The following is a 72,089-nucleotide window of genomic DNA, read 5'->3' on the forward strand; positions in this document are numbered from 1 at the left end:
ACCCTCACTAATGACCTTTTTTCTTGTAATGTCATCATGATTTTCCTCTACTACCTTTTTCGCATTAGGAAGCCTTTCTTGTAGTGACTTTGTTCGACATTCATTCAATCCTTCCATGTCTTTCTTCCAATATTCCATGTTACCATTCAATTTTTCTTTTATACCATTTATCTTATTGATCATATCTGTGATCACATTCTTCAAATCATCCCTCCAATTTTTCTTATTAGGTGTTTCTATTTTCTTGATTCAAGTCATTGTTTCTTTTTTTCTTTTAAGAGCTCCATTTTGAATCTGTTGTATCTCTGAAATTTTGGATCTCCAATTTCTGAAATTATGACCTATGGTATCCTTCTGCATCTTCGTTTCCAACAACACCAGTTTGATCGAAATTGGATTCTCCAAGAAAGATATCCTAATCTCCCAAGATGACATGATTATATACATTTTTTGGTAGATTGAACTTGTATGAATTGCCATGTGTACCTATTTCGATGTTCAGACCTAAAAACAATACACAAAAAACTAAAGTCTGTTCTATTTCTGTAAATTCTTACAAAATTTAACTCTAATGCTCAGAGAGAAAGTTATGACTATTTTCCTATGGTCACTTTCTTGGGATGTAATTTGGGAGCTTGCAAAAACCCTAACTTCCTTGGATCATATCTCCAAAAATACAGCGATACAATATCTTACATTTAGACCCGAGGTTTATCACGATTTCTTCTCAAATGGGTTTTAATTTTAGCTTCTAAAAATTCATAGAAAAACAAGTATTGGGAAAATGACACAATGACCTATTTGGAGCGGTGAAACCCCAGAATCCAAAGCTCTGATACAAAATATTATGAAACCATCTCACAAAAGATAGATAATATAGATCAACAACTTCAAAATAAACCTATTCGAGGGGGGAACCTCCTTTACTTTACACAAATGAACAATTTTTGGATGATACAAATGACAAGACCTCCCTTCTATATATAGAATTCTAAGTGGTCTCAATATAATTAGAGCCTACGTAACAATAATATTGTAGGGGCACAACAATAAAAATAGTGGAATTATATGGGGCAAAATAATAACAACATGGGAACTAAATGGGCACAACAATAAAATAAGGGGGTTTCACTAATAACAATAAGGGGCTACACTAGTAGTATACGGACCTAATAGATACAAACCATTTGGAGCCAGGTATTGCTGAATTACGTAAACATCACCATACAAGACAATGTAAGAACCGAAAAAATTTAGATTATAGATACAATTTCCCTGTACCACCAATTAAATCAACAATGATCATTAAACCGATTAGTGTAACCAATAAAAATCTCATAGAGAAATCAATATCAATTTTGGCATATCTCGAGCAAACAAACTACAATGATTCAATAACCAGTGACAACTTCTTGATAGAAGTAGGACTAACAAAAGAGGAGAAAATATAACTAATACAATGTACAGTAAAGCAATAAACAATTTTTTTTTAAATCAAAACCTTCTCACAATTGGAACAACAATATCGCAAAGGATATGCTTTCTCTATGGAATACAAATACATATGCACACTTCATGCTAAATGCACATGTTGCAGCATCATATTATAGTTCACACATGACAAAAATTGACAAGTCTATGATAAATTCTCTTAGGATGATACACAAAGAGCACGAGACAAATGAAATGGATGATATGCAAATGACACATAAACTCCGAAATACATTACTTAATCTCCAACAATTGTTACCTCAACAAGAAATGCACATAGCGCTCTCATTTCCATTGAGTTGTTGTTCAAGAGAATCTATATTCACAAACACATCTCCAGTTGATGAACACACATTAATGCTTAAACAACCTATTCTCTTCAAACAAGAGCCTAGTGATTTAGAGGATGTGATGTGTCACTTCATTATTGACTACTACATCAAATGCTCATGTTCCATTAGCAAAATATGCCTTTCATAATTTGTATCAAATTGCCTGAAAGATGGCACACACATATCAAAAAGAAAAAAACCAAATGTTATATTATTTGTTAGTTATAACAAATACAATTATGTTGAAAACTTTTGTAGAGAGAAATTAGTGTTTTATGTGCCATTTGAAAAATGTGAAATAACATTGAAACAAGAATTCCCTACATGGAAATTTGCATATACATTAAATGAAAAAATAGTTCACACCAATGAAGCTAAATTTACATATAACATCAATCCAACATGGGGTGATTTAGAAACTGCAACAAACAAACTAAATGGCTCTATGAATATCAATCAAGAAAATATGGGAAATCAAAAAAACAATTTCCATTGTGAGGAATATGATTTGCAACCAGAGTTGCAATTTCTAAAGCAATCTAAGATGACAAAAAGAATCAATCTTGGATTTGAAATAAGTTCTCATCTATTTTTAATAAAAAAAATAGTATTACTGTTGGCTACGTGGGGCTTGACCCAAGTTCAGCAATGAGTTTAGCCAAGCAAATCCCAGTACTACTGGCCCTTTCGGCAACAGTCCATAGAGCACGGACTGAGGTGTCACCCGAAGTAGTATGGCAGGGTGATGGAACCAGGTTTCCACACCCTAGGGATGTCTTGATGAGGGTTCTGGAGGGTCGCGATCCTAATCTGTGCGTTGTGCTGCTGTACACAGCTTCCTATTCTTCACAACCTGTGGGCACCTTTGTACTATTCCTATCTAATCCTTATGGTGCTATTATGCTAGTGCTTAAGTTAGTTTGTGCGGGCCCAATATTCTTATTACTGATTCAACTTCCAGATTAGCGCGAGTACTTGAAAACAATATAAATGCATAAAGATAACTATAACACGGCAATATAGATCTACAAACAGATGCACAATATTCTGATTCAATATTTTCTTTATTAATACTCAAGCTTGATTACAGACAAGACTCTGCCCTATGCACTCAACTGCAGGGGTTTGCGCACTCAACTATAGACTCTACTAGGCCTCTGTGCACTCAGCTGCAGAGCCTCTACCTACCACTACGGCCCAATACACTTCAGATTCACTTCTATCTTCTAACCATGCCTTCGCATCTATTTGTTACTTGTCGAAACCTCTAGAAACTGACTTTACACTTAGAGCCTCACTCTATTTATACAACCCCATGGTTCGCAAACCATGGGTAGGCTGACACAGTTTACATTAAGTTACATTATCTTAGGGTAGACAACCCTAGACTCTCACGCTCCACATGCACATTTTGTGGGGTCTTTACATTACACTTGACCAAAATTCGAACATGCAATGGGGGGATCCGCTGCCCAACAGGCCCCCAAAAAATCATCATGAATCATTCTGAGTCACTCTGATGGTGTGGCAATCTTTGCACGAAGTTCTTCCAATTGTGTCTGTGTTACGCGTAGGTCCATAGCGCACTACTCTGTCGTCTGCTGGATCTGCTCCATTTCTTCTTCTGAATCATCTGCGTCTGACTTGATTCTCTACTTTCATGCCAACTTCTAGTACCTGTGTTTATAGTCCCGCACCTTTTTCCAACTTCTCGGGTCGCAAATACTGTGCTTTGGTCAGTTAGTCAGATAGTCGGTCCACCCATGTAGGTCTCTAGGTGACTGCCATTTACTCTTCCTGGGAAGGGTTCTCCATTAAATTTGACTAGCTAAACCGCACCTCCATCTGTGACCTCTTTTACCACATATGGTTCCAACCAATGCATTCTAAAATTTCTAGGAAATTTTTCAAACTTGTTGTCATACAACAACACTAAATCATTTACCTTGAATGTGCATAACTTGATATGGCGATCGTGCCAGGGTTTCTCGCGCTATTTCTTTGCCTGCTGATGGAATCCTACCAGAAACCGTTCTTCCTTGTGTTCTTTCAATTACGCGAGTCTCTATTCTAAGGCTTCACAGTCTGACATGCCTATAATTGCTGCTATCCGCAAACTAGGTACAATGTATTCCATTGGCATGACTACTTTCGTGCCATAAACTAACCTGAAAAGTGTCCAACCTGTCAATATTTTGCACATGGTTCTGTATGCCCATAATATAGCAGGTATGCATACGTCCCAGTCCTTTCATTGCATATTGCATACTTTAGTCAGCACAGTTTCCAGAATTTTTTTGAATGCGTCTACTATCCCATTAGCTTGCAGATGGTATGGTGTACTTTATTGATGATACACCTGGAATTCCTCAATGACTGCACTGATGGTTTCATTTAGGAAGTGCATCCCACAGTCACTCATTAAAATTTTCGGGCAACCAAACCATGTCAACACATTGTCAAATAAAAATTTCATAGTTGTAGTGGCCATGCATTCCTTAACTGGCTATGTTTCTACCCATCGAGTCAGGCACTCTATCGTCATAATGATGTAGCGTTCACTTGTCTCTCCCTGAGGTTTGACTGGTCCCACAAAATCGATTGCCCATTTTTCGAATGGTTGTAGCGTCATCTATGGATTGAGTGGCATCTCATCGCTTCGTGATCGTTTCCCAGTCCTTTGACATGTGTCACAGGCCCAACAGCGTGCTTTCAAATCTTGATGTAGGGCTAGACACCATATCCCACTATGAAGAATCTTCTGTGTCGTTGCACATCCCGCATAGTGTCCTCCTACAGCCCCCCTATGTGCTTCCGCGAGGATTTTTCCTTGTTCAAATTCAGGTACATATCTTTGCAATATGTCATTGTTTCCCATTTTGTAAAGGTGCAAGCGATGACAGAAAAGTCCACTGCGCACACCACTAATTCCTACTTCTGCTGGACTGAATATTCCTTTGTCGCAATCCTTGTGGTTAAAAAATGGATTATATATTCAAAGTGACTGTCCACGACATGCACTGCAAAGAGTTACGCATCAAGTGGTCCTTCTTCCAAATTTGTTGGCTTCTCACCTGTCACAATTCATGATAAGTGATCTGGTCCTGGATTTAGGTGTCCTAGTTTTATGATGACGTGAAAGTCATAGTCTTGAAATAGTAACAACCATCTTCATATGTGCCCCCCCAACACAGGCTTGTTCACCAGGTATTTCAACGTAGAATGATCGATATACATCTTGAAGTGCTCGCCAAGTAAATAGTGTCAGTGTTTCTGGAGTGCGTATACCATTGTCAACCCTTCGCACTCAGTAGCAGAATAGTTCTTTTCAGCTTTGGATAGCTGTCGACTCGCAAATGTGATCAGGTGATGCACGCCTTCTGCACCTTCCTGCATAAGTACAACTCCCAGCACAATACATGATGCATCAACATGTACATCAAATTCTACGTCCCATTTTGGTAAGACCAAGATGGGAGATGATGCCATTTTTTCCTTGAGAACATCCAAACTTTTCCTACAATCATCATTCCAACAATATGTAGCATCCGTTTACAATAGTTTTTCCGTCGACACTATTATTTGTGCATAGTTCTTGATAAACTTTCTATAGTAACCAGTGTGGCCCAAAGTAGCGCGTAGTTGTTTGACACTTTGTGGAACTTCTAGATTGATAATAACAACAATCTTCGTAGAGTCCACCATCAGGCCTTGTTTGCATACCACATGGCCAAGAAGGTTTCCAAAGGGGATGACGAAGGTGCACTTTTTAAGATTCAGTGCAGTTTTGTGTCGTCGACAAGTATCCAACATCAAACATAAGTTCGCTACATGGTGTTTAACTAACCCAAATATAGTCCAATCGTCCAAATAGACCTCCAAGAACTTGTGGATGTATTCCTTGAATACGGCCACCACTACGCACAAAAATATCACTGGCGCGTTCTTTAGTCGAAAGGGCATAATGATGTATTGAAAACAGCCCCATTTAGTTGTGAAGGTTGTCTTCCTCCTATCTTCTAGCGTGATCTTGATCTAATGGTACCCTAAGAGGCCATCTGTGAATGAGTAAGCTTCTTGACCGCCAAAATTCTCCAACACTTCGTCGGTAAAAAGTGTCGGGAATGGATTGTGAACACAAGCGCATTAAGCTTCCTGAGATCCACACATATTCTAATTTCGCCCTTCTGTTTTTTCTCCTGTACTACCATAGGACTCACCCAGTCAGATTCTTCCATTGGTTTTCTTGTCACTCAGATGTCTTCCCTAAAAGTTATCAAAGAAGGAATAGTTCGAGGTAACCACAAACCTAATCTTTTAGACCCAGTTTCTAGCCAACCTATGTCCAGAGAGGGCTCTCTCTTTATAATTTAACTTTGTTTTCGATAGGATTTCAGGCTAGTTATTAGTGCTCATGATGTTTTGCTTTGATTGGGTGGTGGAATTAAGAAAATAGATGGGAAGAACAAGTATTCAGACCATTGGGCTATGGAGTCAATCAAAGAGTGGCTTAACTAGATCTGATCAGTCACTAAATTAAGAGTTCACAGGGTAGGTTAGCACAATAAAAAGGAAATCTGCAGGTTCAAATGGATGAGGTAGTGTTATAGACATTTTTGTGCCCTACAACCCCAAGCATGAAATTTCCATAAACCAAGGGCTCCTAAGTCCTTAAAAGTGTTGTTCTAACCTCTAAAGGAACAAGGTCAACAAATTACAGCTTCTCCCAGAAGTTCTCCATGAAAAACTGCTCAGAACTAGTCAAAACTGGATCATTGCACTTGCTCCATGGCCAAAGTGTGATGCATTGCACCTTGTACACACGGGAAGTGCATCGCATTTCAAAAAGCTCTTCTATGGGGTGCGATGGACAAGAAAAGACAAGTGGTGGAGACAGTTTGCGAGGTGGATGATCATGGAATCTTCCAGAAACTTCTCCTGGGACACTTGCCTCTCAGAATCGCCCAAGGATGAGTAAGAGATCAATGAGATCTCCAAGTGGCATCAAGAACTATCAGAGAGAAGACACTAATAAAAAACCCAGAGCTGACTCACACCTCTGCAAATATCTATATATAGATCTCTCATCCCAAAGATCCAGAGGTTGGAGGCTGGAATTTTGCATATTGTAAGGAATTGCTATTGGTTTTTGAGACAAACATCAGAGTATTGGGTGATCTATGCTTTGTTTGAGGTGAAGAGGGGCTTCTTTGCTGGGAGGTTGATGATGGGTCAGGAACCACCGGTTGTAACTCCTCCTGGATCTTTTCTTGTTTATCAATAAAAACAATTTGAGTTTTTCCTCCATGCTTTTTGTATCATTGATGCTTGTTACATTTGTATGGTTAACTTAAATCTGATCCTAAGTTGTTTATGAATATACATCCATGTCTTTGTATAGTGTTCTTCTTCTGTGATCTTACAGGTACTTTGTGAAGCCAGGCAAGTAAGGGAGCAGGTAGCTGGAGACTATCAAAGAAGAGAGGGATTGGATCAAAGGATTAGCGCAAGACACAGGTTGGTTCTTTCTATTCCTCTCTATCTATAGTTCATAAAGGAAATACAAAAGTAGTTTTTCACTGTTTGTTTCTAAGGCAGCTGTCACACCTTAGTGGGATAGAGCAGTTCTAAATAGACACTTTTCACTGTAACAAAATGGCGACTCCGCTGGGGAGCTAATTAGTTTGTTTGTTTATCATTCTTTGTTTGTTTGTTTCATAAACTTATAAGTGGCATTCGAACTGCATTTGCCATAACAAATGCAAAGTAGACATCTGCTGCTTTAATCCATTCAATGCATCTGTTTATGATTTGAACAACTGATTCACAAACTATCTGATTGCCCTTGTGATAGCTCTTAGATCCTCCTTAGATCTACCCCTGATTGTTCAATTACTGATTGCTTTTACTCGGCCAAAAACCAAAGACTGAACTGCAAACTGTGACCCAGAACATGGATAGATTCTCATTTCTGGCCGAGCACAGGTACTGTTAAGAGATCCTGAATTTTAGTGCACTTCCCGAAAGGGCAACCTGCGCTGCATTTCAGATTCTCTGTGTTACAGCTGCGCTGATCAGACTAGCCCTGTGTAGCTGTGGTTCTTGTGCTTCCTTCTTTCCAGTTCTATCTCTGAATTTTGCTGCCTCTGATCAGTATATGTTTGTTTGAAACCCCTTTTCCTTGTTGTTATTCCACCTCCTTTGTACAAAAGAACTATAGATGTTTTTGTGTGTTTGTTGAGTCATTTACAGTTCTCCTTAGCAGAAGTAGCGTAATCGTACTGTCGTCCTTTGATTTGAATCTATCGTAAGTGTCGATTTCAATCGTTGGAAAGAGTTTGATTGCTGTTGATGGTTGATTATCCTGTTACTATTGCTTTTGGTCTGGATTTGTGATTTTCTAGTGTCAAAAATGAGTATTCATTTCAAAATCGTAAGGTGTCGTAATCGTCTCTATCTTTTGATTTCGAAAAGAAGCTTGTTTGTGTTTGTCGCTTGAAAACAAATTCAGATTTGTGCATTGTTATAGACATTTTTGTGCCTCGCAGCATGGAGCATGAAATGTCAATAATTACAGGGATCCTTAGTCCCTAAACATGTTGTTCTTACCCCTACAGGAACAAGGTCAGCAAACCACAACACTTCCTATCAGTTCTCCACCTGAAAACACTCAAAAACAGGCTATTTTTGGATCATGTCAGCTGCTCCACTGAGCATCTGCGCTGAATGTCAACTGCTCCTCCTTGTACCTGCGCTGAAGGTCAACTCTAAGGAAGGCTACCTGCGCTGGGTGAGATTGGCCAAGTGGCACAGTCATTCTGCAAGGTGTCAATTGCCCAGGAAGCTTCCAAACTGACACTTGGTTCAAGGAATTCGCCCTATGATGAGTAAGAGGTACTTGATCTCCATGTGGAAGCAAGGATCTCCAAGTGGACTCAAGAACTGAAGATTAACTGAAGAGGGAGAGGACACAAGGCAGCTTTATGTCAGTCTCAAGCTGACTCATCCTTTCTCCTTCTACCCTATATATAGAGCTCTTCTATGAGGTCTAGGGAGGCTGGAATTTTGTGCAAAGCAAGGAAGTGCTGTTGGTTTACAGTTAGAGCTATTGGGTGATTGCTTTTATAGAGGAGAAGAGGAGATTTCTTGCTGCTGGGGAGGTGCTGCTGGATTGGAGCCATTTATGGTTGTAACCTTCTCAGAACCTTTTTCTTCTATCAATAAAGCTTTAATGTTCTCCTATATACTTGTATTGCAATGATGTATTGTTTTTATCTGTATATTTGATCCATTCTAATCCATGCATCAGTTATGAGTACATGTTTCTTGTAGTTTCCCTCTCTTGTTTTTGCAGGATCTTTGTGTAGCTGGGCCGGCAAAGGGAGCAAGGAGCTGGGAACAAGAGGCAAAGAGAGAAGACAGGATCGACAAAAGCGAAAGACATCGGTTGGTCAATCTTTTCTTCCTTCTCTGTACTTTCATAAAGGAAAAATATCAAAGCTTTACTTTCAGTTGTTGCTAAGGAACTATCACCCTTAGAGTAGGGATAGGGTCATTCCGAGTAGGATACTTTTCCCCACAACAAACTGGCGACTCCACTGGGGAAACTAGTATCTTGTTGGTGTTTGTAGTATCTTTGCTATTCATTTCCTGAACAAAAGAGTACCAAATCGAAAAGCTTTTGACTATATCAAAAGCGAAGTAGAGGGGCTGCTACTCTTGCTCATTTTCTGAGCAGGTTCATGATTTGAAGAGCTGATCTACAAAATACTCTTGTGCTCTTTGTGATAGCTTTTCATCCTCTTGATCATCCCTTAGCTTGTACTTGACCTATAGCTTTTTATTTCAGCAAAAACAGTGAATTTTTGAGCTTTTTATGACCCGAAAATCCTTGTAAACGCAACTCTCGTGTCTCAGTGCAGGCTGTCCAAAGGCAGTCTGCATTTCAGTGTAGGTACTCCCTTCGGGAACTGCGCTGAGAGTTAGTTTGACAGACCAGAGCCTGCGCTGGACCAGTTAGCCAGTGTCTTGCTGAGGTTTCCCACTGAGTCTTGGCCCTGTTTTCACTGTTATTTTGCTGCTGATTGCTTGTCATTTGTACTTGCTGTAAACCAACTTTCCTTGACATTATTCCGCCTCAGTTGTATGATGAAACTGTGATTGTTCTTTTAGTATTTCTTGTTTCAGTTACAGTTTCCCATTGTGAAAAGCAAACCAGTATAGCTGTGGCCTCTTAGATCCTGAACTGTAAAAGTGTCTTTGTGATCTTAAGAGCTAGTTTTATTACTGTTCATGGCTGTTTGAGTTTGTTTGTTTTTCATTTTATGGTTTGAATTCATACATTTTTAGTGTCGAAACAAGTACCTGTAAGGTGTCTTTTGATTTTAGACAAAACTTGTTTGTTTACGCTTCAAATTGAATTCGAAAATTATACGACAGTTTCCTTTTTTGTCTACATCAACATTAAGGGAAAAGAAAAGAAATACATGCATCTTGCAGTTGCATTTTTGATAAGTTTGCATGATTGATCTAGGGGAAAGTCAATTAAAAATCCGTCGTTCGAGGAGACTCGCGAGTCAACCGTCTTTGTCTCCGGAATCGAGAGTAGTACGGACGAAGCGAACTCGCTTGACCGGGTCAAGATCTCCCATTAAAGTTAGAACAACAGTTCCGACAACATCTGAGATTCTGGTCACTCCTAATATTTCTGGAATCCCTGCCTCTATTGAAGAAGTTCAACAACAACAGAGGGACAGTTGTACTGATCCTATTCTGAGGACAAGTACTTGCATAACTGAACCAGTTCCATCTGAAACCGGTCCACAGAGTCTTGTTGCTCAAACAACTATCGCTATCGAAGCAACCCCTTCTTCGGCACAAGAAATCTTTTACGGACCTGACGGTCTTCCTCTTCCTCCTGGTCTGATTGCAATAGAGGAAATCATAGAGGACCAGCAAGCAAATACTCCAACTCATTTTGGAGTAGGCGCCACTCTTTTTCCTTCTGCATCAGAAGTTTGTCCATCGCCACTGGAAGTTCCTGTAGAATCGTTAGGCAGTTTGTTGGATAGACTTAAAATGTCTGAGCAACCGTCGACATTTAGGACTATGCCAAATGACACAGCGACAGCAGAAAATCCTGCTGTCACTCCAACGATGTTTGCCGGCATACCAGCCGTCCCGACTAGCTCTCATCAGCTAGAAGGAGTCCACCCAGGGACTATTACGACAACTTGGTCTGTTCCAGTTTGTTCTTCCGGTATAATACCCGGTAATTCTTATGTTGAAACTAGACAAATTGATCCCTTTGGAAATCAGTTTGGGCCATCCAGTCCTCAAAGGCAATCTATACCCTTGAGTTCCGAATTGTTACCATATGGGGGGCAATATGCCCTTTCACTTCCCCTTCCGGGGGGATACCCATACGGCAGTTTTCAACAACATTTAGGTCTGACTGAAGTAACGACGAGTGGTTGGGTACCTATGTTACCCCAACAACCAAGAGTTGTATATTCCATGCAACAGTGTGTACCTATGTCTAGTATCCCGACGACGCCAGCAATTGTAACCGTGTCGCAAGTTCAATCGATGCCTGTTGTATGTCAACCCCAAGTTGTAATGCAACAGCCCATTGAACCTGCAACACAACCACAATCGCCAACTGCCGGGACGACACAGACACAAACGGGAACAATAACCCCGCATCTTGGTCCGTCAGTTAGTATCGCACAACAAAACATGGCTTCGCAACCATGGATGGTGCAATACCAACAACCTCAGTTTCAACAGGTGTACCAGGGATCTGAACAACAGATCCTTGCGAATAGTGGGCAACCCTATATTCAGAACGGGTTAAATCAACCACTTTACAGTGGCCAAGCCCACCAGCCATATCAGTCATATCAACATCAGTTGCATTATGCTGGTATGCAAAGGCCTACTGCTCAGGCGATTCCATCGTATCCTGGGTACGCCTCGCCAAACGTGAATCAGCAGTTGCCATTCGTGGAAACTCTAGAATTACCAGATTTACATCGATTGACGAACGATCCAATTGCCTATGCCCATTGGTGGCCAGCGATTCCTCACAAACTTCCTTCGGACATTCCTAAATTCAATGGAAATCCTGGCGAAGACCCGTCGAATCATGTGATGACATTCCATCTGTGGTGTTCGTCGAATACCTTGAATGATGATTCGATAAGGCTTCGCCTTTTCCAGAGGACATTGACTGGTCTAGTGGCTAAATGGTATATTGAATTACCTAGAGCCTCTTTCGACAATTTTAGTTCCCTAGCCACGAATTTCTTAACACACTTTCAGTTACCTATAAGGTACGAAACTGGAACAGAGATCTTGACCAATTTCAAGCAGACAACGGCCACACATATATCAGATCATATACATGAGTGGCGTCGTCGTCGCAGAATGGTAAAGACCTATGTTCCAGATCAGCTATTAGCTGAGTGGTTTATAAAGTCGCTTCTTCCTGCTATAACAGAAGATGTGGCCAAGGGAGGCGTCGTAACAGAGGAGCAGGTTATTGCTCGTGCTCAATATTTGGACTTAGTATACACTCAGTCGGGCACGCTCTATGATAAGATACCTGACGCCCCCAGACCGGAATTTTCAATCCCTCCTCCTCCCGGATCGAATAGTGACTCTCATGCCGGTCATGGCGTGATTGGAACTGCAAACGCTAAGTCGACAAAGGATTCAAATAAGAAAGCCCGTAAGACTTCGAATCAAAAAGCAAATCAAGAGATTCTTGCTTCGGAGGTAAATGCTGTATCTACGGATAAAGGTAAAAACTCCAATCAACCAGGAAGCAAGAAGAAACAAAACAAAGGGAAGAAGAAGAAACAGGGTGAGTCATCCCCTCAAAAAACTCCTTCAAACCCTCCTGGGCAAGGGAAACAAATTTATCCATGTCAGATATGCGATGAAAAGGATCATTCGACAAAGAATTGTCCGTTCAAAGCTGAGTTAAAGAGGTTCTTTAAAAATTCCCAAACTTCAGCCGTGTTGACTGATCCATTTCCCACCCCAGGTCAAAATATGGTTGATAGTGGAAATGCTTCCCCGTCACAAGTGCTTATGTTGTCGGTTTCTAAGCAAAATGATGCTTTGATCTTGACCAGGAATAAAGATTATGGGAATCCACCGGTGTCGAACGACAAAGGGAAAGATCAACCCAGTAATTCGACAACAACTTCGGCAGAAGCTGTACCCCCCCTCACGCATGAATTAACAATAAAGCCACCTAAGGGAGTAGTACACAAGTCGACATTTAATCCTCGCGCCAGAGCGGCGCAGCATTATAACATAGTGGAAGATTTGGCCCAATCGCCATCTGCTATGTCGACTCTTGAGGTACTGCAAAATTGTCCATCCCAAAGGCAGGCATTGTTATCAGCAATTGGTGGAGTGGATCCTAAAGATTCCAATCTTGTATCCTTTGATCACAGAGGATATGATCCTCAGTTACCAGCGCAACTAGCTTTCCTTATTCAAGTGAAAGCACTCAACAAAACTGTTCATAGAACGATTATTGATGAAGGAGCATCGACATGTATCATGTCGATGAGTTGCTGGAAAACTCTTGGATCTCCAACCTTGTCGCGATCTTCGACGACATTGAAAGCATTTGACGGTAGGACGTACACTCCGTACGGTATCCTAAATAACTTTAAGGTTGAACTAGGAGGAAAAACAGTGGAAATTGATGTTGAAGTCATTGATGGCAATCTTGACTATAACATCCTACTGGGAAGACCATGGATATATGCCATGGCAGCTGTAGTGTCGACTTATTTTAGGAAGATCGCATTCCCGTTTGAAGGAGGGATTACGATCGTCGACCAACAGAATTTCCTCCCTAATGGTTCACAAGTTACAGGAAGCATTCCCATGATCCATGGGTGCGACCATTCGATTCAAGATATCGGAGTAGGCCTATTGAAGGACCCCACAATGATGGGAACTTTCACTTTGCCACCTCCTCCCCATGTAGGGAATGTCCCGTTTGTAGCAACATGCAACATGGTTTCTTCATCGAAAATCGCAGAAGACAAAGTCGTCATGGATTATCAAGTGGTTTTGCCACCTAGCCCTATAGAAATATTGTAGCAATCAATGTTTCAGGCATGGGAGGCGAGCCCAAATCAACGCTCGTCAAGCGTTTGGGTAGATAGGTCTGGAGAATATGGTACCCCATTAGATCCATGGTCAAAAGTTCATGGGACTGACGAAGGAATCTTACAATCAATGATGATTGAGGGGGCACCATGGAATGATCACCACCATCGTTCCCTTCTTCCAGAGTGTGAAGAAGAAACTCAGCACGACCTATATCACCCTTCAGTGTTTGAATTCCTAACAAATACTATAAATACGGTGGATTCAGAGTGAAACCTATCCAATATTGAAGAGACCGTAGCCATAAACATCTCGACAAAACCTGATGTTGTAGAGAATATTCATGTCGGCAAAAGTTGTTCCCCTTCAGAACTGGAAATATATGGTGCTCTCTTTCGCGAATTTAGAGATGTCTTTGCATGGTCATATGATGAAATGCCAGGCATTGACTCGAGCATAGTTGAACATGAGATTAAAATGTATCCTGATGTCAAACCAGTAAGACAACGGCTTCGGCAGGTGCACCCCAAGAAAGCCGCTGCCATTAAGACAGAAGTTGAAAAACTTCTCCATGCTGGATTCATCTACCCGGTTCCTCTAACCGATTGGGTATCGAATATTGTCCCTGTTATGAAAAAACAAGGGACGATAAGAGTGTGCGTCGACTATAGGGATGTAAACCAAGCTTGTCCAAAGGACAACTACCCTACACCCTTCATCGACCAGGTAATTGATGAATGCGCCGGATGTGAAATCTTTTCCTTTATGGATGGATTTTCTGGGTATAATCAAATAAATATCCGCCCACTGGACCAGTCTAAGACTGCATTTATTTGTCCGTGGGGCACATTCGCTTATCGAAAATTACCCTTTGGTTTAAAGAACGTAGGGGCGACGTTTCAGAGGGCAATGAATTATGCCTTCCAGGACATCAAGAACATCGTTCAACCTTACCTCGACGATCTTCCGGCTCATTCGCAGAAGCGGACTGATCATCCACGGCATTTGAGAGCAATATTTCTACGTTGCCGACACTACAAGATAAGACTCAATCCGCACAAGTGTGTGTTTTGCGTCGGTTCTGGTCGTTTACTTGGCTTTGTAGTCTCTAAGGATGGGATTCATCTCGACCCCTGTAAGGTTCAGGCAATCATTAATTTGCCTCCACCTTCAAATTTGCTTCAGATTCAGAAACTCCAAGGGAAAGCAAACTTTCTGAGGAGGTTCATTCCAAATTACGCAGAACTTGCCAAAGGTTATACTCGTCTTTTGAAAAAAGATGTACCTTTTGTCTGGGACCAGGTTGCGCAAGCTTCCTTTGACGCTCTGAAAGATTCCCTAGTAAGAGCGTCATTAATGTACGCCCCGGACTATCAAAGAGATTTTAACCTGTATCTAGCTGCAGCAGATACGACCATTGCGATGGTCTTAGTGCAAGAAGTCGATGGAATTGAACATCCTATTTATTATTTAAGTAAAAACTTAAATGACACAGAAAGTAAATATTCCTATGTTGAAAAACTAGCGCTTGCTGCTGTTCAAGCGATTCAAAGGTTTCGACATTATGTCCTCTTTAGGAAAACTACCATTCTGTCAGATTGCAACCCCATGACGTATATACTGTCGCGACAGTTGCTTGGGGGCAAATATTCAAAATGGATAGCGATCCTTCAAGAGTTTGATTTGGATTTTGTAAAATCCAAATCGAAGAAAGCTCTAGTTTTCGCAGAATTATTATGCGATCTCCCATCGTCGTCCAACGATGAAACATCAGAAGAGTCAATCGTGGATGAAAATTTGTTTATGATATCAGTAAGCGATGATTGGTATGGAGACATCATTGTTTATCTCCAAACCCAAAAATTTAGGCCTAATACCTCACACTCGGAACAGAAGCGTATACGATACCAATCTAAAGACTACATGATCGTCGGTGATACACTTTACCGTCGTGGTGTCGATACGGTTCTGAGGAGGTGCCTTACCCATGAGGAGGCCGAGAAAGCCCTGAATGATTGTCATTCAGGCGCGTGTGGGGGGCATCAATCTGGATATGCAACAACACAAAGAATCTTACGAGCAGGATATTTCTGGCCAACTATGTTTAAAGATTGCATAATAGCTGTCAGAAGTTGCCATGCGTGTCAGATCTTTGATAGCAAAACCAGGAGACCGCCCGCACCTTTGCAGCCTATAGTTGCTGTTGGGCCTTTCGCCAAGTGGGGCATCGATTTCATGCAATGTAACCCCACCTCGACTGGGGGGCATGGGTATATTATAGTCGCTGTTGACTATTTTACCAAATGGGCCGAGGCGATGCCTACATTGGATAACACTGGTGAAACAGCTGCCCTTTTCTTTTTTAATCATGTAGTCGCCAGGTTCAGCATTCCGCAGGCTATAGTGACAGATCATGGATCGCATTTTCGCAATCACATGATGGTTGAATTAGCTGCCAAACTAGGGCTATCTCACGACAGCTCTACCCCATATTATCCACAAGCCAACGGACAAGTTGAGGCAATCAACAAGGTCCTGAAGCGTATGTTGCAAAGGATGATCGGGGTTCACAAAAGAAGATGGCACCTACTCCTGTACTCAGTATTGTGGGCTTACCGAACCTCGGTAAAGAACGCCACTGGGTTCACACCATTCCAATTGGTGTATGGCCTGGAGGCAGTCTTACCGATCCAGTGCGAAATTTCGTCTCTTAAACTCGCAATTGACCTCCTCCCCGGAACCTCAGAAGAAGAGGCTCGTTTCTTGGAATTGATCCAGTTGGATGAAAACCGTCGTGACGCCGCTTTGGCGAGCGAAGCCCATAAGAAATGAGTCAAGGCACAGTTTGACAAGAATGTCAAACCTCGTATCTTCTCTGAGGGTGACTTGGTTTTGCTTTACGACCAAGAATCCGACAAATTAGGAGCAGGAAAATTTAAGTCCTTATGGATGGGTCCCTATATTGTTAAAAGGGTGTTAGCAAAAGGAGCCTACGAGTTAATGGATTATGACGGGATACCACTGGCGCAACCCCGCAACGGGTTGTACCTCAAGCGTTACTATGCCTGAATAGTAACCTGAGTGCTTTTGTTGTATTTTGTTTTCGCTAAAGTGTTTGTTTCGGTTTAGTAATCCACCCTTCTCATTTGTTGCAGATGTCGAATTTTTCTGAGACATATGTAGGATACGCCGACGGAGCGAGTCGTAGTACACGGAATTTGTCCTCCGCAGCCTGGGCCATTTTTGATCCAAGCGGCGAGTTAGTGAGTTTCAGAGGTGTGTGTATTGGGCAGTCAACGAACAACATCGCTGAGTATAGCGCGTTGATTGACCTCCTCTCTGATACCATCGCTCATGGTATACGCCGACTAATTGTTAGGCTAGACTCACAGCTTGTGATACTACAACTCACTGGTATATATTCAGTCCGCAATCCAACTATTAATCGAATGTTTCTAAGGGTTAAGATTTTGGAAAGAGAGTTTGATTCAATTCAATACCAACATATTTCCAGAAACTTGAACACATTAACATATTCATTAGCAAACTATGTATTAGATAGACATTTACGACATATATAAAAAGAGATGCATTGGTGCTATACAAGTGGATCACAAATAAACCAGAATAAACCCCGAAAATCAAAATATATAAAGCTGTTTATAGTTTGTACATGATGTGCTGTAATCAAAACAAAATTGGTCGTATGACCTAGAACTCAAAAAGATGCTAGGGGGCACCCTAGCCTAGTGGTGCTCATGATAGTACGTCACGGTCTGTGCAATCATGCGCAAGAGACGAGTCCATCGTCTAGGCACGCCAATAGTGTGCCGCTGCAACTGTAAAGGTAACTCGTCAATCTGTACATCCGGAAGACCACGAGTAAGGTTCTCAACCTGCTCCTGCACAGCTGTAAGTGTCTCAGTATCACCAAGGTCACGAATAACAACTCTCCTAGCAGGCTCTGCTGCTGGGGCAGTAGCTGGCGATCGTGGACGGGCTGCTGGACGAACAGGACCAACATCTGCATGCACCCAAGAGTTTGATTAGTTTTGCACAATAACATCATGAGTAAAAACAATAAACAATGATATGGTCAGAAATTTTACCAATAGCGCCCCATTGCTCGCCATCCGGTAGCACCAAATCCGGATCACCTCGGTAGTCCATACCTACATATGGATACTCAGAAAAAACCATCTCCTGACGCTCGAACCACCTAAAGAAGGCCTCAGTGAAAGTAATCTGAGGTTGACCGGCATGTCGGGACATGTGGTCAACCCACCTCTGCATGCGTGGCTCGGTCGGAGAAGGCAAGTCAAGTATGATGTACTGAGGCTGCATCAATGGGATTTTCTCCAAGGCGAAGGCAGTCAGAATAGAACCAAATCCAAAGTTCTTCAGCCTCCCGTCCTTTACCTTGGTCAATTGACTTTTCATCTTAACAAGTACTGCATCACACCAGTTAAACACTTTCGGTTGGAGACACTCCAAGGCGTGCTGCATGTAAGATCTGTTGGCAACATGTAAAGCTGCGCTACCGGCCATCCTACCAATGGTAAACAGAATGGACCTAAGAGACCTGTCAGTGATGTCACGGATATTGATCTTGCCATCTTTGCTCGGCTGTGAACCTTCCCGGCAATACTGACGGATATAGTCTCTGGTGGAATTAGTCCCTCGAGCCGTACCTGACAAAGAAATGAGGGCACCCCGCCTTGACAACCCAGTCAAGAAGTACATGTCCTCTATGGTCAAGGGGATGGTTTTCCCCCTAATCTGGAACACTTGGTTAACGGGATCCCAAGCATCAAGCATATACTGCAGTAAAGAAATCTGTGCTCTCATGCTAGAGATACGGAAGAACTTCAGTAGGCCACAGTTCCGAAGCGCGTTCACCGTGACCGAGTCATGGAGTGCAACCATGTCCTCTGCTTCATGTTCTCGTTCTCGCCATGTAAGGGACATTTTGTTCAAAAGTTTCCTGCAAGCAAACAAGAGAAGGAGTAAGTTCCTAATTTTGATGAAAAACTGGCGAAAAATCATCGAAAATCACATGCGGGATCAGTTTTTCTAGGCCCAGCGCAGGCGGAGAGTCTCTCCCTTGCGCTGAGGCGCAGTCTGCCTTAAGACAACCTGACATGCAGCGCAGGTTTCGAAAGGAGAACCTGCGCTGATGCCAGGGCGCCTTGATGAAACCCCTGAGGCTCAGAAACCCTGAAAAATGTGCATGAAACTGAAAAAGGAAACCATGAAAGTGAATGGCTAAGGTTTAGCTCCTACCTGGTCCAAACGGCGCCGAAAATCTTCCACGGAATCTCCCGGAATCAGCTGGTGAAAATCAAGGAAGAAGAGGCACCTCCAGAGCTCCAACAAGCAAAATGCAAATGAAATGGTAAATGAGAGGTAAAAACACCTTTTTATGATTTTTTACACAGTTTAAAGTTAAATATTAAGGTTATAATCTCATTTTCATGCAAATATTGTCCATTTCTAACAAAGTTTGTTGCAGCAATTGAAGGTGAAGTACTACATTTGAAAAGAGAAAAGCTAGTAAAAGTAAAAAATCAAATTTGACCATGAATCGAGCAGTTTTAGCACATAGTTCATGCTCGTTAAAAAATAAACGCAAGATCCGAGCAGTTTTAGCGCATAGTTCATGCTCGTTAAAAAATAAACATAAGTTGTGAGCAATCTTCCCCTAGAGTTCAAGCTCACCCAGAAAAAATGAACCGGTAAATAACCTTGGTGAATGTAACCTTTGACAGCCATATTAAAGCCCTTGGTCGTGTTCTTGCAGTCTCACCTCCATCCATTCATTTGGCCAAACGTTCATCTCCATATGTTTGTTTACCCATTTTGAGGAACAGCTGCGAAGAGTGATTTCACTTAGCCATCCTTGTGACACTGCCGTGATTGGAATATTCCAACTTGTACCTGGAATCTGCTGCTATCCCTGTTTATCACTCGTTCCTCAAAAGACGAGTCTTCTTTGAGCTCTTTTCACTGACTCGTAAAATATGAAAATTTTGCCGAGTTTTGGCCTTCCAGCTCGTTAAAGCGACCGGAAGAGCTATCCCTCCTCTAGATTTTAATCTTTTTGGACCTGAGGGATTATTGCACAAAAAGATCGAGCGCTTGTTTTGTTCGGCTCGTTAAAGCAATCGAAAATTCATCCCTTCTGTATTGTTTTATACTTTTTCGGACTTAAGGGATTAGATGACGAAAAAGGAATTATGGAGTTAACTTTCTGTACCTTTTCAGACTCTCTAAAAATGAAAAGGACCGAGTTTTCCTTGTCGTTAGACTCGTTAAAATGATTAAATAGCAACAAACTTGTCTTTAGACGAGAACGAGTTTCCCTATCGCTAAGCTCGTTAAATCATAGCGATGGGCTTGCCCGAAGGGCAGGTTATAGAACAAGCATATGTTATCCTCCTCAAGCTTGACAAAAATAAAGAGGTACTGGTCAGAAATGACTGGGGCAAAATTGGGAGAACATCAAAGCTTAATGGTAGCAAGTCGCTCTTGAACATGACACTTTTCTTCCGTACCACATCGGGTTGGGTTGTTTCATTCACCGGTCTCTTCACCATGGTCTTCGCCAAACCATCCACATTTTGGGGTAATGCTACCGATCCATCGCATCAGTGTCGTTATATGTTCAAGAGAGGCCATTCTGAAAGTGTCAACCGTGTCCCATCCACTGCCATACATTATCCTTCATCCATTCATGATCGCCACCCTGAATCATATGTCACAGTTTGTTTTCACCTCCACTAAAATCATTAGCTCGGTTCCATGTCATTGATGTGGGATTCATTAAGGCCCTCCTTTGATGGATCGCTTCTTGTCGACTTCAGCTCATTATCCAAGAAGTTGATCTAGGAACAACCCCATCAGTACTTTGAAGCTTGCATGCCTCAATGGCAAGTTTCTCACTTCCGGCGACAGGTATACATCAATGACCTTCGACCAGAAGATTTTGCGTGGCGTTCGACGCCAAGTCCTTTATTCACGCCACGTGAATTGTACTGCAGTACCTTGAGGGTCATTATCATTATCGGTGATTCCTCTCGCGCTTGTTAACGGTTTTCATCATTGACCGGTAATCAAGCGATGTCTTTCCATGTTCGACTTCAGCGAAATTCTCACATGGATCGACTTGTACTTAGAGTGAAGATCGAACGAGTTTGAAGACCCCGGATCTAGTTTCATCCATCCGGGATGCGATACATATTCAGGAAATATAAAAGCATTTGTCATGTGCATCATTGCAGCAGATGATCATCCTACTCAAAGGATGATAATTTCAGCAGAAAATTATCAGTCTACCATCAGACGATCGTCTGTTCTATGTACCAAAATGTATTTATAAAGCTGAGCATGGGAATGCCCTCCTCAGCTAGATCATGAAAACAGAATGAAAAATAATGTATTGTATTGTATTGTATTACAGGGCACCTCTCAGCACTTGAATGAACTTCGGACCCTCTGGATAAAGCATTTCACCCGATAAACGGCCTCATACTTTAGGGGGCAACTGTTATAGACATTTTTGTGCCTCGCAACATGGAGCATGAAATGTCAATAATTACAGGGATCCTCAGTCCCTAAACATGTTGTTCTTACCCCTAGAGGAACAAGGTCAGCAAACCACAGCACTTCCCATCAGTTCTCCACCTGAAAACACTCAAAAACAGGCTATTTTTGGATCATGTCAGCTGCTCCACTGAGCATCTGCGCTGAATGTCAACTGCTCCTCCTTGTACCTGCGCTGAAGGTCAACTCTAAGGAAGGCTACCTGCGCTGGGCGAGATTGGCCAAGTGGCACAGTCATTCTGCAAGGTGTCAATTGCCCAGGAAGCTTCCAAACTGACACTTGGTTCAAGGAATTCGCCCTGTGATGAGTAAGAGGTACTTGATCTCCATGTGGAAGCAAGGATCTCCAAGTGGACTCAAGAACTGAAGATTAACTGAAGAGGGAGAGGACACAAGGCGGCTTTATGTCAGTCTCAAGCTGACTCATCCTTTCTCCTTCTACCCTATATATAGAGCTCTTCTATGAGGTCTAGGGAGGCTGGAATTTTGTGCAAAGCAAGGAAGTGCTGTTGGTTTACAGTTAGAGCTATTGGGTGATTGCTTTTATAGAGGAGAAGAGGAGATTTCTTGCTGCTGGGGAGGTGCTGCTGGATTGGAGCCATTTATGGTTGTAACCTTCTCAGAACCTTTTTCTTCTATCAATAAAGCTTTAATGTTCTTCTATATACTTGTATTGCAATGATGTATTGTTTTTATCTGTATATTTGATCCATTCTAATCCATGCATCAGTTATGAGTACATGTTTCTTGTAGTTTCCCTCTCTTGTTTTTGCAGGATCTTTGTGTAGCTGGGCCGGCAAAGGGAGCAAGGAGCTGGGAACAAGAGGCAAAGAGAGAAGACAGGATCGAAAAAAGCGAAAGACATCGGTTGGTCAATCTTTTCTTCCTTCTCTGTACTTTCATAAAGGAAAAATATCAAAGCTTTACTTTCAGTTGTTGCTAAGGAACTATCACCCTTAGAGTAGGGATAGGGTCATTCCGAGTCGGATACTTTTCCCCACAACATGCATCAACTTTATTTTTAGCATCCATATACTAAGAAAGTCAAAAACAAATACATGCATGTGCATTTGCATATAGACAGTCTGTTTGGCTTGATTTAGGAAAGTGCATTTACAGTGTGCTCCTTGCTCTTTGTGAAAAGATTGTGTCTTTCTTTTCCCTTAGTAGCTAGGATTTTCATTGCACAAAAGAGATAAAAGTTTGTTTATCATCTTTAGATTGCATTTTAGGAATTACATCTACATCTCGTGGTGAACCCGAAAGGAAAACTTCATAAACAAGATCAACTTAAAATAAATTCAATGAATCTAACAACGCTTTGGAACTTAACGCACAACATTTAGAAGTCTAGGCTAGAGACGTATTCCGGCGTCATAAAGCCTGGTAACTGTTGTCCTCACTGATGGTTGGGTGATTCCTCCACTTTGAGACGATAAGTGCCAGTACGGACTTGTGCTCCCACGTACCATCGAGTATATTTTGGGAGACCCCAATAGGCTTAATCCTTTATCCATAGGAAGCCGTGTCTACCGCCCTATCGATCGCAATGCACTGAACACAGCATTCGCGAAGATTGACTACCGTACCGTAAAAAGTATTCTACAGTTTTGTGATCGGTTTGGTAGTCCCTCTACCTAGATTTCCAGAGCAGTCCCTTTCGTTCCTTTTCAGACTCTTTAACGGAAAAGGTCCATCTGAGCACTTGTCACTTCAGGCTCATTAAAAATCGAAGGAGACTAGAGTCATCTTTTTTTTTTCTCGACTCTTAAAAATTGAAAAACAAGTTGTGTCAAAGCGTCTAAAATTTATTTTAAACGGAATAATCATCACCATTCCCTCGTTGGTCTTCGAAGTTAGTCTCTTTTCATCGCAAGTTCTTGTAGAATCGCTATAAAATCTTTTGGATACACTAGATATGTCTGAACAACCGTCGACATCTAGGACTATGTCATTTGACACAGCAACAGCAGAACCTCCTGCTGCTACTCCAACAATGTTCGCCGGTATACCATCTGTCCCGGCAAGTTATCAACAACAAGCCGGAGTCCAATCAGAGACTGTTTCAACGACATGGTCTGTTCCTATTTCTTCATCCGGATTATCATCTGGTATTTCTTATGTTGAAACTCAACAAATTGATCCAATGTGTCTTCAAAGGCCAATTTACCCTTTAAGTACTGGATTTCCACCATATGGAGGGCAGTATGCCTTTTCATTGTTCCCTCCCGGAGAACAACCGTATGGGAGTTTACAACAAAGTTCAGGTCAAACTGGAATTACATCTAGCGGTTGGGTACCAATACTGCCTCAGCAACCAAGGGTTGTATATTCAATGCAACCAGTCCACCCTATGTTGAATATTCCCACTATACCTGCTATGGTGACTGCGTCGCAAGTACAAGCGCTACCTGTTGTATGTCAACCCCAAGTTTCTCAGGTTGCAATACAACAGCCTCTTGTCTCAATGACTCAATCACAACCTCAGGTTAGTCCCTCCTTATCTGGAGCGACTCAGGCTCAAACAAGTACTGTGACTCCTCATCTTGGTCAATCATCCAGTATTGGGCATCAGCAAATGGTCCAACAACCATGGCTGGTTCAATCTCAACAGCCGCAATTCCAGAAATCATATCAAGGACCTGAGCAACAAGTCTTTGTAAGTAATGGGCAACTGCATTCCCAAAGCGGTTATCAACAACCATACTATAATGGTTATACCCATCAACCTTATCAAGGTTACCAGCATCAAATACATCATTCTGGTATGCAAAGACCCACTGCTCAGGCGATTCCATCTTATCTTGGGTATGCTTCGCCTAACCTGAATCAACAGTTGCCTTTTGTAGCAACTCTAGAATTACCAGATCTAAACCGGCTGACGAATGATCCAATTGCTTATGCCCCTTGGTGGCCAATGATTCCGCATAAACTTCCGTCAGATATTCCTAAATTTAATGGAAATCCGGGTGAAGATCTGTCGAATCATGTGATGACCTTTCATCTGTGGTGTTCATCAAACACCCTAAATGATGATTCGATTAGGCTTCGCCTTTTTCAGAGGACGTGAACTGGTCCGGCAGCAAAATGGTATATCGAATTGCCTAGAGCTTCATTTGACAACTTCAGTACCCTAGCCACAACCTTTTTAACGCATTTTTAATTACTGATAAGGTACGAAACATGAACGGAACTCCTTACCAACTTCAAACAAATGACGGCCACTCACATATCTGATCATATACATGAGTGGCGACGTCGTCGTAGAATGGTAAAAACGTATGTTCTCGATCAGCTCTTAGCTGAATGGTTTATTAAGTCATTACTACCTTCCATCACGGAAGATGTGGCAAAAGGGGGAGTCATCACAGAAGAGCAAGTTATCGCTCATGTGCAGTATTTAGACTTGATTTACACTCAGTCTGGCACGCTCTACGATAAAATACTTGACGCTCCTAGACCGGAATTCTCAGTCCCTCCTCCTCCTAAATCAAACAATGACTCTCATGCCGGCGATGGTGTGATTGGCACAAGAGACACGAGATCAACAAAGGCTATATCTAAAAAGGCCCGTAAGATTTCTAGTCAAAATGAAAATGAGGAACTTCTTGCCTTGGAAGTGAATGTTGTGTCGACCGACAAGGGCAAACAACTGAAACAACCAGGGGGCAAGAAGAAAAAGAAAGGGAGAAAAAAGAAGCAGGATGAGTCATCTCCTGAAAAGCCTTTTGCAAACCCGTCTGGGCAAAGGAAACCCCCTGCAGGGTGTCGTATATGCGATGAGGATCATCGGACGAGAGATTGTCCACATAAAGTTGAAGTTAAGAAACTCTTTAAGAGTTCAAAAACCTCAGCGGTATTGACTGATCCGTTTCCAAACCCGGGAACCAAACTGGTTGCTAATCAAAATGCTTCCCAATCCCAAGTGCTTATGTTGTCTATCTCAAAGCAGCAAAATGATGCTTTGACAAGGAATAAAGATTACGAGAATCCACAGCTGTCGAACAACAAGGATAAAGATCAACCTAGTAGTTCGACAACAACTTCGACCGAAGTTGTGCCACCCATCATTCCTGAACCAATGATAAAGTCGCCAAAGGGAGTAGTACACAAATCGACATTTAATCCTCGTGCAAAAGTAGCACAGAATTATAATATAGTAGAGGACCTGGCCCAATCGCCGTCCGCTATGTCGACACTTGAGGTACCGCAAAATTGCCTCTCCCAAGAGCAAGCTTTATTATCAGCAATAGGTGGGATTGACCCAATGGATTCCAATCTTGTGGCCTTTGATCATAAAGGATATGACCCTCAGTTACCAGCTCAACTAGCTTTCCTTATTCAAGTGAAAGCCCTCAACAAAACGGTTCATCGAACAATTATTGATGAGGGGGCATCCACATGTATTATGTCGATGAGTTGCTGGAAAAATTTAGGCTCACCACCCTTGTCGCGATCGTCAACAATGTTAAAAGCATTTGATGGACGGTCATACACTCCATATGAGATTTTAAGTAACTTGCAAGTTGAATTGGGGGGTAAAACAGTAGAAATTGATGTTGAAGTAATCGACGGAAACCTCGATTACAACATCCTACTGGGAAGGCCCTGGATATGTGCCATGGCCGCAGTTGTGTCGACCTACTTCAGCAAGATTGCATTTCCCTTCCAAGGAGGAATTACAATCGTCGACCTACAAACATTTCTCCCCAACAGTTCACAAGTTACGGGAAGCATTCCAATGATCCGTGGAAGCAATCATTCGCTCCAAAATATCGGAGTAGGTCTCCTAAAAGACCCTGCCTTAATGGGTACTTTTTCCCTACCACCTCCGAGTAATCTGGTGGAAGTGGCCACAGTGGAATATGAAATCTTCTATATCTAATGGATTCAGAAGATTCCTAAACATTTTGTCAGCATGGATCATCACCATTTTAGAAATATTGTAGCAATCAATTTTCTTGGCCTGGGGGGCAAACCCAAATCAACGCTCATCGAGTGTTTGGATAGATAGGTCTAAGGAATATGGCACCTCTTCAAATCCTTCGTCGCATGTAAATTCAACAGACGAAGGAATCATTCATTCAATGATAGGAGAGGCACCATGGGAAGATTACCACCATTGCTCCCGTCTTCCGGATTACCACGAAGATTATTCCAGCAACCTTAATCATCCTTCAGTTTTTGATTTTCTATCAAATACTGTAAGTACGGTGGATGTCAAGGATGGTTCTTATCTCGTGTCGACCTCGTTAAAAAATGAAACAAGGAGTCTTGAGGATGGTTCTTTTACTATGTCAACCTCATTAAAAAATGAAACAAATCCCCTTTCCAAATCTCAAAGGTAAACCTTCATTCCAACCACCGAGTTGAATGCAATGAAGCTTGGGGGGCATGCACCTTGATTTGCGTTATTATGCTGGGGGCATGCAAACTCGCCACGAGCAGTGTTACTGCAGGGTTCAAGCTCGTTAAAAAATAAACCCGCCATGAGCAGTGTTACTACAGGGTTCAAGCTCGTTAAAAAATAAACCTGCATTGAGCAGTTTTAGCACATAGTTCAAGCTCGTTAAAAAATAAACATAAGACATGAGAAAATGTTTCCACCCGTGTTTAAGCTCGTTAAAAAATGAACTATTCCCCGGTAAATAATCACTGTGAATGTAGTACTTCAGCCATTAAAGCCTTGGTCGTGTTTGCACCGTCACCTCCACTTTCTATTGGCCGATCATTCACCTCCATTTGATTGTTTACCCATTTTGAGGAACAGCTGCGAAGAGTGATATCACTAGCCATCCTTGTGACACTGCCGTGATTGGAAAATTCCAAACCTTACCTGGAATCAGCTGCTACCCGTTTTATCACTCATTCCTCAAAAGACGAGTCTCCTTTAAGCTCTTTTCAACTGACTCGTAAAATATGAAAAGATTGCCGAGTCCTTGGCCTTCCAGCTCGTTAAAGGGACAGGAAGTGTTATCCCTCATCTAGATTTTAATCTTTTTGGACCTGAGGGATTATTACACAAAAAGATCGAGCACTTGTTTTGTTCGGCTTGTTAAAACTATCGAAAACTCATCCCTTCTGTATTGTTTTATACTTTTTCGGACTTAAGGGATTAGATGACGAAAAAGAAATTTTGGTGTTACCTTTACGTTCCTTTTCAGACTCTCTAAAATTGAAAAGGACCGAGTTATCTTTGTCATTAAACTTGTTAAAAAGATTAATAGTGACAAACTTGTCTTTAGACGAGAATGAGTTTCACTATTGCTAGGCTCGTTAAAACATAGCGATGGGTTTGCCCGAAGGGAAAATTATAGAAGAAGCATATGTTATCCTCCTCAAGCTTGACAAAAATAAAGAGGTACTGGTCAGCAATGACTGGGGAAAAATTGGGAAGAAAACTCAAAGAAACTTTGTTGGTAGCAAGTCGCTCTTGAACATGACACTTCCACTCTGTGTCCGAGTCGGGTTGGGTTGTTTCATTCACCGGTCACATCACCATGGTCACGCCATACCATCCACATTTGGGGTTAATGCTACCAATCCATCACATCAGTGTCGCCGATATGTTCAAGAGAAGTCATCCAGAGAAGTCACCTGTGCCTCACCCACTACCATACATTATACTCCATTCTTTCATGACCGCCACCCTGAACCTTATATCATTAGATCGTTTTCACCTCCATCAAAATCATTTGCTCCATTCTGTGTCATTGATGTGGGATTCATTAAGGCCCTCCTATGACAGATCACTTCTTGTCGACATCAGCTCATTATCCAAGAAGTTGATCTAGGAACACCCCATTCAGTACTTTGAAGCTTGCATGCCTCAATGGCAAGTTTCTCACTTCCGGCGACAGGTTTACGTCAATGGCATTCGACCGAAAGATTTTGCATGGTGTTCGACGCCAAGTCCTTTATTCACACACGTGAATTGTACTGCAGTACCTTGAGGATCATTATCATTATCAGTGATTCCTCTCGCACTTGTTAATAGTTTACATCATTGACTGGTAATCAAGCGATGTCTTTCCATGTTTGACTTCAAAACATTTCTCACATGGATCGACTTGTACTTCGAGTGAAGATCAGACGAGATTGAGGACCCCAAATCTAGTTTCATCCATCCGGGCTGTGATATATATTCAGGGAAATAAAGACATTAAATGTACATTAAAACTGGATCATTGCACTTGCTCCATGGCCAAAGTGCGATGCATTGCACCTTGTACACACAGGAAGTGTGTTGCATTTCAAAAAGCCCTTCTATGGGGTGAAATGGACGAGAAAAGACAAGTGGCGGAGACAATTTGTGAGGTGGATGATCATGGAATCTTCCAGAAACTTCTCTTAGGACACTTGCCTCTCAGAATCGCCAAAGGATGAGTAAGAGATCAATGAGATCTCCAAGTGGCATCAAGAACTATCATAGAGAAGACACTAATCAAAAACCCAGAGCTGACTCACACCTCTGCAAATATCTATATATAGATCTCTCATCCCAGAGATCCAGAGGTTGGAGGCTGGAATTTTGCATATTGTAAGGAATTGTTGTTGGTTTTTGAGACAAACATCAGAGTATTGGGTGATCTATGCTTTGTTTGAGGTGAAGAGGGGCTTCTTTGCTGGGAGGTTGATGCTGGGTCAGGAACCACCGGTTGTAACTCCTCCTGGATCTTTTCTTGTTTATCAATAAAAACTATTTGAGTTTTTCCTCCATGCTTTTTGTATCATTGATGCTTGTTGCATTTGTATGGTTAACTTAAATCTGATCCTAATTTGTTTATGAATATAGATCCATGTCTTTGTATAGTGTTCTTCTTCTATGATCTTACAGGTACTTTGTGAAGCCGGGCAAGTAAGGGAGCAGGTAGCTGGAGACTATCAAAGAAGAGAGGGATTGGATCAAAGGATTAGCGCAAGACATAGGTTGGTTCTTTCTATTCCTCTCTATCTATAGTTCATAAAGGAAATACAAAAGTAGTTTTTCTTTGTTTGTTTCTAAGGTAGCTGTCACACCTTAGTGGGGTAGAGTAGTTCTAAATACACACTTTTCCCTGTAACAGGTAGTCCTAACCAGGGCAAAGGGAAATGAAGAATCCTTAATTGAGATTAAGATGAAGAAAAGAAGGATGATCAATTGCAAATGGCGATGAAGAATCCTTTACTATGGACCAAAGGGGGGCAAAACTACAGAAGTAAGGGAGCAATTAAGAATTCCCAGATCAAGATAGTTTAGTAGAAAACATATAGAAAGCAAATAGTTAAAACAGAGAGCATTTAAGCTAATTCTAAGATATCATTCCTTGTTTACTTTTCAGATGTCATAAGAGACGCATACGAATATTTATAACATGAAGAGAAATCAATATTTAAACATCAAGAGATAATACTTATTCGTTCCAACTGTGCACAAGAATCCAGTGAAATGTCCTTAGCTTTATTTCATAATCCAACAAAACCAGTCCAGTCTTGAATACAAAAGCTTCTTGGATCAATATAAAATATCTACAAAAATGTATTTTAATCTGCCCTACTTACTTCATTTTGTGAAGTATTTATACAAAAAAATTTACAAAATATCTCATAACAATATGAGAATTGTTCTAGGAAACCGAAAATATCTTGAAGCATGAAGATAGAGATAGATGGAGAACTATCTTCTTGTTGTCCCTTTTATTGTGACTGTGCTAGCTGTTGTAACTCAGATTTGGCTCTTTCAATTGCTTGATACTTATGTGCTAGATTCACTTTATGTCTTCTACCTACTAATACTTTTTACTTGCTATACTTTGACATCTTCTTTTACTTGTTTTACCTAGCAACCATGTTTTACCCTATAGATTTACTGCAATAACTTTGTAGTAAATCTGTTAGTTTCATCCACCATTCACTCTCAGGTAATTTCATCCTTATCGTTTTTCTATATATCTCGTCAGCCTCTATATACTTAGCAAAATTTGGCCTACTGATGAACATGTTTTTTACCTCATGTTCTATGAAAAACAGATTTTCTAGACTATCATATAATACCTTTCCAGTGGGCAAAGATTCTACCCCTGAAGTACTAGCTTGGCTTCTGGCCATCTTGTTTAGTCTTTCAATATAATCATCTTGGGTCATCAGCTTATCATGTACCACCATCAAACTGGGAGGTCCTTTTTCTCTTAAAATACCATTTTCATAAATATATCAATGTCTGCTTGGTTACTCTGGCAATTTTCCTCAAGATTGAGCATAAGGATCCTCTTAGTGAGAACCTTCTTTATTTCTATGATTGTTCCTATTCTGTCTTCTATTTCCAGTTCATCAAGCTGATACATGTTTCTTCTATTCAGGAATGTTATCAATTGGTTGGCTTCTTCAGGTTTATCTCCCAATTCTTCCATTGTCTTGTGGATTGCTTCTGTAGCAACTTTTACTAGTTCAATCTATTCAAAAATAACTTGAATAGAAGGCCAAACATCATTGATGGAGGAAATGATGTTGGCCCAAAGAATTTCCTTCATGTTTCCCAGTGGTTGCTCCAATTTCAACTCCTTTTCAAGGAGTTTTATTCTCTCTCCCATTCTTTGATTGTTTTGAGCTTCTTCTTTCTGTTGAATCTATGCAAGTTTGCAATTAGTTTCCAAACTTGACACTTGTTCTCTAAGTTTTTTGAACACAGTAGCCTGGATGGTCATCTCCTCCATGGCTTTTACCAATTCAGTTGTCTTTTCTATTGATGTCCCTGCACTTGTTGATGTACCTGTGACTGGCAAAGCAGTAGCTGGTGGAACTATTGGTTCTAATGAAGTAGACAATGTGGAGGGCACTGTTGTAGAAATTGTAGGAATTACAGTCTAAGGAGTGGTGGCCAACTCACTCTGTTTAGATTGTATCAAATTATCTGGTTCTTTCTCTGCTTCTTTTAATTGTTCATTCAGCTTAAGGACTAAGTCCATAAGCTCTTCCTCCTTCTGAGTTTCGAATACTTCAACTGTCAAAGGATGACGTAAAGGAGGAACCTTGAGCTGCTTTTTCAATGCAGGTATGTCATCATTTTTCTTTCTAATAGGCTTTTCTACATTTTTCACATCTTTGGGATCATGTCCCAGTTCTATGACTACGTACTCTAAGGACTTTATTCTAGTATCTTTGGCCTATGAAGAGGCCTTCTCTAATTGGAATTGTGCTGATATATTATTCAACGAATTTTGGAGTTAGTATGCTGCAATAGCCTTACTAGTCAACGTGGAGTAGACCATTTCCCTAGTCTGCTTATGTAATTCTATTTGGTCAAAAGGATGAATATTCTTTGCCAATACTTCAAAGTCTATTTTCAAGTAATCTGCAATTGATCTGGGCTACTGTGTTTTTGGCTTGATAAAATTCATCTGCATTTTTCCTTATTTCACATCAAACACTAACATTAGCCTTGTCTAATTAGTAGGAGCCATTTCTAGGTAATGCGCATAACTTTGGGCCTTCAATCTTTCATTCCTGGCCTCAATTTCTTTATATTTCTCTCTGATGTCTTGGCTCTGCCCACTTGGAGCTCTGAAGGAAGATACTTCCACAATCTATTTCCTTTTCACAATTTGAGCATGTGAGGTGGAAGGTTCTTGTGTACCTTCTGAGGGAGTGGTATGCCTACTTTCTACTCTTTCTACACCTGTAGTTCCCATTGTTTCTTTAGTAAACTCCTATTCTAAAAATGGATCCAACCTTTGCCTATTGACATAAATTTGGGCAATAGATTTGCTAGAAGGAGTGGCCCCCTCCCTATCTCTTTTAGGATTCCTCTCCTTATTTAGAGGAGTCCGTAAAATAAGACGATTGCTCATGATATGTCCTCTCTGAGCAAGTTCTTCTGATATCTCTAGCTTTCCTAATTCCTCTAGTTGCTCTGATGGTTGCTGCTCTTGAGGTCCTTCTTCTATTGTTTTCCCACTATGTCCCTATGATTCCCTTTGAGATTGGGATTCTCTTGGCACCTGTACAAATGAATCTTCATCAAGTCTTCTTTCTGAATCAATCAATACATTATTGATAGCAAGTTATGTGCTATCTCGATCAATCAAAGTTTTTTCCACCCATTCTACTTGATTAGCATACTGTTAAATTTCAGGAATTCTATGGTGGACGTAAGGAGATAAATTTTTCTTTTGTCTCCTATAAAAAATGAAATCTAAAGGGTCATATCCCCAGATAAAACTTTGTTTCAGTTTCAGCTTTTGGAGGATTTCATCTGCTTCCTTTCCTGCTTCCCTACTATTACATATCAAGGGGCCAATCTGATCTTTTATCCTAAGTTGAGCTTTCTTCTTCACCTTCACAAAATGAACCTCATCTGAATTGATCATGTGCCTGTAGTACTCCAGTTTGTAAGGAGCCAGCTCACATCCATATATTCTCATTTCAGTGTGGTTTTGCTACAAGTACCAAACTGAAGAACACTCCTAATATCTGCACTGATTCTGGGGGGAGGGATTCCTAATAACATAGTTGACACTGGGTGCACAAAGAGATCTAAGAAATCAGTATAAGGATATTGAGAGTCATATAGGTGGATTAATGAAGTCCAGAAGACTACCGATCTAGGGTTGCCTCTGGTATCAAGCTTTTGGAGTGTGATTGGGAATTTGATAGCTTGATAATACAGGAAAAGATGATATAAAAATGAAGAATATTTAAACACTATTTCATTATCCATCCTCATGAATTAATCATGCATCTTATTAGCAATGAACTTAGCATAGTTAAACATGATGGCTGGGGGCTGCCCAAGAGAGTAGATGGACATAAAGGCTACAATAATTTCATCAACAAATTCACTTGTGGTTTGGCCGAACACACTGGATATCATTTCTATGATGTCTCAGCCAAGATCAGAGAATATAGTCCACATGTAAGGGGGAGGGTCCTTTAGAATGTATTGTTCTTCCCTAATGAAGGTCTAGAATAACTGAGCAAGTTTGATTGAGGTGAGTGTAGGGAACCTGTTAAGCAAATCTCCAACAGAAAGAGAGGTCAGGCTTTGGCTTGGTTGTAACTACAACATTTCATTTATGGACTCGACAGTGATGGTAAATAATAAAGAATGGTTAGGGGTCATCACTGCCTGTTGGCTGGCACTATAGTTCATATAACAGTAGTGGATAATCTCTGGGAAGATATGAACTCTAGGGAACTAGTACTTGGGTAAACCTGATTCCCAAAGTCCTATGTAGTCTACATGGTTCAGGTACTTGTCTCTGTAACTGCAGTACAGTTTCAAAGGGGATTCTTGGACAAAGGTATCCTTAATCTGAAAATCTTTCTCTGCCAATGGGAGATGATCTAAATCCCTGTGAGGAGTAGAAATGGGCAGGATATTCAATGCAATTGGGGCAGCCGTCCTTGGTTCTTGTGGATTCAAGTACAGGGATGAAGGGTTTTCAGTGAAATTGGGGAAAACTGGTCTAATTCAGAGTATTTTGGAATCACTGGGCAATTATCTTACTGAATTACTTAGTAATTTGAAGAAATTGAGTGCAGGTTTGGGAATAAAACACGGTTTGTCAGCAAATTTGGGTAAATACCTAGTTTTTGCTCTGAATGGAGTGATGGGCAACTGTGCACTATTTGTAGGAGGTGCACATGACTAAAAGGTGGTCTGGAGTTTTAGCAGCTTTAGCAGGTTGGTAGTTGGACGTGGGTTGACAGTTGCACATACTCTAGTGCTTGCATGGAGGTCTGAGTGGTCTTTTTCACGATAAAACAAAAAACAATGAGTTTTTTAGTTTTATTCAAAAAGTCAAATATTTTGGCGAGTACACTAGGAAAAGAACACTTGGCGTTAAGCAGGAGGATTCGACGTTTTGTCATTTAGCGGGAGGCAGTAAGTGGGATCATATCGCACTGCTTTTGGGCTTGAGCAGTTTTGGGGGGAGGCCGCCCGATGCCATTCATCGCGTGCCACATAGAAAGGGGTGAATAGTGAAACCACCCATATCAAGCGGGTAAAAGTTGGCCTTCGGAGGCCACCCGATATGATCATTGATCATTGTATCAAAAGGGGTCAGATCGTACCGTGATTGGGGTTATGATTTGATATGAAGTTTAATGGAGGGGCTCGGTGGGGTTTTAATGTGGTGGGAATTAATTAGTGAAGGATTATGGTGGTTTAATGGTGTGGGGAGTGATTTTATTAGCAGGGTCGATTATTAATTAATCACTGATTGATTAATTAATCTCCTTTATTCAGTGGTGGGTCTTGGTTATTAATTAGCTGCTAATCGACTTAATTAACCCATTAACCAGTTTATTAATAAAGTTTATGTTTCAAACTTGGGGGTAGGATATTAACATACGGGTTTTTAATAAAGTATACGGGAAAGGGGTATTTTTGGGATTTAGTAAATATAATTAAAATTAGGAGTTAATATGAAATGAAGGTGGCAACATGAAGTGTGTTAAGTATAATGTATTTGAAATTTATTTACTTTCCATATAGAACATTATAACTTAGGCTAAATGCGCATCTGTGGGTTTTTGTGAAAAATGGGTTTGCTTGGGGGGTGATTACTTTCCCTAGGCAAATGGTGCTTTTACCTTAGGAAAAGATATTTTTTACGGGAAATGAGTGAATTATGTAGGGGGTGAATGCTTATGAGGGGACTTTAAGTACTTGGAACATATAAGTTATTGGGCCGAGTGTCCGGTCCCTCCAGAAGTTAGAGAAATGCTCTGAGCCCCTTCAACTTAATGTTTTCGGTACCTTTGACTTTGCTTATGATAAATTAGTAAAATTAAGGGTGAAATGAATGGGGAGATTAATCACTTGACTTTGTGTAAATGCTAAATTATCATCGATACTTTAGAAATTTGATGATGAAGGCAAATGATATGATTTTATCTAATCAAACATCACAATATTGCAACCATTCAACTAGTTAACCATCTACTCATCCTACCATTTTTTCTACTCTTAATTAGGGTGCACTTAAGCTGGCAAACCCTTATCAAAGCTTTTCTTTTCTCTTACAATAAAAATCTATCTAAGTCTATGCTTATTACATCCAAGGGATCAAATTAAACAGTTGAGCTCCTTTTATTAACTCTATCTATCTACTTATCTGCCAAGATTAAACAGTTTGGTTAGATTTTATTCTCTATCTACAAACATGAAATTCAAAACATGGAATAGCCATGTTTAAACTGTTTGACAATCCATGCATTGTGGCAAAGGTAACAAGTTGCACACAATCTTTATATTCTACATCAAAACTAAATGGTAGTGGCATTTTGACTTGCACACTTTCATGGTCTTTTTCATTTCTTGGGGTTCATTTTTCATCTTTTTTTACCTTTTTATTCTTTTTGTCCTTTGATTTTTCTTTTAAGACATAACCTCTTTACATTTATTTAATTTTTTTTTTTTGAATATGGAAAACATTTGCAGAAAGCAAAGGTATGTACATATTACAAATTTGACCTCGGCCATTCAAAAATTATGAATCCTATTGGTATAGGAACATAACAGTGGCTCCACTTGGGGATGGCATTTCCTGGTGAAATGCCAAGAACTAGTAAATTAATGGCCTTCTAAATTACTGTGTTTTTACTCTACAACTTTTCCTTTTTACTTTGCTACTTTATTGATATTTATGACAGTGAAACTTTTGAAGCTTAGGGCCTTTTCTTTAGGCTTCAACTCCAAAATTTACTATCCAATCAACATTAAACTTTGTGAGAAATAGAATATGTACAAGTGATTAGTGAAATCATTGATTGGGATCTATGTAGTGCTTAAGCATTCGACAATTAACTGGTCCTCCTTCTACTTCTGCACCATCCAATTCTTTGAGAAAATATGCATTATTACCTCTGAAAGCATAATTGATGTAAGGGCCTTTCCATAGGAAGTCAAACTTCCCATGTTTACCTTTATCCTCCCTTCTTGAGTCCCATTTCAAAACTTTATCTCCTAGATAGAAATCTTTTGCCTTGGTCCTTTTGTCAAAAGCCTTTTTGATTCTTTCTGCACAACTTGGGATCTGATATATACTTCTTCACTGGTCTACTACAAGTGCATTGTCTAGTTGATCCTCCTTTGAATATCATTTGGCTCAACCTTTGCCTCTTGGATCAATTTCATTACTGATGTTCCTAAGGAAGATGGGAAAATAACCTCCATTCCATAGACTAGCTGGTAAGGACTGGTACCAATGGATTTCTTTGTGGTCAGCCTATCTACCCGCAAGGCATTTACTAGTTTCTTATTCCAAGTTTTCTTGTTATCATCCAACAATTTTTTGATGATATTCACGAAGCTTTTGTTGGAAGACTCTGCTAGTCCATTTCCTTGGGGATAGTAGGCAATGGAGTGACCCAAGGTTATATGATATTTGTTGCAGAAATCAATCATCCTCTTTGATTTAAAATTTGTTGTGTTTTCTATGATGATTTTGGTGGGGCAACCAAATCTGGATAGAATTTTGGCCTCAAGGAAACCTATTATGACAGTATCAATAGCTTGTCCTGAGGGTATGGCTTCTATCCATTTCGTAAAATAATCTGTGGCAGTCAGGTCCATCTATGTTGGGCAGAGGAATGGGGATGAATTTCACCAATGAAGTCAATACGCCGCTATTGAAATGGTGTTTTGGTATATATAGGTTTCAAAGGTAATGGCAATAGTTTTCTTTTTCCTTCGAAAATCTGACATTTGTGGCATGAGGTTACAAATTTCTTCACATCAGAAAACAGAGTGGGCCAGTAAAAACCAGCTCTTAAGATTTTATCAGTTGTGGTCTTCCAGTAAAGATGTCCCCCACAGTCACCTGCATGAAATTCTTGTAATATTTTGTCAGATTCTTCCTTTAACAAACAATTAAGAAGGATGCCTTCGTAATTTTTCTAAAATAAAGCATTGTCAATTATGTAAAACTTCAAAGATTTCATTTTTAACAACCTACTTTTAGTTCTGGATAACTTAGGAGGAGCTTGAAGGTTTTGTAGAACGTATATAATGTCAGCATACCATGGTGAATCTATAAAGGCCTGGCTGATCTGTGGAGTCGCCATCTCCTCTTCGTTATCCAATTCTGCAATGAAATTTATGTCTAGGGCCTGACAGTTTTATTCAGCCATGAGCTTGGCTAAACCTTGGCCTTTGATCAATTTTGTATATTTAATTTCTAAGTCATATTCTAATATGGTAGCTATCCACTTCCCTCTCTTTCCATCTGGTCCATCTTGTGTTAGAATTTCTTTGACTACAATATTAGGAACATAAGATACTATATGAGAGTACAAGATATAAACTCTCAAATCTTTAATAGCTTTAACTAGAGCAAAGGCTTGGTTTTCCATTATATTATAATTTAAAGGTGCATCTCTCAAGGCTTTACTAAAGAAGGCTATTAGTTGTTCAAAACCTTGATCATTCTCCTGCAGTAGGACTGCAACAATTGTATGTTCTGAGGCGAAAGAAAATATGATGAAATCCCTATCAAACGTTGGACTGATGAGGACTAGTGTTTGTGTCAAGGCTAGCTTTATATCTTAAAATGACTTTTTAACCTCTAGAGTCCATCTAATAGTGGAATCTTTCTTTAACATGTTGTTTAGTAATCTAATTAGTTTAGCTAAATTAGAGATAAATCTTCTCAAAAAGTTTATTTTACCTAAAAATGCTTGTAGTTCTCTGATGTTCCTAGGATGTGGTATTTACAAAATGGCTTCAATACATGTTGGGTCAATTCAGATACCATCTTTGGAGATTATGTAGCCTAGTAATTTTCCCTCTTCAAGCTCAAATAAATATTTTTTAAGATTCAGAGAAATTCCATATTTCCTACACTTAGTGAAAACCTGCCTAAGATGATCTAGATGTTGCTAATCTAATTTAGAGAACATTGTGATATCATATAGCTATATTACCAAGAAGTCATGGATTTCCTTAGAAAAGGCTATGTCCATTGCTCTTTGAAAGGTGGCCCCTATGTTTGTTAACCCAAAAGGCATTTTCACATACATGAAAGTGCCTCATGGAGTGGTGAATGCAGTTTTTGCTTGATTATCTAGGTGGACAACGATCTGGTTATAGCTAGAAAACCCATCTAGCAATGAGATTCTGGTTGAACCTACTACCCTCTGTAATATGTGATCCATTTTAGGAAGAGGGTAGTTATCCTTGAGTGAAACCTTATTTAAATTCCTTAGGTCAACACACATTATAATTTCACCAGTTTTCTTTCTTGTAGGTACCAAATTAGAAACCCAATATGAGAATCTAATTGGTGCAATAATTTTAGCTTCATACCTCCTTTTGATCTTCTTTTCAATAGAAGGTAATAGAACGGGGTTAATCCTTCTAAGCTTCTGTCTAAAATAATTCTAGTTTTCTTTCAAAGGAATGGTGTGTTGTATTATGTTGGTATCATAGGACTTAACGTCCTCATAATTTCAGGCAAAAACATATTGGAATTCCTTTAGTAATTCTATGTATTTCACTTTTTCTTTGGGAGGTAGAGACTTTGAAATTTTTATCATTTTGGGATCTTCTTCAAAGCCTATGTTACATTCCTCAATGTTTGATTTTAAGGGTTCCATTTTCGGCTTTTTAGGGACATCGTTTCAATCAAATAAGTCCTCCAAAGGAGTTAATCCTTTGGGCAAAAAAATTTCTTTAATATTGATGACTTTAGATTCTTCATCGATTGCTCTATCAATTTCCATTTGTTTTAGGTTTCAAATGTCTGATTTTGTAAACTTTGTGGGATGGAAATTATCTATCTTTTCATCTTCTACCATGCTAGTTTCTACTTCATTGGTGTAATCAAAATCTAATGTTATGTCTGTGTCTATGTTGCTATTTACAAATTCATCATCTAATGTTATAAAATTCTTAATTTGTTGATCATTATTGAACACTTGCCAGTTCTTTAAGTTGTCAGGAATAGCAAGTCTATGCCTAACCTCAGTTGTGTATTGATGGTTGGACTAAAATGGCAACTTGCAAGTACTAGCAAACATTGCTAAACTGTGAGCTTGGATAATGTGTTTTCCTAGAATAACAACAAGCTTGGCTTCTAAAAAGGTATTTAGTATTTCTACAACTGTTCCTCTATAAAATCATAACCTGGGATCCCTAGTCATATAAAAAACATTAATTTGTTTTATTACCAACTCAAAATCTTCCATAATAGAGACTCTTATGGCTCCTAACCTTTTGACCAATTTCAGACCTAACAGAAGTGCTTCATATTTGGCCATGTTGTTTGTACATTTAAAGTTCAATTTGTAGGCATGACCCTTTGAATGATCATTTTCTAAGTTGTAAATCCATACTCTTGCTCCTGCCCCTAGTTTGTTTACTGACACATCGAATTCAAGATGCCAAAGAATTTCATGTTCATAATTTTGACTGTTTAGAGGAATAAAATCTTCTATGACTAAAGTATCTAGGTCATCTTTAGTATCTAATATCTCATGAATTTGGACACTTTGATTTTCTTCTGTTACTGTAATTTCTTTTGGTTCTACTATAATGTTCTCTCAGGTATTTTCTTGGTTAGATTCAACATTATAAAGAATGAAAGAACCGATATCGGAATGCATTGAATATATATGAAATTTTTGAGGCATCTCCCATGTATTCAGCACATACTTCATCAGAGTCTCTCTATACAGTTTCTTAGGATGTCCAAGGACTGATATGGTAGCATATGACATGTCAAGTTGTAGAGATCCCTGCAGTATAGTGCCCCAAGATCTAGACAAAAGCATACCATACTTAGGTGGCATATCAACAACAACTATGTCCATGAGAATGGTCCTAGTAGGGTACTACACTAGGGAAACACACAAGTCTTTTATAAGTCCTAGGCACTTAACTTGGCTTGAATCAAATGAAAACAATTCTTTGTAGGGTCTAGTGATATCCCAGTTTAGCTTCTCCATAACGGATTTAGGCATAAGATTGTGTGAAGCCCCAGAATCTAGCATGGCATTATGTAGAATTTTATCGTGGATGTTAAGGCTAATGTGGAAGGGTGGTATCCCTCTTTCCACTAGTTTTCCATTAACATCAAAATCGAAAATTAACTCGAGTTGATCATCAAATAGGTTAACGGAGTCCTCATTTTCAACGAAGTTTAAAGATTTGCTTATTTGAGATCAGTGAGTTTCATGTTTAGCCAGTTCTATTAAAGGAACTGAGATTTTATGTTTGGCCACCTCTGCTCCCAAATTGAAAGGTAGAGGGGATTTGTCCGCTTGAACATTTGAAATATTAGCAACAGGGTTTTCAGTAGTTTGTTGTTCTTTTCTGTGTTTGGAGGCTTTTTAATTGGATTTTTTAATACAATTTATGGAGATTGTTCCACTATTTCCTTGAGGGGAATTGAAGTGGAAGGTTGGTCATTGGTTACATCTTCAATGATGGGACTAGAAGGATTTTGACTTGGTCTAGAAAGAATTTGCAGAGTTTCTATAACTGGGGGATTCTGATTTGCAGCTTTCACTTTCATAGGCTGATTAGGTACTGCTTTCTTGTTTTGGTCTGGAACATTAGTGTTCTATTCGCTCATCAAATTGTACTATTTATGCACTTCAAAGATAGCAGAATCATACCCTTGTTTGTAGTCAAAAGATTCTCCAGTTTGGGTTTGTAACTGTTGAAGCATATATAATTCTTTATCATCCTGAGTTAGAAAAATAGTTTCTTCTTCAACTAACCCCATTAAGTTGATTTTGGTGTCTAGCTCAGGGTCTTCTTGATGGGAAGTTTCAGTATAATTCTCTTGGAGATGAGGTCTAATATTCTGATCAGGTCCATTTTTACTAGTGTTTTGATTCTAGTTCTTCCTAAAGTTCAGATTCCTTAATTGGGGGTGCCTGTTGGTTATCCCAGTGAGGTTTCCTTTCAATGATTTCTATCGTGTCCATTAATTTTTCCATTCCTTTAGCTAAACCATCCATTTTTTTATCAAAGGGTGAAGTTTCATCTTTTAGGGGTGTTCTACTTTTGTTTCTAACTCTAGCTCTTTTGGATAATAGATTAGCTTCTACGCTAACTGCAACACTTTGCATATCTTCTAGTGTATGGGGATTCCTTTCTCTAAGTTGAAAAGTTATGTCAGTGTCAAACCCATTTGGAAAACTTATTAGGGTTAAGCCTGGTGGAGGCCTAAGGTCAAGTAGTATTACATTATCTACATTATTGATTCTAGTACAATAGTCCTGAATGGTTTCGTTTGGTCCCCTCTTGAGTTTTTCATATTCAGAAATTATTTGATGAGGGTTCTTTTTCTTCTCCCAACTATTTAAAAATTGTTGGTAAAAAACATCTAACCTATGTATACTATTAGGAGGCAAATATCTAAACCATGTTCTCACATCTCCAGTTAGAGTTTGTGCAAAAATTCTCATTTGGACATCTCCTATGTCAATTTCACGTAGTTCAAAATTATCTATCATTTTCTTTATGTGCTACTATGTAGTGTAAGATCCAATGCCATCAAATAAGCTAATTTACTATGATAATCTACTGGTAAGGCACTTTTAGGAGCAGGGATCACAAGGGGGTCGTATCTAAGTGCCATAGCTCTAAGTTGGACAGGATTGAGAACAGGAGTTGGGGTAACAGGGGAATTAGGGACAATAGGGGGAGTTGGGGTAACAGGGGTAATGGGTATTTGAAGGGTAGTGATAGGTTGATGGGGGAGTGTGTTACAGGGAAAAGTGTCTATATAGAACTGCTCTATCCCACTAAGGTGTGACAGCTGCCTTAGAAACAAACAAAGAAAAGCTACTTTAGTTTTTCCTTTATGAATTATAGATAGAGAGGAACATAAAGACCAACCTCTGTCTTGCGCTAATCTCCTGATTTGATCCCTCTCTTCTTTGATAGTTCTTAGCTACCTGCTCCCTTGCACGCCCAACTTCACGAAGTACCTGTAAGATCACAGAAGCATAGCACTATACAAAGACATGGATCTATAATCATAAACAATCTAGGATCAGATGTAAATTGACCATACAAATGAACAAGCATCAATGACACAAAAGCATGGAGGAAAACTCAAATAGCTTTTATTGATAAACAAGAAAAGAGCCAAGAGGAGTTACAACCAGTTGTTCTGACCCAGCATCAACCTCCTAGCAAAGAAGCCCCTCTTCACCTCAAACAAAGCTTAGATCACCCAACAATCTGATGTTTGTCTCAAGAAACCAACAGCAATTCCTTACAATATGCAAAATTCTAGCCCCCGGATCTCTGGGATGAGGGATCCATATATAGATATCTGTAAGGGGGATGAGTCAGCTTGTGATTTGATTAGTGTCTTCTCTTTGATAGTTCTTGCTTCCACTTGGAGACTGATGGCCTCTTACTCATCCTTGGTCAAATTTAGTGAGGCAAGTGTCACAGGAGAAGATTCTGGAAGCTTCCATTGCCTCTCCACCTCGCGGAATGACACTTCCATTTGTCATTTCTCACCCATCGCACCCCACAGAAGGGACTTTTGAAATGAAACGCACCCTCACAGTGTATTTGGGTGAGATGCAATGCACTTAGCCAGTGGAGCAGCTGCAATGATCCTGTTTTGACCAATTCTGAGCAGTTTCTCATGGAGAACTTCTGGGAGAAGCTGTAATCTATTGACCTTGTTCCTTTAGGGGTTAGAACAACACTTTTAGGGACTCAGGAGCCCTTGGTTTATGGACATTTCATGCTTAGGGTTGTAGGGCCCAAAAATGTCTATAACAGTTGCCCCCTAAAGTATGAGGCCGTTAATCTTTTGGTGTCAGGTGAAATGCTTTATTATGAGGATCCGAAGTTCTTTCAATGCTGGGAGGAGACCTGTAATAAGACACATTACAATACATTATCTTCATACTATTTTAATGATCTAGCTGAGGCAGGCATTCCCATGCTCAGCTTTATAAATTCATTTTCATGTACATAGGACAGACAATCGTCTGAGTGTAGACTGATGATTCTGATAGAGACATCATCCTTTTGAGTGGATGATTATCTGTGCAGCAATGATGTACATTTAATGTCTTTATTTCCCTGAATATATATCGCAGCCCGGATGGATGAAACTAGATCCGGGGTCTTCAATCTCGTCTGATCTTCACTCAAAGTACAAGTCGATCCATGTGAGAAGTGTTATGAAGTCGAACATGGACAGACATCGCTTGATTACCAGCCATTGATGTAAACTGTTAACAAGCGCGAGAGGAATCACCGATAATGTTAATGACCCTCAAGGTACTGCAGTACAATTCACGTGGTGTGAATAAAGGACTTGGCATCAAACAGCATGCAAAATCTTTCGGTCGAAGGCCATTGATGTAAACCTGTCGTCGGAAGTGAGAAACTTGCCATTGAGGCATGCAAGCTTCAAAGTACTGAATGGGGTGTTCCTAGATCAACTTCTTGGATAATGAGCTGATGTCAACAAGAAGTGATCTGTCACAGGAGGGCCTTAATGAATCCCACATCAATGACACGGAATGGAGCAAATGATTTTAATGGAGGTGAAAACGATCTGGTGATATAAGGTTCAGGGTGGCGGTCATGAAAGAATGGAGTATAATGTATGGTAGTGGGTGAGACACAGGTGAATTCTCTGAATGGCTTCTCTTGAACATATCGGCGACACTGATGTGATGGATTGGTAGCATTAACCCCAAATGTCGATGGTATGGCATGACCATGGTGATGTGACCAGTGAATGAAACAACCCAACTCGACTCAGACATGGGGTGGAAGTGTCATGTTCAAGAGCGACTTGCTACCAACAAAGTTTCTTCAAGTATTCTTCCCAATTTTCCCCAGTCATTGCTGACCAGTACCTCTTTATTTTTGTCAAGCTTGAGGAGGATAACATATGCTTTTTCTATAATTTTCCCTTCGGGCAAACCCATCGCTATGTTTTAACGAGCCTAGCGATAGTGAAACTCGTTCTCGTCTATAGACAATTTTGTCGCTATTAATCTTTTTTAACGAGTTTAACGACAAAGATAACTCGGTCTTTTTCAATTTTAGAGAGTCTGAAAAGGAACGTAAAGGTAACTCCAAAATTCCTTTTTCGTCATCTAATCCCTTAAGTCCAAAAAAGTATAAAACAATACACAAGGGATGAATTTTCGATAGTTTTAACGAGCCGAACAAAACAAGCGCTCGATATTTTTGTGTAATAATCCCTCAGGTCCAAAAAGATTAAAATCTAGAGGAGGGATAGCACTTCCTGTCCCTTTAACGAGCAGGAGAGGCCAATGGCTCGGTAATCTTTTCATATTTTACAAGTCAGTTGAAAAGAGCTTAAAGGAGACTCGTCTTTTGAGGAACGAGTGATAAAACGGGTAGCAGCTGATTCCAGGTAAGGTTTGGAATTTTCCAATCATGGCAATGTCACAAGGATGGCTAGTGAAATCACTCTTCGCAGCTGTTCCTCAAAATGGGTAAACAATCAAATGGAGGTGAATGATCGGCCAATGAAAAAGTGGAGGTGATGGTGCAAACACGACCAAGGCTTTAACGACTGAAGTACTACATTCACAATGGTTATTTACCGAGGAACAGTTCATTTTTTAATGAGCTTAAATGCGGGTGGAAACATTTGCTCATGTCTTATGTTTATTTTTTAACGAGCTTGAACTATGTGCTAAAACTGCTCAATTAATCCAGTCGTGTGATAAGAATGTCTCATATAAAACGACAACTTTTAGATATTTGCCCCACATCCTTTCTTTATGCAAGTTAGGAAACAACCAATCCTACGAGTTTAAAGGGTTAGAGGTCCTATAAATTTAAAAAATAAATAGTCGCTCTTCGCTTGCACTCTAAAAGGTTTGCATGCCCCCAGGTATAAAACAGAGTTTCAAGGTCACCTTTTATTCGAGCTGACAAAACATTTGTTTTATCAGGAAAGGTATACCTCTTTCAGGTTACCAAAGATTGTTCTATTCACAGTGCGAACAAAACACTTCTTCGGTGATATCTACCGAAATAGACAAAGGTGAGGGGCGATTCTCGCCAACTCACATAACTTTGACAAGAGGATCTTATTCCAGTCCAACTCCCTCTTCCAATCACGGACGGGAGTACGGAGATCATATTCTCTCGTGGAAACATACCCTATACCTGAAGTTTTCCTGCCGAAGCAGACCAGGGTGCATGCCCCCTGGGTTTCAGTCATGTCTCCCCGAATCACTTGCACTCATCAGGTGGACGGACTCGGGATTGAGACATTTCTTGCGTGAAAAGACCATTCAGGGATGGTACATGACTATTTGTTATGCGTGATCCGGGAAATGAAAGCTAGTCTACGAGCTTGACCACTCTTCCTTTGTGCGGAAAACACATCACTCTAAAGAGTGATGAGACAATGGCTCTCATGCAATAAATATAGTCTCGTCCAAGGAGTAGATTGTAATCCAGGGGTCCTTGAACTACCATAACGTTCATGTGAATGGTTTTCCCTCTCAATGTTATGGGTACATTGGGAAGGATCCCTAACGGTCGACTGGTTCCTTTATCAAAGCCTGTTAGATTTCTCATTTCAGGCAAAAGCGATGGCGAACCAAGTGCTTTCCAAGCAGTTGAGGAAAGGATACTCATAGAAGCCCCCTCATCTATGATGGTACCAGCCATAACCATTCTATATATTAGAACAATGATTCGGAATGGTACACTAGCTGGTAAACGGGGTCTGCCTAGTTGATTCCAGTCGAAGGAGACAACTAGGTTGCTTGGAGGTGGGACCGATCAGACGGCCAGGTACAACTCTGATGAACTTCCTTCCTACGGTAAAGGAATGGGTAAATTGACCCCATGTTCGTTGGAGTCTGTGCTTATGAAAAGAATTTGGACGGTGTCATCCTTGTTCTCTTCAGTGACTGTATCATCTGAAGATGAAACCTCTGAAGGCAAGACCGGGTCAACTGCCGCCTCAACCTTTTGAATTTCGTCTGGTATGGGTTCAGATGGTTTATCTTCAATGATAGATGCTTCGGATAACCACCTGAGCGGGTTATCTAGATTTTCAACTAGTGACGGACTCGGCAAGAGTTTTTTATATCCAGGAGGAAGTCGTAACGGTGAAACCGGACGATCGTTCAAAACTCTTTTAGCTGTGTCTAAGAAGGGACAATGGTGGACGGCATGATCGCCTTCACATAGTTTACAAGGAAATATATATTTTCCTTTTTTTCCTGGGGCTTCACTTTCACTAGTTGACAGTGTGTTTTCAACATGATCATCAGAGGTTGATGACATCGGGTTGTGAAAACGAGGAGACCAGTCCCTTAAGATCAGAGGGATGCAAGGACAATCTCTGTGATAGTGGTCTCCTTTGCAAATGACACATGGCGATTTAGGCCTGGTCGGTGCAGTGTGTGGATTTTCGCTAGACGACACTCGTTTGCTCCCATTCACTTTTGGCTCCTTCTTCTTCTTCTCTTTCTTCTTCTCCTTAGGTACTTGACTTTTGGCTTTACCAGCCCCATCAAGCGAAGAGGAAGGAGGAGAGGAAGAATTAGAGGAAGTAGAAGGTTGGTGGGTAACTCTGGACTCATCTAATTGCTGATTCGATTGTTCAGGAATTCTGGTGTTCTGAACGACAAAGGTTGAGAAGAGCCATACAAGCAAACCAATTATCAATCCTGGAAGCAACAATGTGGCCATATGGGGTGCACCAACATCTCCCCAAGAGGAGAAGGGACTAGGATTTCCTCCAAGGGGAATTCCTTGGTTGGTGGATTCCATTTTCTCGACCCAAGATCAACGTAGGAAAGGGTAATGAATATTCCGTTTAAAATAAATTTTAGATGCTTTGACACAACTTGCTTTTTCAATTTTTAAGAGTCGAGAAAAAACAAAAGATGACTCTAGTCTCCTTCGATTTTTAATGAGCCTGAAGTGACAAGTGCTCAGATGGACCTTTTCCGTTAAGGAGTCTGAAAAGGAATGAAAGGGACTGCTCTGGAAATCTAGGTAGAGGGATTACCAAACCAATCGCAAAACTGCAGAATACTTTTTACGGTACGGCAGTCAATCTTCCCGAATGCTGTGTTCAGTGCATTGCGATCGATAGGGCGGCAAACATGGCTTCCTATGGATAAAGGATTAAGCCTATTGGGGTCTCCCAAAATATACTCGACGGTACGTGGGAGCACAAGTCCGTACTGGTACTTATCGTCTCAAAGTGGAGGAATCACCCAACCATCAGTGAGGACAACAGTTACCAGGCTTTACGACGCCGGAATACATCTCTAGCCTAGACTTCTAAATGTTGTACATTAGGTTCCAAAGCATTGTTAGATTCATTGAATTTATTTTATAGTTGATCTTGTTTATGAAGTTTTCCTTTTAGGTTCACCGCGAGATGTAGATGTAATTCCTAAAATGCAATCTAAGATGATAAACAATCTTTTTATCTTCTTTGTGCAATGAAAATCCTAGCTACTAATGAAAGAAAGATAGAATCCTTTCAGAAAGAGCAAAGAGCACACTCTAAATGCACTTTCCTAAATCAAACCAATCAGACTGTCTAAATGCAAATGCACATGCATGTATTTGTTTTCGACTTTCTTAGTATATGAATGATAAAAAGAAAGTTGATGCACAAATCTGAATTACTTTTCAAGTGATAGTTATCAACAAGTTTCTTTTCGAAATCAAAAATGGAGGCAATCACAACACCTTACGATTTGGAAATGAATACTTGTTTTCGACACTAGAAAAATTACAAATTCAGACCAAAAAAAATAGTAACAAGATAATCGACCATCAACAACAATCCAACTCTTTCCTACGATTGAAATCGACACTTGCGACAGTTTCAAATCATAGGACGACAGTATGATTATGCTACTTTTGCAAAGGAGAACTGTAAATGACTCAACAAACACACAAAAACATCTACAGTTCTTTTGTACAAAGGAGTCAGAATAATAGCAAGGAAAAGGGGTTTCAAACAGACATTTACTGATCACAGGCAGTAAAATTCAGGAATAGAACTGGAAAGAATGAATCACAGAAGCCACAACTGCACAGAGCTAGTCTGATCAGCGCACCTGTAACACAGAGAATTTGAAATGCAGCGTAGCTTGTCCACTCGGGAAGTGCACTAAAGTTTAGAATCTCTGAACAGTACCTGTGCTAGGCCAGAAACGAGACTCTGTTTGGGTTCCGGGTCACAGTTTGCAGTTCATTTCTTGGGTTTTGGCCGAGCAAAAAGCAATCAGTAATGCAACAATCAAGCATAGATCTAAGGAGGATCTAAGAGCTATCACAAGGGCAATCAGATAGTTTGTGAATTAGTTGTTTAAATCATAAACAGATCCAGTAGATGGATTGAAGTAGCAGTTGTCTACTTTGCATTTGTTATGGCAAATGCAGTTCGAATGCTGCTTGTAAGTTTATGAAACAAACAACAAAGAATGATAAACAAACTAACTAATTAGCTCCCCAGTGGAGTTGCCATTTTGTTACAGGGAAAAGTGTCTATATAGAACTGCTCTATCCCACTAAGGTGTTATAGCTGCCTTAGAAACAAACAAAGAAAAGCTACTTTAGTTTTTCCTTTATGAATTATAGATAGAGAGGAACAGAAAGACGAACCTCTATGTTGCGCTAATCTCCTGATTTGATCCCTCTCTTCTTTGATAGTTCTCAGCTACCTGCTCCCTTGCATGCCCAGCTTCACGAAGTACCTGTAAGATCACAGAAGCATAGTACTATACAAAGACATGGATCTATAATCATAAACAATCTAGGATCAGATGTAAATTGACCATACAAATGTAACAAGCATCAATGACACAAAAGCATGGAGGAAAACTCAAATAGCTTTTATTGATAAACAAGAAAAGAGCCAAGAGGAGTTACAACCAGTTGTTCTGACCCAGCATCAACCTCCCAGCAAAGAAGCCCCTCTTCACCTCAAAGAAAGCTTAGATCACCCAACAATCTGATGTTTGTCTCAAGAAACCAACATCAATTCCTTACAATATGAAAAATTCTAGCCCCCGGATCTCTGGGATGAGGGATCCATATATAGATATCTGTAAGGGGGATGAGTCAGCTTGTGATTTGATTAGTGTCTTCTCTCTGATAGTTCTTGCTTCCACTTGGAGACTGATGGCCTCTTACTCATCCTTGGTCGAATTCAGTGAGGCAGGTGTCACAGGAGAAGATTCTGGAAGCTTCCATTGCCTCTCCACCTCGCGGAATGACACTGCCATTTGTCATTTCTCACCCATCGCACCCCACAGAAGGGACTTTTGAAATGCAACGCACCCTCACAATGTATTTGGGTGAGATGCAACGCACTTAGCCAGTGGAGCAGCTACAATGATCTTGTTTTGACCAATTCTGAGCAGTTTCTCATGGAGAACTTCTGGGAGAAGTTGTAATCTATTGACCTTGTTCCTTTAGGGGTTAGAACAACACTTTTAGGGACTTAGGAGCCCTTGGTTTATGGACATTTCATGCTTGGGGTTGTAGGGCCCAAAAATTTCTATAACAGAGTGAATGTATGAAAGGAGATGAGGGATGATCTTCAGAAGTGTGGGGAAATGATGGTGAGCTGAAAGAATTTGAAGCAGTTTCAGAAATTTCAGGGATTCTATCAGAAGTAAGGGATGACTGAGGGGAATTCAGAAGGTACTAATCAATTGAAAAGTTTTCTCTTTGGACTTCAAGTTCAGCTGTGAATTCTAGATCTAGAACTGTGTCCTCAAGTTCACTCTTAGACTTGGTTCTAAATAGGGAATTGTCAAAATACTCGTCAAAAGGGAGGTCTTCTATCAACAACCACTCAACAGGGCAATAATTGGATCTGAATAAAGGTCTTGGGCTTACTAAACTTTCTTGTCTTCTGATTATTCTTGGAATAAGGATGGGATTGTCAAATATAGCGGGAGGATTTGGATCAGGGTTGGCCCTTGTATAGTGAGTTCTCCTTGAAGCCAGATTTGAAGCTCTTTCTAATTATTTTCCCTTTTATGAATTTTTGAAATAACTTCTAATAAACCCTTTAAGAGGCTTAAAAATAAAAATTTGAATTTCTCAAAGGTTTATTAAGACTAGGGGTTTGAGTCCTCAATATGGTTGCCACTATGTTATCGCTTAGATGTCTTCCCTAGAAGTTATCAAAGAAGGAATAGTCTGAGGTAACCACAAACCTAATCTTTTAGACTCAGGTTCTAGCCAACCTAAGTCTAGAGAGGGCTAATTTAACTTTGTTTTGGATAGGATTTCAAGCTAGTTATTAGTGCTCATGGTGTCTTGTTTTCATTGGGTGGTGGAATTAAGAAAACAGATGGGCAGAACAAGCATTCAAGCCATTGGGCTATGGAGTCAATCAAAAAGTGGCTTACCTGGATTTGATCAGTCACTAAAGAAAGAATTCACAAGGCAGGCTAGCACAGTAAAAAGCAAATCTGCAGGTTCAAATGGATGAGGTAGTTCTAACCAGGGTAAAGGGAAATGAAGAATCCTTAACCGCGATTAAAATAAAGAAAAGAAGGATGATCAGTAGCAAAGGGAAATGAAGAATCCTTTGCTATGGACCAAAGGGGGGGAAACTACGGAAGTAAAGTAGCAATTAAGAATTCCCAGACAAAGATAGTTTAGTAGAAAACATATAGAAAGTAAACAGTTAAAATAGAGAGCATTTAAGCTAATTCTGAGATATCATATAGGTATATTACCAGGAAGTCATGGATTTACTTAGCAAAGGCTATGTTCATTGCTCTTTGAAAGGTGGCCCCTGTGTTTTTTAACCCAAAACGCATTTTCACATACATGAAAGTGCCCCATGAAGTGGTGAATGTAGTTTTTTCATGATCATCTAGGTGGACTAGGATCTGGTTATAGCCAGAAAACCCATCTAGCAGTGAGATTCTGGTTGAACCTACTACACTCTGTAATATGTGATCCATTTTAGGAAGAGGGTAGTTATCCTTCAGTGAAACTTTATTTAAATTCCTTAGGTCAACACACAGTCTAGTTTCGCCAGTTTTCTTTCTTGTAGATACCAAATTAGAAACTCAATCTGAGAATCTAATTGGTGCAATAATTTTAGCTTCATACATCCTTTTGATCTATTTTTTGATAGAAGGTAATAGATCAGGGTTAATCCTTCTAAGCTTATGTCTAAAAGGCTTCTAAATTTCTTTCAAGGGAATGGTGTGTTGTATTATGCTGGTATCATAGGACTTAAGGTCCTCATAATTCAAAGAAAAAACATCTTGGAATTCCTTTAGTAGTTCTTTCTATTTCACTTTTTCATTTGGAGGTGAAGACTTTGAAAGTTTTATCATTTTGGGATCTTCTTAAGAGCCTATGTTACATTCCTCAATGTCTGATTTTAAGGGTTCCATTTCTGGCCTTTTAGGGACATCGTTTGAATCAAATAAGTCCTCCAAAGGAGTTAATCCTTTGGGAAAAGATTTGTCTTTAAGATTGACGACTTCAGATTCTTCATCGATTGCTTCATCAATTTCCATTTGTTTTAGGTTTCAAATATCTGATTTTGTAAACTTTGTAAACTTTGTGGGAAGTCATCTTCTACTTTGTTAATTTATACTTCATCAGTGTAATCAAAATCTAATGTTATGTCTCTGTCTATGTTGCTATTTACAAATTCATCATCTAATGTTAGAAAATTCTTAATTTGTTGATCATTATCAAACACTTGCCAGTTCTTTAAGTTGTCAAGAATAGCAGGTCTATGCCTAATCTCAGCAGTGTATTGATGGTTGGACTGAAATGGAAACTTGCAAGTACTAGCAAATATTGCTAAACTGTGAGCTTGGATATTGTGTCTTCCTAGAATAACAACAAGCTTGGATTCTAAAAAGGTATTTAGTATTTCTACAACTGTTCCTCTGTAAAATCCTAACCTGGGATCCCTAGTCATATAAACAACGTTAATTTGCTTTATTACCAACTCAAAATCTCCCATAATAGAGACTCTTATGGCTCCTAACCTTTTGACCAATTTCAGACCTAACATAAGTGCTTCATATTTGGCCATGTTGTTTGTACATTTAAAGTTCAATTTGTAGGCATGACCCTCTGAATGATCATTTTCTAAGTTGTAAATCCATACTCATGCTCTTGCCCCTAGTTTGTTTACTGACACATCGAATTTGAGATGCCAAAGAATTTCATGTTCATAATTTTTACTGTCTAGAGGAATAAAATCTACTATGACTAAAGTATCTAGCTCATCTTTAGTATCTAATATCTCATGAATTTGGACACTTTGATTTTCTTCTATTACTGTAATTTCTTTTGGTTCTTCTATAATGTTGTCTCAGGTATTTTCTTGGTTAGATTCAGCATTATAAAGAATGAAAGAACCGAAATCAGAATGCATTGAATATATATGAAAGTTTTGAGGCCTCTCCCGTGTATTCACCACATACTTCATCAGAGTCTCTCTATATAGTTTCTTAGGATGCCCAAGGACTGATATGGTAGCATATGACATGTCAAGTTGTAGAGGTCCCTGCAGTTTGGCACCCCAAGATCTAGACAAAAGCATACCATACTTAGGTGGCATATCAACAACAACTATGTCAATTAGAATGGTCTTAGGAGGGTACTGCACTAGGGAAACACACAAGTCTTTTATAACTCCTAGGCACATAACTTGGCTTGAATCAAATGAAAACAATTCTTTGTAGGGTCTAGTTATATCCAAGTTTAGCTTCTCCATAACGGATTTAGGCATAAGATTGTGTGAAGCCCCAGAATCTAGCATGGAATTATGTAGAATTTTATCGTGGATGTTAAGGCTAATGTGGAAGGGTGGTATCCCTATTTCCACTAGTTTTCCATTAACATCAGAACCGAAAATTAACTCGAGTTGATCATCAAATAGGTTAACGGAGTCCTCATTTTCAACGAAGTTTAAAGATTTGCTTATTTGAGGTTTGTAAGTTTCATGTTTAACCAGTTCTATTAAAGGAACTAAGATTTTATGTTTGGCCACCTCTGCTCCCAAATTGAAAGGCAGAGGGGATTTGTCCGTTTGAAAATTTGAAATATTAGCAACAAGGTTCTGAGTAGTTTGTTGTTATTTTTTGTGTTTGGAGGCTTTTTAATTGGATTTTCTAATACAATTTATGGAGATTGTTCCACTATTTCCTTGAGGGGAATTGAAGTTGAAGGTTGCTCATTAGAAGGTTGGTCATTGGTTACATCTTCAATGATGGGACTAGAAGGATTTTGACTTGGTCTAGAAAGAATTTGGAGAGTTTCTATAACTGGAGGATTCTGATTTGCAGCTTTCACTTTCATAGGCTGATTAGGTACTGCTTTCTTGTTTTGGTCTAGAACATTAGTGTTCTATTTGCTCATCAAATTGTACTATTTATACACTTCGAAGATAGCAGAATCATACCCTTTTTTGTAGTCAAAAGATTCTCTAGTTTGAGTCTGTAACTGTTGATGGTATTGATGGTTCGGCTGAAATGGAAACTTGCAAGTACTAGCAAACATTGCTAAATTGTGATCTTGCATATTGTGTTTTCTTGGAAAAACATCAAGCTTGGTTTCTAAAAAGGTATATAGTATTTCTACAATTGTACCTCCGTAAAATCCTAACCTAGGATCCCTAGTCATATAAACAACGTTAATTTGTTTTATTACCAACTCAGAATCTCCCATAATAGAGACTCTTATGGCTCCTAACCTTTTGACCAATTTCAGACCTAACAGAAGTGCTTCATATTCGGCCATATTATTTGTACATTTAAAGTTCAATCTATAGGCATCACCATTTGAATGATCATTTTCTATGTTGTAAATCCATAATCCTGCTCCTGCCCCTAGTTTGTTTATTGACCCATCGAATTCAAGATGCCAAAGAATTTCATGTTCATAATTTTCACTGTCTGGAGGAAGAAAATCTTCTTTGACTAAAGTATCCAGGTTATATTTAGTATCTGAAATCTCATGAATTTGGACACTTTGATTTTCTTCTGTTACTGTGATTTCTTTGGGTTCTACTATAATGTTGTCTGAGGTATTTTCTTGGTTAGATTCAGCATTATAAAGAATGAAATAATCGATATCAGAATGCATTGAATATATAGGAATGTTTTGAGGCCTCTCCTCTCTACTCACCACATACTTCATCAGAGTCTCTCTATATAGTTTCTTAGGATGTCCAAAGACTGATATGGTAGCATACTACATGTCAAGTTGTAGAGATCCCTGGAGTTTGGCACCCCAAAATCTAGACAAAGTCATACCATACTTAGGTGGTATATCAGCAACAACTATGTCCATTAGCATGGTCTTAGCAAGGTACTACACTAGGGAAACACACAAGCCTTTTATAAGTCCTAGGCACTTAACTTGGCTTGAATCAATTGAAAACAAATCTTTGTAGGGTCTACTGATATCCAAGTTTAGCTTCTCCATAACGGATTTAGGCATAAGATTGTGTGAAGCCCCAGAATCTAGCATGGCATTATGTAGGATTTTATCGTGGATGTTAAGGCTAATATAGAAGGGTAGTATGCCTCCTTCCATTGGTTTTCCGTTAACATGAGGACCGAAAGTTAACTCAAATTGATAATAAAATAGGTTAATAGAATCTTTATTTTCAACGAAGTTTAAAGATTTTCTTATTTGAGATATGCAAGTTTCACGTTTAACAAGTTCTATTAAAGGAACTGACATTTTAAGTTTGGCCACCTCTGCTCCCAAATTGAAAGGTAGATGGGATTTGTCTATTTGAACATTTGTAATCTTAGCAACAAGGTTCTGAGTAGTTTGTTCTCCTTTTTCTATGTTTGGAGCCTTTTCAATTGGATCTCCTAACACAATTTCTAGAGATTGTTCCACTATTTCATTGAGGGGAACTGAAGTGGAAGGTTGCTCATTAGAAAGTTGGTTGTTGGTTACATCTTCAATGATGGGACTGGAAGGATCTTGACTTGGTCTAGATAGATTTTGTAGAGTTTTTGTAACTAGAGGATTCTGATTTGCAGCTTTTACTTTCCTAAGGTAAAAGCACCATTTGCCTAGGGAAAGTAATCACCCCTAAGCAAGCCCCTTTTTCACAAAAACCCACAAATGCGCATTTAGCCTAAGTTATAATGTTCTATATGGAAAGTAAATAAATTTAAAATACATTATACGTAGTGCACTTCATGTTTCCACCTTTATTTCATATTAACTCCTAATTTTAATTATATTTACTAAATCCCAAAAATTCCCCTTTCCTATATACTTTATTAAAATCCCCTATGTTAATATCTTGCCCCAAAGTTTGAAACATAAACTTTATTAATAAACTGATTAATGGGTTAATTAATTTAATCGATTTAATTAATCCATTAATCAATTTATTAATAAAGTTTATGTTTCAACCTTCGGGGCAGGATATTAACATAGGGGTTTTTAATAAAGTATATGGGAAAGGGGAATTTTTGGGATTTAGTAAATATAATTAAAATTACGAGTTAATATGAAATGAAGGTGGAAACATGAAGTGGGCTAAGTATAATGTTTTTGAAATTTATTTACTTTCCATATAGAACATTATAACTTAGGCTAAATGTGCATTTGTGGGTTTTTGTGAAAAAGGGGTTTGCTTACGGGGTGATTACTTTCCTTAGGCAAATGGTGTTTTTACCTTAGGAAAGTAAAAGCTGCAAATCAGAATCCTCCAGTTACAAAAACTCTGTAAATTCTTTCTAGACCAAGTCAAAATCCTTCTAGTCCCATCATTGAAGATGTAACCAATGACCAACCTTCCACTTTGATCCCCCTCAAGGAAACAGTGGAATAATCTCCAGAAATTGTATTAGAAAATCCAATTAAAAAGGCTCCAAACAAAAAAAAAGAAGAACAAACTACTTAGAACCTTGTTGCTAAGATTTCAAATGCTCAAACGGACAAATCCACTCAGCCTTTAAATTTTGGAGCAGAGGTGTCCAAACTTAAAATCTCAATCCATTTAACGTAACTAGTTAAACATGAAACTTACAGATCTCAAATAAGAAAATATTTAAACTTCGTTGAAAATGAAGACTTTGTTAACCTATTTGATGATCAACCTGAGTTAATTTTTGGTCCTGATGTTAATGGAAAGCTAGTGGAAGGATGGATACCACCCTTGTACATTAGTCTTAACATCCACGATAAAATCGTTCATAATTCCATGCTAGATTCTGGGGCTTCACACAATCTTATGCCTAAATCCGCTATGGAGAAGCTAAACTTGGATATCACTAGACCCTACAAAGATTTGTTTTCATTTGATTCAAGCCAAGTTAAGTGCCTAGGACTTATAGAAGACGTGTTTGTTTCCCTAGTGCAGTGCCCTGCTAAGACCATTCTAATGGACATAGTTGTTGCTGATATACCACCTAACTATGGTATGCTTTTGTCTAGATCTTAGGGTGCCAAACTGCAGGGATCTCTACAACTTGACATGTCGTATGCTATGATATCAGTCTTTGGACATCCTAAGAAATTGTATAGAGAGACTCTGATGAAGTATGTCATGAGTACATAGGAGAGACCTCAAAACATTCCTATATATTCAATGCATTCTGATATCGATTCTTTCATTCTTTATAATGTTGAATCTGACCAAGAAAATACCTTAGACAACATTATAGCAGAACCAAAAGAAATTATAGTAATAGAAGAAAATCAAAGTGTCCAAATTCATGAGATTTCAGATACTAAAGATGACCTAGATACATTAGTCAAAGAAGATTTTATTCCTCCAAACAGTAAAAATTATGAACATGAAATTCTTTGGCATCTTGAATTTGATGGGTCAATAAATAAACTAGGGGCAGGAGTAGGAGTATGGATTTACAACATAGAAAATGATAATTCATAGGGTCATGCCTACAGATTGAACTTTAAATGTACAAACAACATGGCTGAATATGAAGCACTTATGTTAGGTCTGAAATTGGTCAAAGGGTTAGGAGCCATAAGAGTCTCTATTATGGGAGATTTTGAGTTGGTAATAAAACAAATTAATGTTGTTTATATGACTAGGAATCCTAGGTTAGGACATTAGAGAGGAACAGTTGTAGAAATACTAAATAGCTTTTTAGAAACCAAGCTTGTTGTTATTCGAAGAAAACACAATATGCAACGTCACAGTTTAGCAATGTTTTCTGGTAATTGCAAGTTACCATTTTAGCCCAATTGAGGTTAGGCATAGACCTGCTATTCCTGAAAACTTAAAGAACTTGCAAGTGTTCGATAATGATCAACAAATTAACAATTTTCTAACTTTAGATGATGAATTTGGAAATAGCAACATAGACACAGACATAACATTAGATTTTGATTACACTGATAAAGTAGAAACTAACAAAGCAGAAGATTAAAAGATAGATAGTTTTCATCCCACAAAGTTTACAAAATTAGTTATTCGAAACGTAAAACAAATGGAAATTGATGAACCAATTGATGAAGAATATAAAGTAATCAATCTTAAAGAAAAAAATTTCCCAGAGGATTAACTCCTTTGGAGGACTTAATTGATTCAAACGATGTCCCTAAAAAGTCGAAAATGGAACCCTTAAAATCAGACATTAAGGAATGTAACATAGGCTCTGAAGAAGATCCTAAATGATAAAACATTCAAAGTCTTTACCTCCCAATGAAAAATTGAAATACATAGAACTACTAAAGAAATTCCAAGATGTTTTTGCCTGGAACTATGAGGACCTTATGTCCTATGATACTAGCATAATACAACACACCATTCCCTTGAAGGAAAACCAGAAGCCTTTTAGACAGAAGCTTAGAAGGATTAACCCCGTTCTATTACCTTCTATCGAAAAAGAGATCAAAAGGATGTATGAAGATAAAATTATTGCACCAATTATATTCTCAGATTGGGTTTCTAATTTGGTACCTACAAGAAAGAAAACTACTGAAATTAGACTATGTGTTGACCTAAGGAATTTTAATAAAGTTTCACTGAAGGATAACTACCCTCTTCCTAAAATGGATCACATATTATAGAGGATAGTAGGTTCAACTACAATCTCACTGCTAGATGGGTTTTCTAGCTATAACCATATCCTACTCCACCCAGATGATTAGGCAAAAATTGCATTCACCACTCCATGGGGCACTTTCATGTATGTGAAAATTCCTTTTGGGTTAAAAAAATGCAGGGGCCACCTTTCAAAGAGAAATGGACATAGCCTTTGCTAAGGAAATCCATGAATTCCTAGTGATATACCTATATTACAATATTCTCTAAATTAGATCAGCAACATCTGGATCATCTTAGCCAGGTTTTCACTAAGTGTAGGAAATATGGAATTTCTCTGAATCCTAAAAAATCTTTATTTGGGCTTGAAGAGGGAAAATTACTAGGCCACATAATCTCCAAAGATGGTATTCGGATTGACCCAACAAGAATTGAAGCCATTTTGCAGATACCACATCCTAGGAACATCAGAGAACTACAAGCATTTTTAGGTAAAATAAACTTTTTGAGAAGATTTATCTCTAATTTAGCTAAACTAATTAGATTACTAAACAAAATGTTAAAGAAATATTCGACTATTAGATGGACTCTAGAGGATAAAAGGTCATTTGAAGATATAAAGCTAGCCTTAACACAAACACCAGCCTTCATCAGTCCAATTTTTTATAGGGATTTCATCATTTTTTCTTTCACCTCGGAACATACAATTGCTGCAGTCCTACTGTAGAAGAATGATCAGGGTTTTGAACAACCAATAGCATTCTTTAGTAAAGCCCTGAGAGATGCACCTTGAAAGTATAATTTAATGGAAAAGCAAGATTTTTCTCTAGTTAAACCTATTAAAGATTTCAGAGTTTATATCTTATACTCTCATATAGTAGCTTATGTTCCCAAAGCTATACTCAAAGACATTATAACATAGGATGGACCAGATGGAAAGAGAGGGAAGTGGATAGCTACCATATTAGAATATGACTTAGAAATTAAACCTACAAAATTAATCAAAGGCCAAGGTTTAGCCAAGCTCATGGCTGAATCAAACTGTCGGACCCTAGACATAAATTTCACTGCAGAATTGGATAACGAAGAGGAGATAGCGACTCCATAGATCAGCTAGGCCTTTAGAGATTCACCATGGTATGCTGACATTTTATACATTCTGCAAAACCTTCAAGCTCCTCCTGAGTTGTCCAAAACTAAAAGTAGGTTCTTAAAAATGAAATCTTTGAAGTTTTACATAATTGACAATGATTTATTTTGGAACAATATAAAGGCATCCTTCTTAATTGTTTGTTAAAGGAAGAATCTAACAAAATATTACAAGAATTTCATGTAGGTGACTGTGGGGGACATCTTTACTGGAAGACCACAACTGATAAAATCTTAAGAGCTGGTTTTTACTGGCCCACTCTGTTTTCTGATGTTAAGAAATTTGCAACCTCATGCCACAAATGTCAGATTTCTGAAAGAAAAAGAGAACTATTGCCATTACCTTTGAAACCTATATCTACCGAAACACCATTTCAACAATGGGGTCTTAACTTCATTGGTGAAACTCATCCCCCTTCCTCTACCCAAAATAGATGGATCCTGACTGCCACAGATTATTTTACAAAATGGATAGAATCCATACCCTCAAGACAAGCTACTGATACTGTCATAATAGGTTTCCTTGAGCTAAACATTTTGTCCAGATTTGGTTCCCCCACCAAAATCATCATAGACAATGTAGTAGCTTTTAAATCAAAGAGGATTATTGATTTATGGAACAATAACATATAACCCTGGGTCACTCCACTACCTACTATCCCCAAGGAAATGGACTAGCAGAGTCTTCCAACAAAAGCTTAGTGAATATCATCAAAAAAAAATTGGAAGATAACAAGAAAGCCTGGAATAAGAAACTAGTAAATGCCTTGTGGGCAGATAGGTTAACCACAAAGAAATCGATTGGTACCAGTCCTTACCAGCTAGTTTATGGAATGGAGGCTGTTTACCCATCTTCCTTTGGAACACCAGTAATGAAATTGCTTCAAGAAGCACAGGTTGAGCCAAATGATATTCAAAGAAGGATCAACCAGAAAATTCACTTGCAGCAAACTAGGGAAGAAGTATATATCAGATCCCAAGTTGTGCAGGAAAGTATCAAAAATGCTTTTGACAAAAGGACCAAGGCAAAAGATTTCTATCTAGGAGATAAAGTTTTGAAATGGGACTCAAGAAGGGAGGATAAAGGTAAACATGGGAAGTTTGACTTCCTATGGAAAGGCCCTTATATCATTTATGCTTTCAGAGGTAATAATGCATATTTCCTCAAAGAATTAGATGGTGCAGAAGTAGAAGGAGGACCGGTTAATGGTCGAATGCTTAAGCACTACATAGATCCCAGTCAATGATTTCACTAATCACTTGTACATATTCTATTTTGCACAAAGTTTAGTGTTGATTAGATAGTAAATTTTGGAGTTGAAGCCAAAAGAGAAGGCCCTAAGCTTCAAAAGTTTCACTGTCATAAATATCAATAAAGTAGCAAAGTAAAAAGGAAAAATTGCAAAGTAAAAACACAGTAATTCAGAAGGCCATTGATCTACTAGTTCTTGGCATTTCACCAGGAAATGCCATCCCCAAGTGGAGCCACTGTTATGTTCCTATACCAATAGGATTCATAATTTTTGAATGGCTGACGTCAAATATATAATATGTACATACCTTTGCTTTCTACAAATGTTTTGCATATTTAGAAAAATAAAAAAAATAAAAAAATGTAAAGAGGGTATGTCCTAAAAGAAAAATCAAAGGACAAAAATAATAAAAAGGTCAGAAAAGATGAAAAATGAACCCCAAGAAAGGAAAAAGACCATGAAAGTGTGCAAGTCAAAATGCCACTACCATTTACTTTTGATGTAGAATAAAAAGATTGTGTGCAGCTTGTTACCTTTGCCACAATCCATGGATGGTCAAACAGTTTAAACTTGGCTATTCCATGTTTTGAATTTCATGTTTGTAGATAGAGAATAAAATCTGACCAAACTGTTTAATCTTGGCAAATAAGTAGATAGGTAGAGTTAATAAAAGGAGCTCAGTTGTTTAATCTGAGCCCTTGGATGTAATAAGGATAGACTTAGATATATTTTTATTGTAAAGGAAAAGAAAAGCTCTGATAAGGGTTTGCGAGCTTAAGTGCACCCTAATAAAGAGTAGAAAAAATGGTAGGATGAGCAGATGGGTAACTAGTTGAATGGTTGCAGAATTGTGATGATTCATTAGATAAAATCATATCATTTACCTTCATCATCAAATTTCTAAAGTATCGATGATAATTGGGCATTTACACAATGTCAAGTGATTAATTTTCCCATTCATTTCACCCTTAATTTTACTAATTTCACATGAGCAAAGTCAAAGGTACCTAAAACCTTAAGTTGAGAGGGCTCAGAGCATTTCTCTAACTTCTAGAGGGACAAGACACTCGGCCCAATAACTTATAGGTTCCAAGTACTTAAATCCCCCTCATAAGCATTCACCCCCTCCATAATTCACTCATTTCCCCTAACAAATCCCTTTCCCTAAGGTAAAAGCACCATTTGCCTAGGGAAAGTAATCACCCCCCAAGCAAACCGCTTTTTCACAAAAGCCCACAAATGCTCATTTAGCCTAAGTTATAATGTTCTATATGGAAAGTAAATAAATTTCAAATACATTATACTTAGCACACTTCATGTTTCGACCTTCATTTCATATTAACTCCTAATTTTAATTATATTTACTAAATCCCAAAAATACCCCTTTCCACTATACTTTATTAAAAACCATTACGTTAATATCCTGCCCCGAAATTTGAAACATACAATTTATTAATAAATTGATTAATGGGTTAATTAAGTCGATCGGCGGCTAATTAATAACCAAGACCCACCACCGAATAAAAGATATTAATTAATCAATTAGTGATTAATTAATAATTGACCCCGCTAATAAAATCACTCCTGACATCATTAAACTGCCATAATCCTTCATTAATTAGATCCTTCCACATTAAAACCATGTCGGGCTCCTCCATTAAACTTCATATCAAATCATCACCCCAATCACCGTAAGATCTGACCCCTTTTGATCCAATGGTCGACGCTCATATTGGGTGGCCTCCGAATGCTGACCTTTACCCACCCGATATGGGTGGTTTCATTACTCACCCTGCTGCTATGTGGCGCCCGATGAATGGCATCGAGCGGCCTCTCCCCAAAACTGGTCAAGCCCAAAAGCAGTGCGATATGATCCCGCTTACTGCCTCCCGCTAAATGACAAAAGGTCACATCTTCCCACTTAACGCCAAGTGTACTTTTCCCAGTGTACTTGCCAAAATAGTTGACTTTACGAATAAAACTAAAAAACTCATTTTTTTTTGTTTTATCGTGATAAAGACCACTCAGTCCTCCATGCAAGCAGCAGAGTACTTGCAACCATTAACCCACGTCCAACTACCAACCTGTTAAAACTCTAAACCAACTTTCAGTCACGTGTGCCTCCTGCAAATAGTGCACAGTTGCCCATCACTCCATTTAGAGCAGAAACCGGGTATTTACCAAAATTCATTGAGAAATCGTTATTTATTCCCAAACCTAAACTAAATTGCTTCAAATTACTAAGTAATTCAGTAAGATAATTGCCCAGTGATTCCAAAATACTCTGAATTAGATCAGTTTCCCCAATTTCACTGAAAGCCCTTTGCCCCTGTCCTTGAATGCACAAGAACCAAAGATGGCTACCCCAATTACATTGAATGTCCTGCCCATTTCTACTCCTCACAGGGATTTAGACCATCTCCCACTAGCAGATAAATATTTTCAGATTAAAGATACCTCTGTCCAAGAATCCCCTTTGAAACTATACTGCAGGTACAGAGACCAGTACCTGAACCATGCAGACTACATAGGACTTTGGGAATTAGGTTTACCCAAATACCAGTTCCCTAGAGTTCATATCTTCCCAGAGATTATCCACTACTACCATATGAACTATAGTCCCAGCCAAAGGGCAGTGATGACCCCTGACCATTCTGTATTGTTTACCATCATTGCTGAGTCCATAAATGAAATGTTGCAGTTACAACCAAGCCAAAGCCTGACCCCTCTTTCTGTTGGAGATTTTCTTAACAGATTCCCTACACTCACCTCAATCAAACTTGCTCAGTTATTCCAGACCTTCATTAGGGAAGAACAATACATTCCAAAGGACCCTCCCCCTTACATGTGGACTATATTCTCTGATCTTGGCTGAGACATCATAGAAATGATATCCAGTGTGTCAGGCCAAACCACAAGTGAATTTGCTGATGAAATTATTGTAGCCTTTATGTCCATCTACTCTCCGGGGCAGCCCCCAACCATCATGTTTGACTATGCTACGTTTATTGCTGATAAGATGCATGATCAATTCATGAGGATTGATAATGAAAGAGTTTTTCAATATTCTTCAGTTTTATATCATATTTTCCTATCTTATCAAGCTGACAAATTCCCAATCACACTACAAAAGATTGATACCAGAGGCAACCCTGGATTGGTAGTTTTCTGGACTTCATTAATCCACCTATATGACTCTCAGTATTCTTATACTGATTTCATAGATCTCTTTGTGCACCCAATGGCAACTATGTTACTAGGAAGCCCTCCCCCCAGAATCAGTGCACATATCTGGAGGGTCCTTTAGTTGTCCAAACAATATAGAGTGGTGGATTGGTACTTGTACCAAAGCCACACTGAAATTAGAATATATGGATGTGAGCTGGCTCCCTACAAACTGCCCAGATACCTCCCCATGAGATTGTTTGCTCTGGACTACTACAGAAAAATGATCAATTCCGATGATCTGCATTTTGTGAAGGCCAAGAAGAAAGCCCAACTTAGGATAAAATATCAGCTTGGCCCCTTTATATGTAACAATAGGGAAGCAGGAAAGGAAGCAGAGGAAATCCTCCAAAGGATGAAACTAAAACAAAGTTTTATCCAGAAATATGACCCTTTAGAGTTTATTTGCAATAGGAGATAAAATAAAAAATTATCTCCTTACATCCACCACAAAATTCCTGAAATTGAACAGTATGTTAATCAACTAGAATGGGTGGAAAACACTTTGATTGACCGAGATAGAACAAAAGTTGTTGTCAATAATGTATTGATTGATTTATAAAGAAGACTTGATGAGGATTATTTTGTACAAGTTCCAGGAGAATCCCAATCTCAAAGGGAATCATAGGGACAGTGGGCAAACAACAGAAGAAGGACCTCAAGAGCAGCAACCATCAGAGCAGCCAGAGGAATCAGAATAGCCAGAGATATTAGAAGAACTTGCTCAACCAGAACATATCATGAGCAGTCCCCCTATTTTATACACTCCTCTAAATGAGGAGAGGAATCCTAAAAGAGATAGAGAGGAGGCCACTCCTTCTAGCAGACCTGTTGCCCAAACTTATGTCAAGAGGAAAAGGTTGAATCCATTTTCAGAACAGGAGTTTACTAAAGAAACAACAATCAATACAAGTACAAAAAGAGTAGAAAGTAGGCATACCACTCCCTCAGGTGGTACACAAGAACCTTCCACCTCACATGCTCAAATGCCAGAAAGGCAACAGAGCGTGGAAGTATCTTCCTTCAGAGCTCCAAGTGGCTAGATCCAACACATCAGAGAGAAATATAAAGAAATCAAGGCCAGGAATAAAAGATTGAAGGCCCAAAAATGGCTCCTACTAATCAGACAAGGCTAATGTTAGCCTTTGATGTGAAAGAAGGAAAAATGCAAATAACTTTTATGAAGCCAACAACACAGCAGCCTAGATCAATTGCAGATTACTTAAAAATAGACTTTGAAGTATTGGAAAAGGATATCCATCCTATTGACCAAATAGAATTGTTGTGGGGAAAAGTATCCGATGCGGATGACACTAACCCTTTCTAAAGGTGACAGACTTTAGCAACAACTGAATGACAAAGTTTTCATGTTCATCTTTATGAAAGCACAGAGAGAATAGAAAGAGGATCAACCAACCTGGTGTCTTGCGCTTAGTCGATCCTTGTCCTTCTCACTTTGTATCCCGTTCCCAGCTCTTTACTCTCCAAGCAGATCCAGCTACACACAGAATCTGCACAACAAAAGGGAGCAAACTACGAGATACAAGCAATCATAATTGAAGCATGGATTAAGTTGCATCAAATATACATGTAAACACAAAAGCATCTATGTAAAACAAGTATATAGAAGAACATGCAAACTTTATTGATAGAAAGTAACAGGGTTCCAGAGGAAGTTACAACCAATGATGTTGGCCCCAATCCAGCAGCACCTCCTCGGCAGCAAGAACTCTCTTCTTCACCTCTAGTAAAACAATCACCCAATAATCCTGGCAGTATACCAACAGCACCTCCTTGCTTATACAAAATTCCAGCCTCCCTAGACCTCATAGAAGAGCTCTATATATAGGAGGGAAGAGGAAAGGATGAGTCAGCTGGAGGCTGGCATATAGCCGACTAGTGTCCTCTCCATCTTCAGTTAATCTTCAGTTCCTGTGTCCACTTGGAGATCCTTGCTTACACATGGTGATCAAGTACCTCTTACTCATCACAGGGCGAATCTCATGACCCAAGTGTCAGTTTGGAAGCTTCCTGGGCAACTGACACCTTGCAGGATGACTGTGCCACTTGGCCAATCTCGCCCAGCGCAGGTAGCCTTCATTGTTTTTGACTTCCAGCGCAGGTACAGAGTGGGACAGTTGCAATACAGCGCAGAAGCTCAGTTAAGCAGCTGACATGATCCAAAATAAGCCTGTTCTGAAGTGTTTTCAGGTGGAGAAATGATTGGAAGTGCTGTTGATTGATGACCTTGTTCTTTTAGGGGTAAGAACAACATGTTTAGGGACTGAGGATCCCTGTAATTATCGACATTCCCTGCTCCTTGACGCGAGGCACAAAAATGTCTATAACAAGAATTCGATAAGTAGACTGGGGAAATGGTCTACTCCACCTTGACTAGTAAAGCTATTGTAGCTCACCAACTCCAAAATTTGCTGAATAATATATCAGTGCAATTCTAGTTAGAGAGGGCCTCTTCACAGGCCAAAGATATCATAATAAAGTCCTTAGAGGACTTAGTCATAGAACTGGGGCATGATCTCAAAGATGTGAAAGCTACAGAAAAGCTTATTAGAAATAAAAATGATGACATAGCGCCACTGGAAAAGCAGCTCAAGATTCCTCCTCTACATCATCCTTAGACCGCTGAAGTGTTGGAAAGTTAGAAGGACGAAGAGATTATGGAATTAGTCCTTAAGCTAAATGAACAATTAAAAGAAATAGACAAAGAACTAGATAATTTGATATAGTCTAAACAGAGTGAGGGCACCACCACTCCTCATAATTCCTATAGTTTCTATAGTTTCTACAGCAGTGCCCTCCACATTGGTTGCTTCATTAGCACCAATAGTTCCACTAGCTATTGCTCTACTAGTCACAGGTACATCAACAAGTGCAGGGACATCAACATAAAAGACAACTAAATTGGTAAAAGCCATGGAGGAGATGACCATCTAGGCTACCGAGCTAAAAAAACTTAGAGAACAAGTGTCAAGTTTGGAAACTAATTGCAAACTTGCATAGATTCAATAGAAAGAAGAAGCTTAAAAGAATCAAAGAATGGGAGAGAGAATAAAAGTCCTTGAAAAGGACTTGACATTACAACAACCACTGGGAGACATGAAGGAAATTCTTTGGGCCAACATCATTGACTCTGTCAATGATGTTTTGCCTTCTATTCAAGTTATTTTTGAACAGACTAAACTAGTAAAAGTTGCTACAGAAGCAATCCACAATACAATGGAAGAATTGGGAGATAAACCTAAAGAAGCCAACCAATTGATAACATTCATGAAATAGGTATCAGCTTGATGAACTAGAAATAGAAGGTAGAACAGGAACAATCATAGAAATAAATAAGGTTCTCACTAAGAGGAACCTTATAAGCAATCTTGAGAAAAAATGCCAGAGTATCCAAGTAGGCATTGATATATTTATGACAAAGTATGGTATTTTAAGAGAAAAAGGAATTTCCAGTCCGATGGTGATACATGATAAGCTGATGACCCAAGACGATTATATTGAAAGACTAAACAAGATGGCCAAAAGCCAAGCTAGTACTTTAGGGGTAAAATCTTTGCCCACTGGAAAGGTATCATATGATAGTATGGAAAATCTATTTTTCATAGAACATGAGGTAAAACACTTGTTCATTAGCAAGCCAAATTTTTCTAAGTATATAGAGGCTGACAAGATATATAGAAAAATGATAAGGATGAAATTACCTAATAGTGAATAGTGGATGAAACTAACAGAGTTACTATAAAGTTACTGCAGTAAATCTATAGGGTAAAACATGGCTACCATGTAAAACAGGTAAAATCAGATGTCAAAGTATAGTAGGTAAAGAGTATCAGTAGGTAGAAGACATAAAGCGAATCCAGCACATAAGTATCAGGCAACTGAAAGAGAAAAATCTGAATTACAACAGCTAGCACTGTCACAATAATAGGGACAGCGAGAAGATATTTCTCCATCTGTCTCTATCTTCATGCTTGAAGATATTTTCGGTTTCCTAGAACAATTCTCATATTGTTATGAGATATTTTGTAACAATTTTTGTATAAATACTTCACAAAATGAAGTAATTACGGCGGATTAAAATTCATTTTTCAAGACATTTTATATTGAGCCAAGGAGCTTTTGTATTCAAGACTGGACTAGTTTTGCCGGATTATGAAATAAAGCTAAGGACATTTCACTAGATTCTTGTGCACAGTTGGGACAAATAAGTATTATCTATTCATGTTTAAATATTGTTTTCTCTTCATGTTATAAATATTCATATGTGTCTCTTATGAAATCTGAAAAGTAAGCAAGGAACGATATCTTAGAATTAGCTTAAATGCTCTCTGTTTTAACTGTTTACTTTCGATATGTTTTCTACTAAATTATCTTGGTCTGGGAATTCTTAATTGCTCCCTTACTTCCGTATTTTTCACCCCCTTTGGTCCATAGTAAAGGATTCTTCATTACCCTTTGCTACTGATCATCCTTATTTTCTTCATCTTAATCCAGGTTAAGAATTCTTCATTGCCCTTTGCCCTGGTTAGGATTACCTCATCCATTTGAACCTGTAGATTTTCTTTTTGCTGTGCTAGTCTACCTTGTGAAATATTACTTTAGTAACTGATCAGATCCAGTTAAGACACTCTTTGATTGACTCCATAGCCCAATGGCCTGAATACTTGTTTTGCCCATCTGTTTTCTTAATTCCACCACCCAATCAAAATAAAACATCATGAGCACTAATAACTAGCTTGAAATCCTATCCAAAACAAAGTTAAATTATAAAGAGATAGCCCTCTCTAGATTTAGGTTGGCTAGAACCTGAGTCTAAGAGATTAGGTTTTTGGTTACGTCAGACTATTCCTTCTTTGATAACTTCTAGGGAAGACATCTGAGTGATAACAGGTTTAATAATTCTGGTTGCAAGCATTTTGTCTAATTCTTCGCAGACCATTTCTTTATACTTTGGATTCAAATGGTAATGTCGCTACTTAACTCGCTTCACATCTAGTTTCAGAGTGATCTTCATCATCCCTAAGTCGCCAATGATCCCCTTTAAGTTCTTGATTCTGGTTGGAAACAAATCTTGATATTCGCAGAATAACTTGGTGACCTTATCTACCATAGCATCATCCCAATAGTCCCCAAGCGTCGCTTACTTCGGATCCACATCTATGCCAATGTTTACCTGCTTTTTTTTAGCAACGTAGTGATGTCAGGATCCTCAATTGATGGTCCTCTAACTTCGTGACACCCTTCAGTTTCTGGAATATTAATATTTTGGGGGTCATCATCATCCTCCTCTACTTGCACATTATAACATTCTAGGGCATTGCTTAACTAGGTTGCCCATGCTCGGTGAACTACTTGTTGTGGTTCCTATGGTATTTTGAAGATGGAAGCTTTTACGGCTTAGAGTGCATCGTCAATAGTATCTGAACACTGGTCTTTAAATGTGAATGCTAACAAAAATCCCTCACACAAGACATTCCATTCGCCCGTACCATGTCGGAGTTCTGTCTCAGTATACCAATTCATGGGTATGACGGAAGAATAAGTGTACCCATTCAGGCTGAGGTTCTTCCCCATATGCCTTGGTCCATTTCGCAAGGTGCATGCATGGGTCATCTCATCCATCATATTTGTCTTCTATTCGTAGTTGCAGTTTCCCAAATTGTAGGCACACCATCCTCCTACAGCCACGCTAGTTTTCAAAATTTCCTTGATGTGTTCCCCACCAATGTGCAGGTGTTGGGCACAGCACCCACCTCAACGCATCAAACCACTATTGTTCCAGTACTGCACTTTCAAACATGCTCAAGAATTCATCCACTGCTGTCAATCCATCATATGTTAGCAGATCTCGGGCCTAGGTTGTTATGCAATGTAGTAATCTAATCATCATGTTGCAATTCAGCATTGTCACTTCGTTCAACCGATTGTGCCAAAATTTGTCTTCTTCGTCTAAATGTGAGGTGCAAGAACTTGCGCACTCCCACTAGACCTTTCCATCTATAGTTGGATTCACCCAATCCTAACCTCGTGCAGTTATCTTGTAGATACAATCCATCTCATCATCGCTTCCATCGTCACACATAAGTTTGGTGTAGTGTGCTCCTTCGACTGGATCTAGCAGAACTACTATGCGTAGGGACTTTTTCTCAAATATCATCTTCTGCTTCTTCAGGTTGATGACTCCATTCATATTAATGGCCCAATCTATTCCCAGTAGCATGGGATAAGGATTGTTGTCATCAAAAATCTATATTACTTCAAAGTCTGTCTGCATGCTTGTGCCTTCAATATCAACTGTTATCCCTTGCAACCTCCCCATGGGAAAAATCTTCTATTGGTTCACCATTCATAATTGAATAGGGGACCACCATAACGTGGGCCTGCCCATGCATTCCCATGTCTACTTTGGTAACACATTTGAGTATGAACCCAGGTCTAGGATTACCTGATCCATTTCATACTCGCCAATCTGTATTGTCAATCTCATCTCCCTCCCGATGCGTAATGCATGCTTTCCCAATTTCCAGACTACGCGCGGATCAACTCTTGTAGTCCCTTAACTGCCTTATTATCGTGCAATAGTTTCATGCATGTCTCCAAAAAGGTAGTAAGAATAGAAGGATCCATCCCTGGATCTGGTTGATCCTTACAACCTGAAGTGGAGGCCTCCACGAAGCTCTGCTTAGCTTCCATGAACGTCTCTTTTGCACATTCTAAGTCAAACTCAGGTTCCTTTGTAGGAGCCTTGCAAACCCATGTATCTTCCTCAGTTGGTTCCTGTTATCCTCCCCTGTGGTCGTATCGCTTCTGAGCATCATGATCACATTTGGGTCTTCTTTGCGTGATTCAGACCTCATCATTTGGGTATTCTGAGTAGGAGGAAGCTGGAGTACCCCTTTCCCACGCATCTGTGTGATCGACGTAAGACAATCTACCATTTCATGATCAAACTAAGCACAGTATAGACCAGATACTCTTGTCGGGTTGGTACAATCATCAGCATAGTGCCCTAGTCCTCTGCAATTGTACCAAATTAACTATCCGCGGCCCCTCCTAGCCCCATTCCTCCTCGTCCTCAACCTCACCCGTGAAATCTAGTGCGCGCCATCCCCGTAGCTGGGTCGAGGGCCTGTGTTTCTGTCTGCGTCTGATAGGCCAAGGTCCAATGCATCATTAACTCGTATCTACGATAAGTACACTCGTCATGGCCCACCGACCTAGAGAAATTAAAAAATAGTTGTTGGGCTGCCGATGTGTACTTCTACAACAAATCACAATTATTTGTCATGTGCTTTCCTTCTCTCTTACAGATCACACACCATAATGTGGGTGTCGCACTCAGCCTTTCCGGTACCTCCGGACTCAACAGAATTGGTCCCCCTGTGCCAAGTAGTTCGTGAATACTGGACAGTGATCCTTATCATGGCCCTGGCCCTTGCATTTTATGCACCATACTTCTTTGCACGCCTCTGGCTGTAGTGCCCTATCCTACTTCAACCTCTGCATTTCCAGGTAGAGATTGTATAGTTGCGCGTGGATTTGTTGAACTCCCAGCCCCAAATCTTGTATCAGTGTCTCATGCAACCTCATCGCCATTTCCAATTCTTCGACCTAGGGAGAAAGTTTCTGTTGTGACAGCGTCGTCCTCAGGTGTAGGGTTATAGATGCCACAAACCATGCATGATGCTACACATCCATGAGCATCATATTAGCCTCACAGATTGTACTCTTCAACCGTTGTTCCAGATCCTAGGGGGTCTCACCTGGAAGCATTGTAGTCTCTTTAAATATGATGATTGACTATGTCTTTGATTTCAGCCAGCTAAATTCTCTGTTTAGCGCATTCTGGATATCTGCTATTCCTGCAATTGGGTGATCATTAGAGTGCTTGATAT

Source organism: Pinus tabuliformis, chromosome Q (assembly GCF_031772625.1).
Source record: "Pinus tabuliformis cultivar Carrire ecotype Pingquan chromosome Q, CPIR1, whole genome shotgun sequence".
NCBI lineage: Eukaryota > Viridiplantae > Streptophyta > Pinopsida > Pinales > Pinaceae > Pinus > Pinus tabuliformis.